This window comes from Dermacentor andersoni, chromosome 4 (genome assembly GCF_023375885.2).
Source record: "Dermacentor andersoni chromosome 4, qqDerAnde1_hic_scaffold, whole genome shotgun sequence".
In the NCBI taxonomy this organism is placed as follows: Eukaryota; Metazoa; Arthropoda; class Arachnida; order Ixodida; family Ixodidae; genus Dermacentor; species Dermacentor andersoni.
The window spans coordinates 116,885,123-116,957,211 of NC_092817.1; the positions used below are offsets into that span (position 1 = coordinate 116,885,123).

General features: G+C 43.4%; 1 protein-coding gene and 1 non-coding gene across 2 annotated transcripts; both read right to left on the minus strand.

The window, feature by feature from the left end:
• Positions 1 to 26,462: 26,462 nt before the first annotated feature.
• Positions 26,463 to 28,750, minus strand: LOC126537406 (uncharacterized). The gene is made up of 3 exons (XM_072287640.1): positions 27,588 to 28,750; positions 27,143 to 27,380; positions 26,463 to 26,932 (listed from the first exon to the last, which is right to left on the minus strand). The coding sequence occupies exons 1-3, from the start codon at positions 28,748 to 28,750 to the stop codon at positions 26,597 to 26,599; spliced, it is 1,737 nt and encodes a 578-aa protein (XP_072143741.1). The 3' UTR covers positions 26,463 to 26,596.
• Positions 28,751 to 55,210: 26,460 nt separating this feature from the next.
• On the minus strand, positions 55,211 to 55,282 carry TRNAT-CGU (transfer RNA threonine (anticodon CGU)). Its single transcript has one exon. It is a non-coding gene; the product is annotated as a tRNA-Thr (tRNA).
• Between the last annotated feature and the right edge of the window lie 16,807 nt (positions 55,283 to 72,089).

Here is a 72,089-nt window from a genome sequence, read left to right on the forward strand (position 1 = left end):
TCTGAAGGGAGCGTACGAAGGGGGATTTTTGAAACACCATTTGCTGCCTGCAACATTGGCGGTTGCTGACCTTCATTCGCTAGATTCCAGCGGCCTTCTAATCCGGACGGTTATTCTAATTATGAAATAACGTAAACTAGGGCTTAAGAACTTACCTCCGTAGCCAAGATAAGGTTGCTTGAGGTTGTTTATAAAGCTGCCTTACGGAGGATATTACCAAAAATTATTTCACCGTTTAGCTTATGCATGGCAGTGCAATTTGTTTGCTTGATTTCGCAGGTGCCCAGACTGAAAATTTGTGTATGCTTATGTCACCGCGCCTCAATACAATTATGCTTTTAGATTGAGACACGCAGCACTCTCCGAAATCAATAATTCAGCTCGTAACGTCGCTTAAGATGCGCCTATCTACTGCTGTCGAATCCATCTAGCAGCACGCCCGTGTATCGCAGCTATCGAGATTATTGAATTCACATTAAGGCCGCTGGTATTCCTGGATGCTGCGGCGAAGGCGAGGAGTCTGTCGGCCTGAGTTCAAAGTGAAATCAATATAGACACGACTGAAAAGAACTATTTTAGGCTTTATAAATTGATAAATGCAGTGCGCACCGGAAGTTGTTTAAAGTAAATCCTGCCCTGTGGCTGCGGAAATCTGAATCCCAATGTTGTAAGCATTCGTTTTGAATCAATCAATTGAAACTGCGATGCTTACAAACTCCGGGTTTCTTTTCTCACCCCCTCCCCCCTGCTTCTTCCGCCCACAGTCAAACGCATGATGTGCCGCTTACTTGTACTAGTGACTGGGCTGCTTAATTCAAATTTGTCCGCGCAGCGACATGACCTAATATAACAAAATATTATATTTGAAGTTAATAAAGGAACCTAAGCTTTTGATACTAGTGACTTGAGTAACGTTTTTAGTAGTTAACTATTAAATACGCTCGATAGCTAACATAAAAAAAGCTCATCGCAATCTGCTGACCCTTACAGCATCTTCGTTATTTTGTATGCTTATGACTTAATTCGCAAATTATAAATAAAGGAATGTGCTTTCTGTCAAGTGCAGACCTATTTGATTCGTACAACCAGGCTTCTTTTCCCATGAGCCTTCACATTAGCTGTTCTAGAGCCAAGTAGCAGGTTATGGGCAGAAATGGGTAAAAGCCAGTATTAAATTATGAAACAGGTTTTATTTCTGGACAATTATTAAATACATTGCGTATTCTACAATTGGATCCGAAGAAAAATAAAAGAATAAGTATTGAATGCCTCATTCACAGCATGAAATTTAGCGGCTAGTATTAGTTTCTTCCCTAAAGAAGTTTGCGTCACGAGCGGGCTTTCTAGGCAACGTCATAATTGCTTTAAAAGTGACACGGCGCTTTACCTCCGTGATCCATTGAAAGGATTATGATTTGCACGCCGTGCACGATTTTTGTATGTATAATAGTAGGTGAACGCACTTGTAACGTGTACAGTTTTGGGTGTCGAGAGCCCCAGACTCAATGAACAGTAGTACGCAAGATCGCCGTGGCTCCAGTCGCAAACAATAATTTCCGTTGTTCTTTATGGAATTCTGTGCAGTTAACTACTCACCTAAAGTACATTCTTTCTGCACGTAAGCTATGGTGCTATTTCACTTGCAATTGGTGTTTTCATACTTAACGGAACACTAAGTTCTTTGTGGACTTTTGAGGAGCGTATCTGGACTGAGTGTCTGTGCTGTGAAACTTCTTTTCCGGATGAAAACTGCGAAAGAAGAAAATGAACATAAGTACCTCCAAGCTGCGTTGCGAAGCGGCTTCTATATTTTTGCCATTTTAAGTATGATTGTGAACACTTGAGGTCACCTGCTGAACAAGTCAGACGTTCCTAACTTTTTGTTTCCTTCCCTGCACGAGAAAGAAACGGACCCCATATAAGAACATTCGTTCCCTAGCGTGCCAGTAGATATATCAGAACTGTCACGTACATTTGCGCCCTGCGTCCAGCGCTCATGTTTCTTCGCCGGAAGCTGAAGCAAAGCACGGTACTTTAGAACGTTCTGCAAAAGGCTCTCTCTGTTCTGATTCTCTTAGACGTTTATTCTTAAGGTTTTAAACAGTTTTCTTTTCATTCCAGTAGCGTGTTCCTGTTTGAGAACAAAGGAAACTGAAAAACGTTTTTCTAGTTTTGTTGAAGTGAGCGGCATTGGATTGGTTGCTTTACGTTAGCTTAGCAAACTCTTTCCGTGGGTTTCATAGTTTTTTTTTCCCTACCCTTAACAGGGAATTGCTAGCGTGACAGTGTGATGGGGAGCGCACACTGCATGGAAGCCCTAACGGTGAACCACCCTCTCCGTGCTGATCATTCATAAAGAAGATAAAACAAGATAAACAGAGATAGCTAAAGACGGAGCTTCCTCGCATTAAGACGCATAATCCGGTAATTTCAGCGCTTGTCGGTATGGACTGCACTATTCTACTGAACGATCAAGATGATTCTGTATTATAGTTTTCTTCTCTAGTACGCATATTGTGGACACAGCGTGTGGAACGCACCTTGACCCTTCACCACAATCATCGCCGAGGTCATCACTAGACATACGCCACTTATAAGCTGGGCCATTCACACCTGGAAGGTGCACTGCCCTACTGTAGCTGGCATCATGAGCGGCAACACACCAATTACACATATAAAAATTATTCTGTGCCAATCACAATCTAGATCCCTTGGCGACAGTGTGCTGTGCCATGCTGCAGAGCATCTGCGCTCAAGTGTTTACAGCTTATTTAGGCAATGTTATGGATGTTCGCCCGTGAAGCAACGTGTAAGGTTAGTACCATAAATATTATCAAACATAAGATCCTTCGTGCGCTCAGTTACACTGCGCCATCAACGTAACGCGAACTTTTTTCTGACGTTTACGCATAGCTTCTTTCGTGTTGCTTTCGTGGACACAATCGGTTAGAGAGATGGAAAATCTGCAGTACCAGTACTACGCTCCCATATACAAGGTGCACCTTACCATGTACACATGGAGTTCGAGCGTTGATATTATTCGCACGCAGTCAATACATGTGGGTCCGCAAGCAAGGGTTATGCCGGCAGCACTAAGCCACTAGCACCGTACCAAGCCTTATACACACCATGCAAAATCTGCTAGGTGCCATAATTGTGTATAAACATATAACCATGAATTGCGCTGTCTTGCAGGCCGCACCCTAAGCAACTGTGTTTGCAACGCTCGCCAATGCAAAGTCGCAACATGACTGATCGTCATGGCACTTATGGGTGCATGCCTAATATTGTTAAAGCCATGGTTGGTTGCTATTGTGGACGTTGTTAACGAAAATACATTGAGACATAAATAAATACACAGTTGTGACACATCCTTCAATAGAAAAGGAAGTTGAGTACTTTACCATTATAATTTTACAGCGAAGCTAGCTGTTGTGCGACTGCAAGCGCTCAAAAGCGTTAGAGGCCGACTTTCATGAATTTCTAAAAAAAATATCAAATAATTCACGTAAGTTCTGAATAAAGGAAACGTAAGGAATATTAGGGGCCATGTTACGCATGTTACCTTTTGATTTTGGCCTCACCGAGGCGCAATTGGAACCCAGGAGAGAGCTTGCGCAGCCAAAGAAGACTCGGATAACACAGGCATCCGAGAGCGAGAGCGAGGGTGTCGTGGCGTGGTGGCGATGCCCTCTCCCCTCACGCCACACCTGCGCGCTTACGGGACAGCAGGTGCTCCTTTTCGCCCGCTGTGATCCATCGAGTGCAATCGTGCCTTGGCCTCGTAGTTAGTAGGAACTCCGTCGAGGCATACTCGTGACGTGGCATCGCAGCTAATGGCGATGGGGGCTTAGGTGCGGTTTCGCTGCTGCAGACGACGGACTCGACGCTTTTTTCGTTGAATCAGTCGTGTGGTGCTTTCGCATCAAAATTATGAAGGACAAACACCGGTCGCTTTTCAAGAATACATTTAACATGCTATGGGACGCGGTTATTCGTGGCACTAAGTTGCACTGAATGCCACGAGAGGCGGTCCCCTTATTACGGTGCCTCACTCTTACGCGGGCGCCAACCGGCACTTGCGGCGCCACTTCCTCAAGAATCAGTTCCGAGCTGTATGAAGCGCCTGTCACCAGAGATGCAGCGTCTAAAACGACAGCGTCAGCGTCTTCGACTACAATCGTAGCGTCTCGACGACAGCATCTCAACACATTAGCTGCCATGGTATATGGATGCGAGAAAACTCCGTGTGGTACCGCATGATGTCACTGTACGACGGTACCGCCAATACTACCACAGGATGGTACCCTACCCTGCTGTGTTAGACGGAAGTATCTTCAGGATCGGCCGGCGAAAACTGTTAGACATTCACAAAAAGTCAGTTATTTGATAAAGACCACAAAACATATTAACACTGGTCTGACAATGCCAAGAATGTTATTCGCATTATAGCTGGGCCGTTTTGTCGAGGGGCGAAGCTTTGAAAGCAATGGAAAAGTTCAGTGTCACGCTGAAGCTCCTGGGACGATGTTCTAAAAAAAAAAGATAAACATATAGTAGTTTAGAGGTAAACATAAAGGGGCGCATCCTGGAACACAGGTGAAGAAAGAGGACGGGACGGCGCTCTTCCTTAGTCCGTGTTCAAGGTTTAGCTCCTTTGTACGTATTTACGTAATATTCACCAACAAGTCCAGCTACTGCTAATATTTAACACGTCTTCGATATTAACGATATTCAATATACCGACCCGGAAAATGGGAGCACGCACTAAAGAGTTCTATTCGCTTGTGTTTCAAAAAAGTTTATGTCAACAAAAGACGATACCCCCCCCCCCCCCCCCCAACAATAAGTCACAATCACGGCCCAATTCCAGCAGGACGGTAACATATACAAAAAAAAAACGAAGCATTGCATACATGGCACGTTTTCAAAGTAGTGTCGTAGTCCTCACTCCCTAACATATACCCATATAGATCCACGGGAAGGCACAGTTTACAGAATGGTTATGCCCAATGATGATGTGACAGAGACATCTTGCATAATTTTGTAGTGATGTGTATGTGTGTATGTAAACGAGAGCGCGCACACACAGAAATCACAAGCACCTACATTCTGCGCTCATTCAATGAATATCTTTGATGGCCTGGCTGCAAGAACCAGGCTGGTCGAAAATTAAGCCATACGCGTCCATCAGTCACCGACAGGAAACGAGGAACTTTCCTTCCCCAAGGAAGAACAACTCCTCTGAGAGAATTGACTGTAGCTCAGAGCAGAGCCTCCATAGAAGGGGAAACAGAGCGCGGCGACGATGTCCCGCGGCAATTGCCTCACACCGGTTACGCCATAGACAAAGGGCCCCCAAAACAAGTAGAAGTCGTGCCAAGCGGCCACGTGAGCAGCGAACAGCTGTAATAAAGCAGTTATACTGGTTTCCAAGGCCATGGAAACCAGTATGCACGGCCGTCCATTTTAACCAGGCCACAATGCATTGCATCAGAACGTGTTTATTGCATTCAGGAAGGGGGCAACTGCTTCAGGGCTCGACAAGCGACTGTCAATTGAGTCCAGTGCATTTGTGTCATCCTAACGCACCGCAGCTGCAAAAGCCACCACCGTTGTTCAAGCTATCACGAGAATGCTTTTCTGCTTATCCCATTGGGATTTTGCGCAGCCTTAACACAGAGGAGCAGTGTTAAGATATTTTATATATTCTGTATACTTGTTATGCTCACATTCCTTATCGCAAGGAAATACACGTCCCAGGCCAAGTTACTGTGCATGAATGTACCTCGATGCTGCTGGAATTCTGTCAGTTTGACCCCAAGGGCGAATCACTGACAGCGACATCAAGGCATGTCCACGGCGGCGCGCGAACGCAGCGGCATGCTGCGCTGCAGCTGTTCTCGAGCGCGGCCGTGGTTTAGCGTCGCGCTTAAACTTCTCGACGGTGCCCTAATATAGACGGGTGCGACACGGGCGGTGTTCTAAAACTCGCTGCATACGGCTGAATCGACCGCCGAGTGGGTAGCGGCACTCCTAATGGGAAGATTTAGGTTGGGGCTAACGCCGATGCAGTCTGTTGAAATGCTACATGTAAAACGCAGAAAGCTTTTATAAGAAAACCGCTGAGCTGATTTGAATAAAATTTGTCACATTTGAGACATAATGTTAAATTATGGCGACTGCTACGAGGGGAATTCTCGTTTGAGGCTTACAATGTTTCAGAAAAGTGAAGCATGAAGTTTAAAGCATCTGCCACCCTGCATCAAATCCCATATCTGTTAGCTCCATATGTTAAATTACCTCAAGCGAAACAATTGACAAAATAGAATTTACAGCTTACATGCAAATGTTACGATCTTTACGAAGATTTGGCAATACTCTCACTCGCAAACAAGAAGCATACTTAAGACTGGTGTATAACATGCAATTTTCGTTCAATTTAGTGTTAATATTACGAGCAGGTAAAATAATTGTCATATGATGATAACGCAGTGTAGATTGTAATGACAAAAGGCGCATGCATGCCCGAAAAGAACCATGCAAGTTACGAACTCTCGTTGTTCAGCTGCCAATGAAACGAGAAAACAAATTGCAAATGGTAGATGTAACGTGGTTGGGAAAGGCACAAAAATCGGTCGGTGTACACTGCGTGATTTATACAGGTATAATATAACAAGAATGGCTATTGCAATTTGTTATGACCATCAAATAGATAATAAAGGAGATGATAGACTAAAGTAAATAAATGTTAGCAGCACTTACTGCCTCACCATAATCCTCGGACGGAAGGGCCTGGAGGCACATGCTCTTCAAAACATTACTATTGCAGAGAGCCGCCTCTAGTAAGAGGATAACTTGCAAATAAATTGGTCCGATCGCTTGCAATCAATCAACATCACGTAAACATTCCAACACTAACTTGCTGGCAAAAAATAAATCTGGTAGAATCAATTGAGGATGAATGTCGATGCGACTGCGATAGGCACTGAAGCCATTGCTTCAGTGCCTATCGACAAACTGTATACCACTAAATCTTGGTTCTCTCTCTCACACACACCGTATAGCAACCGCCCTATGTGGGAGGTGTGCCTGTATATATATATATATATTCAGACAAGATTGTCTGAAAGTTTTTCATACGGAGGGACTCCACCCATGTCGTGGAAAATTTAATTTTTTTTGTCATTGAAGAGTTGCTCACAGTCACTCAATGTCGACTTTCCTTGAAGAGCAGCACATGCCCAATTGCACATACCCAGTGCGCAAATTGACATGAAGATTATCAGTGATGTGTAAAAGATACCTAGTTCTATAGACCAAATGAACCAAAGGTTGTGTAACGGAGTTCAATAGAGCGGCGTATAAGTAGTGGCATACACCCAGTAACACAAATGGGAGTGAAACAGGTTGTTTTTTGTTTAAGTGTGGTTATTAAAACACATTCTCCTACCGTCTTCCAGTTGGACTTCCAGTTGCTCTAACGATTAAACCATAGATTGCCCACTGACTCATTGACCCAGCTGCCAGGAAGGGGGTTAGAGACATCGATAAACTGACGGACAGGCTGACAGACAGATAGACAGCGCCTGGAAAGCGCGTGATGTACCCTAATAACGCTAATCGACATGAAGCGGGTGTATGTGTTGTCTGTAAGCTAAAGAAATGTACTTGTTTGTTTGGCGTAATACTTCCCAATACTCTAGCAAGGTTTAAAGAACAGTGAGTGTCTAGTGACATTTACCGGCGAATAGCAGGTCGATAAAAATCGCTCACAAATACTACGTAGGTTGGTTGATCGTCGACAATTTTGGGAACATCTTGTGCAAGATGTTCCCAAAATTCTCCACGATCAACCAACCTACGTAGTATTTGTGATAGTCCAAACAGAGCATGATACTTAATGCTCGCTTTGCAGACGATCAAAAGGCACTTTAGCACATATCCTTGCAGAGTGCACTAAGCTCAAGAACCCCCCGCCATCCCTACCCCCCCCCCCTCCCCAGCCTCAACCCCCCGGAGCGATGGGAGACCTTGTTGTCCAGCCCCGACCTACCAACCCAGCTCACTCTGGCGGCTAGGGGCCAGGAACTGCTGGACGCATATGGAACCTGAGAAGAAGGTTCCACCCTATCTGGTGCCAGCGCGCACCAACCTTTACTAAGGGCTCAGTATAAAAGTTGATTGTCTCTCTCTGGACAATTTCGTGAATGCGGCTTAATTAGGTGGAGCTTGTTAGAGGTCTCGGCTCACTAACCACCGTGAATAGCACCTCAATTTCATGCGAAGTAACGGTATCAGCTTATGTTATCGTTTGCTTCATTGCTGAGAAACAGTTGTAAACCTGATAGCAAAGGTTTTCGAATTTTCGCGACTTAAAAAAAAAAAAGAGTTAGCATGGTAACTGCTTAAAGAAAGCATCGATTTCCTACAGTCACTAAATTCTAACTTTTCCTTATCATAAAGAATCTCGTCAAATTTGGGGAAGTGGTTGCCACGAAAAGCAGATTGCTCTATTCTAATGATTTCAGGGGATGATTCCTCAATCTAGAGCTTTCGTTTAGGCATCGCTACAATTTGCCCAATCCGTCCAAAAACGACAGCTTCGCGAAGAGAGCATTGAATTCACAAACGACTAAGGTTATCTTGTCCAAACAAGGTGGCGGCTGAGAAGAACGTTTGGAAACTCGAAATGAAGGTCGTCTGCGCACAGGAAAACGTAGTCACAATTTTTTTGGTGCATAATATAAGCAACGTTGCGTTTCTCACCGGTTCGTCCACGAAAAAGTCTAAAAAATAGGCAATAGTACTTGCGTATAGTCTTTTTCTGTGACCTTTGGGCACGTCGATTTGCAGATACGTCTTCCATGTGCGTTACGATGATTGCACTCGAAGCTGTCTGCTTAGCTTTGCCCGTATACTGTCTCCAGGGCTGGCCACAATTAGGACACACCGAGCACGCGAGGCAAATCTTGCTCGGCGGCAGCAACAGTGGCCGGGTCGCTCGAAACACTGTCGCGATGAGCGCTGCCAATGTCATTGCATGCATCCCACTTTAACGGTGCATGAAACGCGACAATTCCGTTAGCCCCACTGGTGCCAATTAAGGCTATGCCCATTCCGTTCTGGTCGTATTTAAAAGTGGAACGATTCCTGAATCACTTCAGATCAAGCGTTGTCGTTCCGAAATTCTGATAGGTCGACACGAGTGGCAAGTGTACAATCGCCGGTATTCGCAAAAGATGACTTTGGGCTGGTCGCGCAGGCATGTTTCTGCAAACCTGTGCAGTTCATTGGCGTAACTCCGGCAGCAATCTCGGCTAGTGTGCCAGCAAAGGAAGATCTGCAGACTGGAATATATCGTTCAAGAGTGAACAGCAGCGTACATAGTCCTAGGAAATGTCCCTACGAAAAAGCTGCCATGCTTGGAGCTCCGCGAGGGCTCTGGGGTATCTGTATGGTAACTGGAAAAAATTTCACCTTAAGAACAGCCATAAAAGCGTGGCATTAAACAGGAAGCAAATGAAAACATCCTATATAGCGATACAAAAGCCGTATGAATGAATTATAATTTTTCATACCTCAAAATTGCCAATCTGGGTTTTGGGTTTTAGATGAAGTATGGGAATTTAAACTGATGTAGACGTCTTCTCGAGAAATTTGCGGAAAGTAGTAAAAGAAACCAACTAATTTGCGTATTCTTAAGCGAGAAACGTTGATCAGAAAATTTTATTCGCCGCAGCAAAAGGCAGCTCATAGTGACTAATATCAAGTACAGTAAACTTAATAATACATTTCAGGAAAGTAATAGTTTTTGTCTGATGATGTATCAGTTAAGAATAATACCGAGTGGTCTCATTCTTTATAAGCATCATACATGTTCTCTCAAGATCCTATATATTCCCTTGGTAGAACGTCAGTTATCTTTCCTCTCCTTGTCCTGTTCCTCCAGTGACGGGTAGATTACCAGGCTAAGTCGTGGTTAACTTCCCTGCCTTTCATTTGTCTGCACCCCCTCACTTCAAAAGAATGTGTCATTTATATGCGGTCATTATACGGCTTCCAACTTTGGTAAGGCGCACCACAACCGAGCTAAGAAGTGTCATCTCACAACAAAATCTGTATCCTTAACCCGCGTGTGTCAACTTGTACAAAAAATAAAGGTATACAAATGTTAGACTAGCATTCTTAGCAATATCTGTTATCCTAAAACTATCCCTCAGAGGAATTCCTTGCCTTAGTCCTCAGCAGCCGTTCAAAATTCTGAAACATTTTGGAAGCGCGCGCTATGAAACTATATTAGCTAAGTAATAGCATTGTTTATCTTGTTTCAAGCTTAGTGCTGTTATCTGAAAATCATTTTCATCATGCATGGATATTGCTGCATCTGGGACTCGCGATGTGTGGGTACGTCTTTCGAAAGCTCACTTTTTCTTATGTTTTCTTTTCCCGAAGCAAGAGCTGGTTCATTGATCCTACATGACCTACTACTAACTTAGTTGCAGCGATTGGTTGTATCCTTGGGAGCAGTCCTAGTATACCAACATATGTTCTACAACGTAAATTTTAAGCGTCTGTGTGTTTTCATACAAGTTATGTAACTTATTCTATTACAAGGCATGTGCTATTGTGCTCGCTATGTTGTTCCTGTGCTTTTACTTATTCTTTCCCTCTTCTTTGTCCTCGCTACAGTAATGCCGAACTGGTGCAGTGGGTGCTTGAATAAATAGTAAATAATACATTCCTAGTGCGCGAGCCAGTGTTTTGACTGAGAACCTTCGCAGATACCATCACCTCAGCCTCAGCAAATTTAGAACGCCTTCACAATGAGAAACAAACGGACATGGTGTATTTATTATATGAAAGTAGCGTACATTTTCCTACAACTCTACAAACAATACGAAACAGTTTATTCGCCTTTATTTCCGGTAATGTTCATTTCTCGTGCATTGGCGTCAAAATGAGCAAATTATTGTATTTGAGTTACACACAGCTACTTGTATTTAATTGTTTATTCATTTGTGCACTAAGATACCAGCCACTTAAACTTCGCTTCATTGTGCTAAGAACGTTACTATGTGACCTGCGTTATGTTTCCTACGCTCAAATCGTCATTTTAAGGTACCAAACTCAGTTTATCAAAAATGGCAGTTTGTGGGTTGTGGAGTGGAGCGCTTACTTAAAGGTCCCACACATTATTACCATATATTATCATCTTGCCGGCCCTTCGCACGGGGTAGCTGTAGCGCTGAGATAAACAGCGTGACTTATAGACTACAAAGTAAGACGCCGAAAGTGTTTAGCCCGACAAAACTGTGGGTAATATAAATAAAGCGTGTTGGGGGTTCTGCTTAAGCCCACAGTTATAATCTGACTGAATGATATTACAGCAAAGGAAGCCGAAGGCAAGTGAGGAAGCTGAATATGGAAATGTGCAGAGCGACATATGCGACAAGAATCGCGGACGACGCTTAATAGCAAGAGGCTTAAAGGAGAGAAAGAGAGAGAGCGAGAGCTTCAATTTAAAGAATCTGTTGACTGCGAGCACTCCCTGCATTAATTACGCGCTGAGCCAAAGCTGAGCCTAGAGGTGCACTTGTGGCAGGCATTCGATGCCTTCAATGTAATCTCAGCTCTCGGCATATGTGCTTCTTCAGTCGCCTCACGCATGAATCTCCCTGGTTTTCTGGTATTTGCCTGTATTTGCAAATTCTGACATTTGCCGAGGCATGGTGAGTGCAGTCATTGTTGAGAAGTACGCATTCACTTCCGCTTTCGTTCTGTTGCTCTTGCGTTAGTCCCGAACGTTACACAAAAAACAGTAGTACGCACGCTAAAAGTCGTCTTTGCCGCATAGATGGGGTTCTTGAGGAAAAGTATGACGGCTCATATGGAAGTGCCTTGGGAGTCCTTCCTTTGATGATATTAAAATGAAGGTCAATATTCGGCACTGTACTGTGTGTCTACTATAAGCGGATCATTTGTTGGTAAAAAAATCTGGGTACATTTCGAATAAAAGGTAATGAGCTACCACGGGCACAAACCTACATTTGTATGGTTGATCTTTCTCGAAGTCCGTAAGAAACTTGAGGATTGCTACTTCTGTCCACTGTAAGCTTTCCAGGATGGTTCGGCTCTCAAGTATATAGTTTAAGAGACAGTCATTATCCTGTCGTAGAAATGCAACCTGAAAGGGTAATATGCGCTATGGACATTGGTTTGCGCTGCTTACAGAAGACTTAAAACTTATTCTTCCATCTAAACAAGGCCGAGAACGAGTGTCACTATTCTCGCCTCAAGCACCTTAGAATAATAGTAAACAAGGTATTAGTGCTGCTCTAATATTTAGCAAATAGCAGATCATATTACTACCTATATACAAACTGCCAAACTGGACAGAGGAATAGCAACCATAATGAGACCGGGATTTATATTTTTTGTTCTTTAAAAATTTTTGGCAGCTATCAATTTTTGTGTATGTGTTCTGTATTGGTATATCAACGTTTGAATTTTCTGCATAATTATTCTCGTTCGTTTTTAACACTCTTGCCGGTTGTCATTATTGTGTCCACAAACGCTAGTTAATTGTCATTTCTATATGACCACTAACCATTTCGCGCAGTATGACTTCGGACGACGGCTGCTGTGGTTCCCAATAATTCACCCTCGCACTCTTAACTAGAAAAAGTTAGAATGTGTTACAACTTTACCACTATTTTCTCCGTTGTTGTACCACAGGCACGTCTCTCCAACATCTCTCAGAACATACTGGAAAGCTGCAGCGTGAAAAGGAGTTGCAGTACGGCCAGACTTTTCGCTCGCGCAAAAATATAACTGAAATATGCAAACTACGTATGCGGACTCATTTATCATCGTTTACCTATAGCAGGTAGAGGCAGCGGTGCATCAGGCAAAGTAGGGGAAGGCGGAGCTCATGCAAAACGCGTTCAGGAAGCATGCACATACATTGAAAGGAAATGAATATAAATGTGTGCTCTGTTGCACATGCGAAAGCAAGCTGTTTCACTGCGAGTATTCACTGCGAAGAGTCTACGAACCGTGGCTTTGCGTTTCGTGCGAATAATGTTTTTATGCCTTCAAGACAAATCAACCATTCGCATCGTCTACCCAGCCTGCCTGCTCCTTTCCGTCATATTTACTTAGCGGACGACGTCTTAGGAGGACTTATATTACGAATTTCCTTGAAACCATCAAAGCTCTCGCGCAACACTCTGCGTCGTCACTGGCCGCTAACTCTTCGTCTTAGGATATGCAAATCCACTCAGCTGTCTTCTTTTTCTACTCATTCTGTTATATTTTATCAGCTACACGAATCTGCAAAAAGCTTTATGGGCCCCACTCGCACAAAGTAGTAGCTTGAGCGCGGTTCTTCAGGCGAAGAAAACGAAAGTTCTCGTAAAGAAGAGGAAAGAGGAGGAGGAACGGCGGGGGCGGAACATACATTTTGGATGTAGTGTTTTCTCTCTTTTAGTAGTGAGCGGTAAAGAATGCTTTTGTACCATCATAGGTTACCATAACCGTCCTGACGAAATTTATAGCCGCACACCCGACCGCACGCGCACACACGCCCACGCTTGCAGATCGTTACGCATTTTTTATATTTGCGCTTAAACCATTCTTTCTCTCTCCTTTGTTCTCACAGTCAGTTCTGAAGTACTGGAAGGGCAGACGTGCGTAGAAATGAACGGGGATCACGGAGCCTGAATCATTTTCATGCAGAACGAAAAGGTGTGCTTCAGCGGAAATCCTAATAATGTGTCTCCACATCTTTCTGAATGCACCCTTATCTCTAAGAAGCACTAATTCTACCTCGTCAATGCCTTGCGTGAAACTTCTGCCCCCAGGCTATCTAGTCTGTTGCGATGTGCGCTGCGTTCCCCACGTGCAATATTTGCATTCGGTTCTGCTAGAAAGAGTTGAAGAGAGACATTCGGACACCTTGTGAAATTCCATCTGTACCACTTATGGCGTTGCTTACGTCGTCCGAAAATGTCATTTACTGGCGCGACGTGCAACCACCTATGCGGCTCAATTCATTTCGCTTTCGCAACTTCGTCTCTTAAACGAACAATACTAACTGCCCTCGTGCTAAAGCCGAATAATGGTCTTTCTCAACCAGCATTTGTATTCAATTTATGTTTGAAGCGGCATTACAATTGGGCATTGCACTTATCGTTCAAATGCAGCTGCATTAAGCAAGAGATGAAAATAAAATTTACAACAAACTTGATGTCCTTTGTGGGTTAGAAACATTTTGCGTTTACAAAATCGAGCGAAAAGGTGGTCATAGTAATCAATTTTCAACTGAAGCAGCATTGCATTTCTTTTTCCGCCTTCGCCAGTGGTATATATATATATATATATATATATATATATATATATTTGCGCTCTCATCAGGGCTAACAAGAAAAACTTGTGAGACTGTTTTTGTTTGTTTGTTACTTCAAAACAGCATGGCAAAGGACGCGTGTAATATTTTAAAGCTTGTATAGTTTATGACGAATAGAGCACGAAATGAGCAGACCTTCCCATCGGTTCGGCTACAAATTGCGAAGATTGAAGCAGAATGTACGTTTGCTATTCTGTTGATCTTTGTGGTAAATGAAAAAGAAAATAGTTTAAAGAAACTATATGCAGTTTCTAATGAACAAAATCAAGAACAAGGTAATGTGGCAGTGGCAGAGAGTTCAGTAAACATGTAACATGCTAATGCTTATACAGACGTTCTCTTAGCGTGACATGTACGGCAGGTTCAAACAGACAACTGAGTTGAAGCTTAGTGGACAACAGAGAACATAAGTTTACCACTACACACATGCCCACAAAGCACATATTCTTGGCGGGTAAGGGGTAGTCAAATACATCAGTAGAAACTCCAAGATCCGTTCAGATGCCTAAGCATACTGCTAATAATTGCTTTAGAAACGAGTTCGACAGCAAGAATGACAAGAAATGAAGGTCAGGAAAGCTAAATGCAGTAGTGGGCCGTAAATAACTATCCTTTGGTTACTTTGCACTCAGGAAAGGGAAAAAGGTTGAAATGATGAAGGAAAAAAACGCGAAAACTTGGAAAGGCGTTGTCAGCACACAAAGAGTTACGCGCCTGACCGTGGTGACGGTTTTTCAGGCCTTCTCTATGTTGTTTTTATATCTAATGCAGATGCCACGTACTGTGTTGCGAGCAGATGTACTCAGAGCCCGTTATAAATAGGAAGAGAGTGGGGGGGGGGGGGGGGGGGAGTTGCAGGAACGTTATGTGCACTTTATTCAGTTTGCTACTCTAGTCGCGGGGAGAGGATTGGGGAGTGGGGAGTGAAAGATAGTTATGCCTGTCAAATTCTTAATGGCAATCGGTCAAGCCAGAGGAAGGATGCGTAAGAGTGCGGGCGTTCAACACTTTATTGCTAGAGAGTACATGCGTAGGTGTCTGCGAATCATCGTAACGCCCGACTGTTCTTCGCTTCGATTTGTACTTGCCTCGTTTTGGTCTCAGCAGTGCTTTAGCGTTTCTAGTTCGCCCTCATTCTTCGTTTTGCATTGTTCTATTCAAGTACGTCCTGTTCAGTAAAGCTGATAATTGGTTGCAAAAAATTATGGAGTACGATAGCCGCCACAGTTTGAGTGGCATTTCACATTTTTATGCAGAAAACAAAAGCGTTCTTCTACAGCCTGACCAGAGAACGAGAATTCCCGATTGGCAGTCAGCCTTCACAATCTGCCCAAAAGTACAATTATCTAGGGGAGTTACTGACACGGGAGCCTGATCATGAGAAGAAAATTTACAGAAGAATAAAAATGGGTTGGAGCGCATACGGCAGGCAAAGCGAAATCATGATTGGCTTCTTAGTGCTATCTTTGAAAAGAAACGCTTACAATCACGACATTCAACCAGCTAACTTAGAGGTGCAGCGAATCTTGAGAAGTTAAGGAGCGCGAAACGTGTTAGACGTAACGTTAAGAGACAGCAAGACAGTGGTGTGTATTAGAGAGAAAACAGATAAGCTAGTTGACCTTAAGAGCGCAAATATTATGCCTGGCTGGCCATGAAACGCGCAGGGAAGAAGACTGGTGGTTTGTTAGGGGTACATAATCAGTGACAATTTAACGAAAGTGCAGTCGACGACGGCAGAGGATCAGTCAGTCTGATACAATTAGGAAATGTGGCCTTATAAGTTGGGATAAGATGGAGAATGCCAGAATAAACGTATATCGTTTGAATAGGGCTTTAGTTCATCCTGCACTAGATGTAAATAGGCTGCTCCTGCTGGAGCAGTTGTTGATTATTGTGATTGATGTATGGATTTGGTGATTAGGATGGTTATTGTGATGACTGAAGTTTGGAAGCCGTCTGTTTATATACTCAGTGTAGTAGAGCTCAAGTAAGTGTGAGATAAATCAGTACTTTTACATGACCGAGGGAAGCAGTTTCAATAATTTGTCTTGCCAAAGAATTAGTTAAAAATTTATAGAATATGAATTATCACATTCCAATGGCGTTTGTCTTTGAAGGGTTCATACTGCCTGCAACAAATTATAACGTAGTCATATTGCATGAAATCATGCAAACATTGGGAGACGCCCACTGCGCGATGACGTGCGTCCTGCAGGACTTCTATTAAAGTTTTTCCAATCCAATCCATTGGTAGATTGCGTTGTTAAAAGATGTTTCAGCCTTCGGCTGTATGTACATCTGCACCTCCTCTATCACGCGTGTGCGCAGACCACAAGAGTATTGCGTTATAAAAATAAAATTAATGATGATTCATTTAGTGATGATAGTCCAACGAGCCCGCCACGTGGTGGGGAGGCTAGGCCTTTCTATTCCGACGTGGGAGCGGCCCGCTACGTGCTAGTGCACGTTCCGACGGACCTCAATAAATTTTGCCATTTCACTCCATCTCGGAAGTTTGCTTCCGATATCTAAGCCTGTAGATACCACCTTAAGATGAATACAGAAAAAATTTCCTGTAACTGTTGCACCGGCTCCGTTCCATATAGAACATCAGCACATAGCTGAAAACGCAGACCAGCCAAGTGTCTGTAACACTTGTAAACGAAGCCGTCTCGACCAAGTGAGCGGCAAACATGCGAGTCATTGTAAGCTATCAGTATTAAACGTAAGAGAAGAACAATATGTAGGGGGGGGGGGGGGGGTGTAGTATCTCGCTTTAAAAGGTTCACTCGCCATCCCGGCCTTGCGAAACTGCAGGATGTACAGCGAAGACGCTGCAAAACCACCACTAAAACTGTTGGAGGGGGGGGGGCGGGTATGCAATGCCTAAATTATAGTTCGGATGCTTGTTTTGAGCTTCTTCTTTATTGAAACATATGCTGTTCTGTATGCTGTATGGCTGATTTCAATGAAAGCTTGCACTGTTCGCTTCACTTTGCTGAGCGCTTGTGGACTCTGCCTTACGGGGGTGTTCTGGGTATCAGCTATTGTTGATGATGATAGATGCTGGTTTTGAGCTTGTTGTTTACTGAAACGTACACTGTTCGGTAGGCTGTGTGCGGGATTTCAGTGAATGTGTGCACTGTTTGCTTCACTTCTCCGAGTGATTGTAGCCTCTGCATTACTAGGGAGATAAGCCACTGCGTTTTTGCTTGCTATGAGCCATTACTGATGATGATGATCATTTCTGTTCACGGACGCACACAAAAAATGCCGACCAACGAGAGGCTAACAGCTTCGCTCTAAAAGCGGTAGTTCGGCTAGAGCAATGATATTTCTACTAAGCACCCAATTCGCGCCGCCAAAATAGCGGTTCTCATGCGCGTGCTGTAACCTCTCAGCTGCATTTAACTGCAGTACTCGCTCTACATCTCGTGACAAAAAAAGGAGGTTAGGTAGAAAGACCTCTTGCAAGACGAATAAGAACGCGGCGTGGTGCTCGTAAATTTAGGCTGTAGCGGCCAAGAACTGCCCTTACCTGATTAATCTGCATGTCATGCTGAAATGAATACAATATACTATTCTTTCATTCAGCGAATAGTTTCTAGTGGGGCATTCTTGCTTCCACAGAAAGTAGATTGAAATGCACCTCAAGAACATGACAGTCATTAAGCCACGCTTGGAATCCAAAATTATTTATTCTCTAAAGTAGCCTGGCATCATAAATGACACTTTAGTAAAGACAGAGTGAAGCCACCAACGCCGTCACCGTGAGAAATGCGATAGCACGCCGACGATGACGCGGTAACAGTGACTACGGCACCATAATTATGAATGAAACAAAGCAGTTGCACGGAGACAATCATGGCATAAACGAGACACTCCTTTCACCAGTGTATAAAACAGGGTAGAACTGTCGTTTGGACAGGGATGCTGAGGATGACTCCTACACTGAAGTTCTCTACGCGAACTACCCCATCACAATCGGCGTTCAATCTGTTATTCCTTGGGAATAACGGCTGTGCAAACTTCCATCTACTGCGCTACACTCGGCCTTATTTTTTGTTAATGTTTAGTAGTTAAGACTTCTCCAGTTCCACATGACCTTTCTATTCTGGAACTCCCTATGTGTTCTGCGACTCAATGAATGTCAAGCGGTATTAACTTGTCCCTTTTATGTAGCCCGTAAGATCGAATAAATTAATAATAATATAATGTAATAAATAAAAGAAGAAGCACAGTGACTTCAGCGATTTTCGGGCAGAATCGGCTCTTGCTCCAATACAGCTCGTTAATGAATCATCGCATCAACAGTGGATCGACGTTATATGATCAATCTTTGTGCCCGTGAAGGAAACAATCGTGAGGATTAACGCGCCGGCACAGCTCTTACTTTTGACTGACTCTGAATAAAAAAAGTTTTACCATAAGAACGAAGCAACGAATGTGATGGCAACATGTTAGAATGTTCCACGAATTGCAATGGTGGCACGTAGCCCTAGCGGCAGCACTGAATTTAAGTCTGCGCAGCCGGTCCTCGCAGAAGGTGAGTGGCTGCTCGAGCACGGTGCTTCGACGACTGCGTGCCTGGACCCCGCATCTGACAGTGCGAATGCGGCGCTGCGGGCACCTCAGAGCACTACGAAACCTGGAAGGCGGCCTTGGCTCGTCATAGGGCACGGCAGGCATGCGGAGTAGCCCTTTCCTTAACCTCCGGCATCTTATCGGCACACGCGTGCGCACGCGTAAAACCCCACAATTTAAATAATTTCTTAGGTGTCCTGAAATTCTTGTTTCGAAGTTTCAATATTTAAGTGTGAGAAGAATTAGGATGAGAGGCATACGCTGACAGTCTATTGTTTCATGACGTTTGTAGGCTGCCATTTCAAAATTAAATTTAAATTATGAGGTTTAACCTGCCAGAACCACGGTCTTATTAAGAGGCGTGCCGTGGTGGGAGACTCAGGAAATTTGGACCACCTGGGGTTATTTAACGTGCACCTAAATCTAAGTACAAGGGTGTTTTCGCATTTCGCCCCCATCGAAATGCAGCCGCGGTCAACGGGATTCAATCCCGCGACCTTTTGCTTGGCGGCCCAATGCCACAGCCACTAAGCAACCACGACTGGTCGATTTTCAAAATTCAGTGGAATAATTTTTTTCAAGAATGTAAGACGTGGTATGAGCAACTTTAGAGATAGAATGGTGTGGAGTTATAACCCACATATGCCGCATATAATAAAGCATGGCATGGCATACAGCATACATATACCTACATTTACACGGAGCACCACGGTGAGGCTGACGGCGACGACTAAAAATTTGCTTCGAGCGTCCATATAATTGCTATCGCAATAATAGCACAAGGTTGGTAACGAATGCAGTATCCATGCATTTGAACAGACTGTATGAGAGCTGGTCAGGTCAGGTCAGACGCTTTTCTCGTGACATACACACAAAGCGAAAACACAAGATAGTGAATTCCAGAGCGTCTGCGCTTACATTCAGCTCCTATTGATCTAGGACGCTTTTTTCGTCGAGCGTGCTGCAGATCAGTAATTTGAGCACTTAACTCTAACAAGATGTACGGTTTGGAAGTTCCTTGGGTGCTCTGTGGCGACAATGTGCGCAGAAGAAAAACTAAATTCAATTTCAGGTGCTCAAGGAAGGCAGGTTCCCCCATGGAACAGCTTCACCTGCAAGAAACATCCCCAAGTTAGGTCACAAGTGCACGAGTTGCTGCGGCTTCGTACTTGATATATTTATGTTTTTTTTTTATGTTTCTGCTGCAGTAAGGCAGAAAGTGTGCTGGTCCAGTGAAACAAAACTCTGCAGGCGAGCTTATTTCCAAGTTTATAAGGTTGAAATGTCCATGCTTGTGTTTTTCTACCCAGGTAAATTTACTTACAGAATCGCCTCTACATATGGTGGCGTGACCACTGCACTTAGTAAATTCTTCATTTTCTTTCTTACTTGACTCTTATAGAGGCGTAGAGCAAAGTACCGAAAACACAACGTTGGCTTGTTACCGCCACGCGTAGGAACAAACTCGCTTAACTTGACCTCTCGGAGTAGAACTTCCTGATGGAAAACGTGTCTCTTGCACACATTAGCCACAGCTTCAGTGTGGGTGACGCCGTGTTCCAGACACAAGTGCACATACACACGCTAGCAAACATGGAGCTGGTAGCTCACTTGTCGCCCGCTGCTACAAACCAAGGAAAACTTTGACAAACGTGCTGGAGGCTCAGGGACAACGCGTACGTGAGTTGTAAGACAAAGAGGGGACGTAGCGACATTTAAGAAAAATATACCGAGCAAGAAGACAATAAGAGAAAGAAACAATGAAAGGGTCGATAAGTGAAAAATAAGTGCCACTCCTTCGACAAGCGTAGTCCTGCAGAGAGTTTATATAATTAGCTTTGCTTCTGAGGGCACAAGGGACGAAAGGGAAACGATGGCCTTTTCTCGCGAAAGAAAGTTTGAAAAATAGAGGCAGAAACGCTTAAACAATATGCCACGCGTGAGCTGTATGTGAGTTGGTGCTGAGAAAGCGCAGGAACTCTGGTAAACCAGATAGTGCTTGCACTGGTGAGTTGGACACGAGGACATGTGACGCAAAAGGCGTCCGCAACAAGTAGAGTCAGAGTACTGTAATCCGAAAAAGAACGGGAGGCATGCAGAGGACAGATGAAGGAATCGAGGGACATATCGCTGTCTTACCGCTCCTGGGGCGTCTAAACGCAAAAGAATTAGGCTGTGACTCTTCTTCCTCAATATGATGTGATGTCCTCAGTCGGGAGGCACAGAGCAAGAATGTATCATTAGCGTAAATTGAAAGGTGATTGGGAAATAACTGATGAGCTTACGCCTGGTAAACATAACTATATGGCACCACGTGGCATGTAATCGCTCATTGGCCGGTATCTAACATGGAGTGGTCCCAAGTGTAAAGCTCCAAAATGAGATCTTTTGTTATAAATTAAGGGAAACTGATTAACGGAAAATTTGTTTGAGTAGTTTCAGAATTCTCGGTGTAGGAATACATGCCTACAACACATGAAACGAAAGAAGCTCGACCCTTAATGTGACCCTTGATGTGCTCACTATTTTTTGAGGCTTTCTTGTATACTTAGATGACGAAAACCTGCTAGTTATAGCTGTGAGGCTGGGCACCTTTTGTATCAGCTAAATTTTGTTCAATGTCACGTTGCCTAACCAAACGTAGCACGTATGGATCTTTTGCTATTGTAGTGTGGGGGTGCGCAAGATGCTGCTTACGCAAGCCGCACAAATGCCCTAGCATAGGTCACCGAAATAAATGGAACTCACTTAGACTCACTCAGAAATGAACATTTTTGCTTAGGGCCTTACCTGGACTCAGACTCGCCAAAATACTATCATGCCGGGCGCAATAAGACTCGGACTTGCCAAAATTTCTACGCAGTCAGGTCCCCTGACCTGAGATTCCGATGTACTAAATTTGTACTCGGCCGAACTTACTCGAGCTCCCTCAGCAGAACCACACCAAGGCAAATAAATTTGACCTATATTGGCTCTCATTTACTCAGACTTTCTCCGTGAATTGGACACATCAAGCATGCAAGGAACTTGATGCGAAACCAATAGTGACATGTGCACATGTTAGTTTTTCAGATGACCGTTTTACCCCGTCTAACGTTTACAATGTTAACGCTACGAAAGAATTGCAATCATGTATTGTAACTTTATTCATTGTGGTCGGCACCTTGTTTAGTTAGACCGCGTGTGCGACGCGAAAAGTGTTGTACACTCTGAAATGCACGCCAGAGCCAGCAATTACGCTTTATTTTACGATGAGTCACGTAGCCGAAGCGCTCGGCCTGCACATAAGATTTTGACGATCGACAATATTCTGCAATGATTTCATTGTGATTTGGGTGTCACTTGTACCTTACAGACAAGTTCACTGGGTAAAAAATTAGCGTTCGCGACTTTTTGTGCCACTGTCAGGTTCTTCAACGTCACTACAAAGTGACATTTAGTGGAGGTGCTCCGTTGTCTGCCGGATAAATCCGGTAAGCCGTGGCAAAAGCCCAAGCTGTAGAGAACGAACACAAAAGCAAGTTAGCTACAGGCTTCAAAAATTCCTGGCGTAGTACGCATTTATACTAGAGAAGACCAGGAAGATCATGGCCCAGTAAGCAGCCGCAGTTGCAGTTCCGGTGTCAGCTGCAGCTATCGTTCGGCAACAACCGACGGAGCCACCAACCTTCCGAGGCTCATCGTTTGAACACGCGGGAAGCTGGCCGGCGACACACAAAAGCAGCGCTACGTTTATTAACTGGAACTGCGAAGGAAAGCTACAGCATGTTTATTTATCACAGGAATGACGCCTCCAAGACCTGGTTCAAGAATCGAGAGTCTACGCTATCATCGTGGACCTGTTTCGGGGCGGATTCCAGCTGACCTTCACGAGCTTTGTCCGCGAAGAACGGACCGATTCTCCGCTGGAAGCCCGTGTGCAGCTACGTAATGAAGGCATCGCAGTCTTTACGAATGAGATGGCTCGCATGTTTCACCGAGTCTATGCCAAGTTGTCAAAAGAGCAGCAAGTTCGCTTCCTGAAGCGCGGTGTGAAACAAGAGCTCTTCACTCGTTTGATACGCAGCTCGCCCAACACCGTCGAAGAATTCGTTTCAGAGGGCAAAAAGATCGAGAAGATCCTTGAGATGTGCGCCAGGTAATATTACTTCCACGATTGCGCCGAAGTGTGAAGTTGAAGCACTAGGTTCTTACGGGCTGTGGGAGACCGTGCATCAATGCAAGCAGAGCCAAAAGCGATGTAAATACCATCTTTCCAACGAAGCTGCTAACCTCCAGTTGCTCGGAATTTTCGTGTCCTCGTGACCAGTGCTCACACAGGAATGGGGACCGATGCCGGAGACATTGCAAAAAAGCGGGAAGCGCACAGTGTTAAGTGACCTAATCACTTTACAAAAACGCCATCGCGTGAGGTCACAATTGACATGAAGTCGTCATCAGATTACGTCATCAGGCTATGTCTTCACGTGACGATGCCATTATTCTTTTATATGCCAATTACATTCCGAAGCTATCATGTCTGCAGCTTGTGTGTAAGTCGTACTTAACGAATTTTCTGTGGTGGACAAACGTAGACATTGTATGAGATTACACCTTGAGTATCATGAAAGTACACAAAATTATAGGAATCTGCGTTAGTTGTAAAGTAAAGCATTAATTTAACCACATCCCTAAACATTCGTGTTCCAGAAATCCCAGCATGTGCATTAGTTCTGTATATTTTTTATTTTTTAGGAAAGTGTGACTTCTGCTGTTTGTGCATTCCAGTAATTCTTCGTTCTCTGTACGCTCATATATTGAATTCAAGGCGGCATTAAGCGCTGCCTGAATCGAAGCCTCCCAGCCAAGCTCGCCAGACTAGTTTTATGCAGGTGTTTGAGAGGGACCACAACAGTTCTCTTCCTCATTCTCTCTCTTAGACGGCGGATGGCGTATCTGGTTGTGCGCCGCAATGGCTGATAATAGCTAGAGGTCTCTTTTAATTTAGCACCTTTTAAACAATTTCCTTGCTAATAATCTTGCCGTGTTAGTAAAAAAACAAGGCAAGAAAAGACGCTATCTTGTTCACGCACAGAAATTACTTACCCTCAGCAGCTGCACTGTATTTGTTCGGAGGGACTGGGAAGACAAACTACCTTTCCGCTGTGATAGTTTTTTACACTATATCAAAATTGACGAAAAATATAGCAAGGGAAGAGAGTCCAGCAAGTAACGTGCAATAATGAAAGGGAGAAAAACTGTGTTGACGAGGGGGAAGACATATGTACTACTGCTTGAACTCCAAGCGGCAGACCTCGTAATAGTAAGAAAAAAGGCTACCACGCGATGATACACGGTGTCTAAAGAGTCAACATTTCTAGTGAAAGCAGTAAGTCAACAAGGTGATATAAACTGGTTCACCATCCAATGTGGTGTAATTGAGTGAGCCTCTAAGGTGCTCACGTATTATTTCCCCATTGAGAAGCTTCCCATCTTATGAGTGGGTTGCTTACGGCCTGGTCAGACGCAGTGGCGTATCCTCTCATTCACGCATCATGCAGTGAAAGCAAAACATTGGGAAATACTTGCCAACTAGAAAGACAACGGCGACACTTACTCATTGAGAGTTCGCAAACATTTCATGCTGATTGGAGCGTTTATGAAAGGCCACGCCTGCACGGCGAAGCCAACAAGCTAGGAATAAAATACTGAGAAGTAGTTCCTGATCACTGACGCATAGTTGGCAATACCGGTGACAGAGCAATCGGGTTAGTTTTCGTTCGCAGGAACGACTTGAATCACGTTGAGGTTAACGATGACCAGGAACGCAAACAGGAGTAGTATGAATTCGTGCTGCTCGGAGAAACTACCCTTTCGCAGGAGGGAACGCATAGGGCTCAAAATGCCGATAAGATGGTGAAATAAGCAAGAGCTGTGCGAGACAAGAAACAGTTGCTCTATCCGTCCAGGCTGCTGCGAGATCCGACTATAGCTGGGCAAAGCCACGCCATTCGCCTCCAGATCCACAGCTGGCGTCCGTCAAGAGTGAACACTACCGTTGCGACATTTCGCGCTCATTGCAGCAAACGCTTTGACGCGTTTCCGCTTTCTCGCTAGCTCTCCCTCCGGCAGCAAAGCGTGTAAGGCGTAAATTACTGTCTGGGTGTCGGTTGTCTCTTCCCTACATTGCACCCATCAGTTCTACGTGAATATGGGAATCAAGCGCGTGCTCGTAGTGTGGCTCCCCAGGAAAAGAAAAACTTTATTCCACCGCAGTAGCATCACCACTCTGTGATATTTCGTCGTTAAGCATCCCGCCCTGCCCGACGCACACTGTTTTGTGCCTTCTTGCGACCATCATTTTCAGGACGACGCCATGCGTTATGCAGAAAGGATGAAGATCCAGCAACCTTACGCAATCTGCGTTCGAAGTGGGAAGAGATGGAATGGTGACAACGCCGCAATCATGGCGCAAGTCGTTAGATTGGTCCCATTTCCCGCGTAATTGCTCCGTTATTAGTTATGTTGCCGCTAGCGCACATTTTCAGGAGCAGGGAAATGAGTGGAATGCAGTTTGAGAGCCTAGCTGGCATACCGAATATTTGGAAACGCAATGGCGCGGATTTGCTAAAGCAGCATGTGATTTGCAGCGTCGTCGCTCTGACAGGCGCGAACAGCGAGCTAGGCGAACTTCTTTGAACATTCGGATAACCGAGTAATTATCAGCTCTGGAGCAAGTTTTCATAGAGTGCGCGAATATATGCATGAATATATCAGGCGGTTAGAGTTTGTTCACCGTTTTCTCCTTCTCGTTTAGTCGCTTTTACGCCATACGGGTTTCTTCTTGAAATCAATATTGCTCAAGTCAGGCAGTTTCGGTTTTTTTTTGGCTTGTTCAGCAGGCTGCCTAATGGCTGTATGTAATTTGGCGTGGAAAATGAGGCATGTCTCGTTGCTCGCTCGTCTATAACATACCTTAACAAAAGCGCGGCTAGAACCCAGCACGCTCTTACATGAAATTAAATGCATACGATTGCCATTTTCGCAAGGGATAAATTATTGTACATAGACCACTGTGAATCCCTTGACTCAATAGCACCTAAACGATTAAAATATACCCACTATTCTTATTTTAAATGTGGGCTTGACGGCGCTTTCCAAAAATAAGTGATTGCATTAGTACTTCCCTATTATGTACACCTGTAAGTTTTACACTCAGTAACTGCCGTGCCATAGTCCGTATACCTCAATAACAGTTAATGTTGATGCAGAAATTTGGATGTTTTACCATATACTCACACATTAAGGGCCACAGTTTTCAAGCGCACAGGAGAAATGTTCCCGCGCCACACGTTTTCATCAAAACCATGCCAACAAAGACTTTTCCAAAAGGATAGACAGTTGGGCGAGTTGGTACGATAACATGATTTTGGCTTCTAGCGCGAAGTGAAACACGGGCACAGAAAGGAGCAGACAGGACGAGTGCTAACTCTCAACTAAATTTTTATTAAAACGAAGAACATATATATAGGTGATTGCAAAAACCGTAGCAAAAGAACATGACAAGGTAAAAAGCATCAGTTTAACATATCAGGGGGTATCGAAGTCAAAGAACAAGAATTACTTCAGATTAGTACACGTATTGCGAAGGTACTGAAATTCGCAATCTAACAGAGACAACGAAGCATGACTGACGCAATTGTCTCCTAATCTTTTTATGTGGGATGCCTCGATAATTTCCCGCGTGGTTTGGCATCTGTGTCTAGAAAGAATTTTCGTGTCTTCAAAGAAAGGTTTGCAACCACAATCGAAACAATGTGCCGCTAAATGTGATGCATTGGGGTTGTTTAGTGAATGTTTGTGTTCTTTTAGTCTAATGTTAATGCACCTGCCACTCTGTCCAGTGTAAGCTTTCCTACACTCGAGTGGAATCTGGTAAACTATACCCGTGTTACAAGGTACTAAAGGGGACACATGTTTAACTCCGCAATCATCTTTTCTTTTTTTGCCTTCCTGTTCAAGTCTCCTATTTATCAAAGGGCACATGTTAGACAACTTGCGTGGGGCCGAGAAAACGGTACTGGCGTCATACCTATTGGCCACATTCCATAAACCATGGGATAATCTATGTATGTAGCGTACTACAGCAAACTTTGTTTCTTTTCTCTGTTTTTCTTGTTTCTTACCGGGGCTTTTTACCCATTTTACAAGTTTTTCGCAGGTTAGTGATAATAGATGCACTGGATAGCCAGCTTTTCCAAGCCTTTCTATCTGTTGTGAAAAACTTTGTTGCATATTGTGCGGACATGACTTAGTAATGGCAGACCTAAGAGTTGAATAAGCTATCCCCTGTTTAACAAGTTTAGAATGGCAAGCAGAATATTCTAGCAGTGGCTTCTTGGCCCTAGGCGAATAATGCCAACAGACATGCTCATCCTGGAACGTTAAGCACAGATCTAGAAACTGTAATTTGTTGTCCTGGATAATCTCTAGCGTGAAACCTAGGCCCCCACCACATTCCCTAAAAACTTTTAAAATATCAGTAGCTTTCTTGGTGTAGTTATCGCGAGAACAAAATACCAGATAGTCGTCTACGTATCTAAACGCATGCACCGCCAAATCCTCAAGATTGTTTTGTAGTTTTCTATTAATGCGACTTAGATAAATGTCACTCAAAACTGGCGCAACTTTAGAACCAATACAAACTCCCGATTTTTGTACATACATAGAACTACCCCATTTTACAACGGTATTCCCTAAGTAAAACAACAAAAGTTCTAAAAAAGATTCCACGGGCATCCCACAGTCCTGAGTAAACCGGAACTCATCATTGTTGAGCGTCAGTGCTTCTTTAACACAACGCAGTAGTTCCGATTGCGGAAGCGAATAAAAAAGGTCCTTAACATCAACACTGATCGCTGAGCATTTACCTGGATTATTTTCTGTTAGGAAGGCTACAATTTCTTCCGAATGTCTTATCAGGAAGGGGTCATCAAGACGAACTGAAGACAATACATTATGCAAAAAAGTTGAGACTGTGTACTGCCACGTTCCTTTTTCAGAAATAATGGCTCGAAAAGGAACTTCCGGCTTATGTGTCTTAGCACTAAAAAATATGTCGAGGTGGAGACCCTTGGTATGTTTAACTCCCGACGCGAGGCGCTCCAGACCAAATTTCTCAAGCAAGTCAATGGCAGTTTTTTTCACTTTCTTTAAATTGGTAATTTTTGGAACGAAATTTTTGTCAATAGCGGTTTTAGCTTTTTGTGCGTACAATTCTTGAGGAACAACAACAAAGAAACCTTCTTTGTCCGCAGTAACCAACCTAAGCTCATGCTTGACGAAAAACCGCGACACACCAGTTAGGTTGTCTGACTTATTGGACTGAGGTACAGTCCTCGCGATCACATCAACGCACTCAGTCACACACCTTGGTCGAAAGTCTTTAGTGACCCAACGAGAAATGGATCTAGACAGGCTGACCTTTTCCGGAGGTGACAGTTCAGGTTCACAGGCAAACTTTGGTCCCTTGCGCAGAGTGCTTTCGATGTTAGCTGGGAGTTGTTGACCGCCGAGCACAAGCACTTTTCCTTGGTCCCGCGTAGTCTTATTCTTTTTCGGTAACGAAAGACGAGCATGGGCCCATAGGAATTCCGTGGCCTGCTCTGCGATCCTAATCCATTCCCGAAAACATCGTCGTTGGCCTTCCGCAGATGGGGCTTTGCCGCACAAAACCAGTAGCCTGTCCCTGAAGAATTTAGTGCTAAGACACATAAGCCGGAAGTTCCTTTTCGAGCCATTATTTCTGAAAAAGGAACGTGGCAGTACACAGTCTCAACTTTTTTGCATAATGTATTGTCTTCAGTTCGTCTTGATGACCCCTTCCTGATAAGACATTCGGAAGAAATTGTAGCCTTCCTAACAGAAAATAATCCAGGTAAATGCTCAGCGATCAGTGTTGATGTTAAGGACCTTTTTTATTCGCTTCCGCAATCGGAACTACTGTGTAGTGTTAAAGAAGCACTGACGCTCAACAATGATGAGTTCCGGTTTACTCAGGACTGTGGGATGCCCGTGGAATCTTTTTTAGAACTTTTGTTGTTTTACTTAGGGAATACCGTTGTAAAATGGGGTAGTTCTATGTATGTACAAAAATCGGGAGTTTGTATTGGTTCTAAAGTTGCTCCAGTTTTGAGTGACATTTATCTAAGTCGCATTAATAGAAAACTACAAAACAATCTTAAGGATTTGGCGGTGCATGCGTTTAGATACGTAGACGACTATCTGGTATTTTGTTCTCGCGATAACTACACCAAGAAAGCTACGGATATTTTAAAAGTTTTTAGGGAATGTGGTGGGGGCCTAGGTTTCACGCTAGAGATTATCCAGGACAACAAATTACAGTTTCTAGATCTGTGCTTAACGTTCCAGGATGAGCATGTCTGTTGGCATTATTCGCCTAGGGCCAAGAAGCCACTGCTAGAATATTCTTCTTGCCATTCTAAACTTGTTAAACAGGGGATAGCTTATTCAACTCTTAGGTCTGCCATTACTAAGTCATGTCCGCACAATATGCAACAAAGTTTTTCACAACAGATAGAAAGGCTTGGAAAAGCTGGCTATCCAGTGCATCTATTATCACTAACCTGCGAAAAACTTGTAAAATGGGTAAAAAGCCCCGGTAAGAAACAAGAAAAACAGAGAAAAGAAACAAAGTTTGCTGTAGTACCCTACATACATAGATTATTCCATGGTTTAAGGAATGTGGCCAATAGGTATGACGCCAGTACCGTTTTCTCGGCCCCACGCAAGTTGTCTAACATGTGCCCTTTGATAAATAGGAGACTTGAACAGGAAGGCAAAAAAAGAAAAGATGATTGCGGAGTTAAACATGTGTCCCCTTTAGTACCTTGCAACACGGGTATAGTTTACCAGATTCCACTCGAGTGTGGGAAAGCTTACATTGGACAGAGTGGCAGGTGCATTAACATTAGACTAAAAGAACACAAACATTCACTAAACAACCCCAATGCATCACATTTAGCGGCACATTGTTTCGATTGTGGTTGCAAACCTTTCTTCGAAGACACGAAAATTCTTTCTAGACACAGATGCCAAACCACGCGAAAATTATCGAGGCATTCCACATAAAAAGATTAGGAGACAATTGCGTCAGTCATGCTTCGTTGTCTCTGTTAGATTGCGAATTTCAGTACCTTCGCAATACGTGTACTAATCTGAAGTAATTCTTGTTCTTTGACTTCGATACCCCCTGATATGTTAAACTGATGCTTTTTACCTTGTCATGTTCTTTTGCTACGGTTTTTGCAATCACCTATATATATGTTCTTCGTTTTAATAAAAATTTAGTTGAGAGTTAGCGCTCGTCCTGTCTGCTCCTTTCTGTGTCCGTGTTTCACTTCGCGCTAGAAGCCAAAATCATGAAAAACTTTTCCACCGAACGGTGTCACCGCGGTGGAATCATTGCACGCAAGTTTCAACCACAAATGAATCGATTTTTCAGCTCGTTAGGGTATTGAACTATTTCTGCCGGTCTCGTCGATTTATGTAGTCCATGAGACTGACACGCGAATACTTACTCATATGACACTCACCAGTCTTCCAGTGACAGCGATAACTCTTAGTTATATATTCAGTTTCAGGACATCTCAGAGTTGCGTAGCATCGGAGGCAGCTCCAAGACCCAAAGTACTTTCTACGAAGTCAATGGATGTAAATAACGTGTTTGGTTGAGCTGCTTGTCACTCTCGACAGCGTTACATAAAAGAACCAGGGGATAAATAACCATGTCTGGTCGTTGCTTTTGTGTTCCTGTGTCGCACTGTTAAAATTCTGCTGTTTACAAAAAGGTCACTGAAGCCTGAGATGCACCGACACTGCGGAAAAGGAATAAACCTTGGGGGGACAATTCTTTCGCCATGGTCGAAGGACGAGCGTAGCTGCGTAACTGTGGTAAAGAGAAAGCCTCGCAGGATGAAAAAAAATTAACGTATACATTGTACTTCAACGCTCAATAAATACTATTTCACCCCCGTCGCATATCAAAACTTCCAGCCACCTCTGCTCTCAACAAACAACACTGGCTAAGCCGTTCAAATCGGTGTCCAACTCGAGTTGACTTCTCGAAAGGACAAGCAGGAGCACCACAGGAAACCACGAGGCGAGATAGCAACCAGTACCAGCGACCTGCGAACCCACAGATTACGTAAAACACTTGGAAAACGTGTTGCCGACCCTCAGCTCCTGTGTAATTAAACAACCGAACCGCGGATATTTGCAATTTACCTTTACGACGATTGCCGCTTTCTCACAAAGTGCTTGAACACATACTCTCTCGTGGATAGCGCTCTTAATGACAGTAATCGCGCCTCTACAGCCACATACTTCTTTCTCGCTGACTATACTTGGCGGTTGTGTCGTTACATAGTCAGGTCGTTCACTTAACCCTGCGTTACCCCAACCGGCCTCATCTCCTGAAATAGGTGCTCTAAACGCAGCGCATTTCCTCACGTCTCCCCTACGCAGCCTATGAATTCCGTTAAAGTTTTCCTGTCCAAACAACTTTGCATTCCGCATCACCGCCGAAGTCATACGTGAGAACCACGTGAGGTTTAATTAAGGTTAAGGATTACGCCAGCTCGAAAACTTAATGGGTTTCGCAATTGAGGTCGACGCGATGCCTTCACGAAGTTGTGAAAGCCTAACGCGTTATCTCTTTTCTGTTTCTCTGCATTAGTGTTAGAAGGTAGAAAGCAGATGCGCTGCGAAGGAGCTTTCGACCGTAACGCAAAATATCAACTGCGGGAACTCAACTTGACAAATGCATTACAGAACACAGCAGTATAGGATGTAATAAGAGTGTTTTCGCCGCGCAATGCGCATGCCCAACGTACTTTCAAAGAAATGTTGATCTCTACGGGCTTCTGTTATGTTCATAAAAGATCGTAAAGTGTTTTTTATATTGTAACGGGCAGTGCAAAACAAATTTAGAAATGATGCACCAATATTTAAAACGAAGCGCTGTTTCTAGTTCGGAGTTAATTTGGCCACACTCTCGAGGAGTTTGGAATGTACCTGCAAAATTTGAAATGCGTAATTTTCTTGCGTATAGATGCAGACATGCACAGTACTACACGCATTTATTTTTGCATATTAACGGATAAATGATTGGCCGGCGCGAAAAAAAGAGATTTACCTAAGTTGATCCACAAGCGATTGCGGGCAACCGGAAAAGTGCAAGTTGACTGTAAATCGAGTAAACTAATAATTGTACCAGAACCGCAACGTATGTAGCAGGTAAGGCGCATGTTAGCGCTGCAGTTGAAAGTGTATTCGCCGATGACCAAGACAAGCCTGAAAACATGTACATGTGCCTTTCTCTTTCATTTTTTCCCGTACTCAACGTATCGTTCCCTCTTCACGCTCCTAATGCTGCGAGGCGATCTTCATTAGATCATTTACATTTTGCTTTTATGATGTAATAGCGAATATGTAAATAATTTCTTCGGAAACCCACTCGGTGGAGGAATTTCTTTGAATGGGAAAAAAAGGCAGAATCAACTGCGGTACGCAACTACGTAAAGTGAAAGCGAAGCGTTCTTGGTGTGATTTACTCCTAATCTATGTGCGTTTGAGCATACATGACGTGCGGTTTTGCAGGTGTAAGTATTAGTAATAATAAGCAAGAATGTAAACCAAGAAACGATATTATTGCGATAGCAAGTGTATGGGCACTCCAGGCGCACCTCTGCCGTCGGCGTCGACGTCGCCATCGCCGCGAGGTTCCGTAAAAAGTCCAAGGCCAATAAAATCGTCGCCACGAGCCATGTGCATTTCCCCGGCGGCTGCAGCTTACGGCGCGGCCATGCGGGTGCCGAATCTTGAAAGTGATATGCGACGTGGCCAGAGTGCGCGCCCGCTTTTCGATTAGTTAGTACAAGTAATTTCCCCTGTGTTGTCCTTGGTGTCTTTGTTTCTTGGCTCCTTATGATTTACCCTAAGATGCAATTTTGAATGCATTAACATTACACGATTCAAACTGCAAAAAAATTACTAAAAGAAGCAGCCCGATGGTTATCGAAGTCAATGCGAAGCATTTCTCCCCTGCACGTGGCGAAAAGCGTGAACTAGCTGGCGTCCTCCGGGAGAAACGCCCGCTTGAGGACCGACTTATGCGCGGGCTGTGTCACCATGAGGACCGCGAGCAGCCGCAGACGCCTCGCCAAATTTGTCTTCGACAAAGCAGGCTTGAAAAGCGACGTCCGCGTCCAGCAAGTGGCAGCCCTCCAATCAGGGCTGCTTGATCTCGGTGGCCTGTTCAGTGGCCGCTCGCTTGGCATGCCGCGGTTCTTGGGCAGCGCGTCGCTTCTCTTGTTGCTCGCGCTCCATGTCCTCGCATATGTCTTGGGCCTGTCGCATTGCCTCCTGCCTCCCCGCTTCGGTACGCATCGGATGCCTCTGTGACCTTGGACGGCCTCGCGTTTGACCTTGGTTTCGAATGGCCAAAGAAATGCATCGCATTGAAAAATTTGTAAAGTGGGCTGATTGATGCAGTACATGCTTAATAAAGCCAACAGTTTTTGTGAAGATATGTCACAGTATCCGCGACCAAGGAAGAATAAATTACGTTATTTGTTATCTTCGTCAGCTTTTTATAAATCTTAAAATTGTCCTTCTGTACTAGCTGATGAATTCTGCGTGATTATCCAGGCGCCTTATAACGTGAACCAATTTTATTCGTATTTTATTGCATGCTCCGAACTGCAAATCGGCGTAACGGCTTAGCGAATTAACGCACGACATTGCACTCGGCCTGGACCATGGAGAACAAGCAGATGCACTCTTCCTTGATCTGCGGAAAGGATTTGATGTCGTCCTACATAATCTGCTTTGCTTAAAATTACAATTCCTACGAATTCCTGAACGTATTCTCGGCTGGATAAAGGAGTATTTACACCTGCGCAAACAGTAAGGTGTTCTTAATGGGGTGACATCAGCTCCAATGCACGTGCTATCGGGAGTACCTCAGGGCTCTGTGCTTGGGCCACTTTTGTTTCTTGTTTATATTAACGATTTAGTAGTCGGCCTTAAAGGAACCATTAGACTGTATGCCGACGACTGTGTCATGTATCGTACAGTGAAATGTCATGCCCATATATCTGCCTTACTGGACGACCTTGAAAAAGTGTCTATCTGGTGCAACCAGTGGCAGATGACTCTGAATACCGGTAAATGCTACCATGTGCAGTTTGCAAAAAAAAAAGAGAAAAAAATTCCCCAGTTCCTTTTGCGTAAATAATATTGCACTCAGTACCACTGAGCATGTTAAATACCTCGGAGTTACGTTTTCTGAAACGCTTGACTGGACTAATCATGTTAACTCAATTAGCGCGAAAGCTTACCGTCTTCATCACTTTTTTCGACAATATTTTAAGCATTCTCCTTCATCACTGAAGGCAACCTTGTATATAGTAAACGTCAGGCCTATTCTATATTATGCATGCGTTACCTGGGATCCGTACACAAAAAACCTCACAGACAAAATAGAACGCGTCGAGAAGCAAGCAGCACGCTTCATAACCGGAAATTATAATTTTGCAATCATAGGATCCGAAAAACGGCAATGGGTTGGGTTGGAAAACTCTCTCTTCCCGCAGAAAAATCCTAACATTGAAATTCCTTTACAATATACACAAAAGTAAAACTCGTATCGACAAAACACTGTTCATTAACGAGCCGTATTACGTTTGATCTAGGAGAGACCACGCTAACAAAATTAGAGCTTATCAGTGCCGTACCAATGTGTTTAAGTATTCATTTTGTCCTAAAACGATTAACGATTGGAATGAGCTCCCTAATGAAGTGATGGCAGCATCTAATATTGAAAATACCGTTGAGAGCCATATTCCTTGAATGTTCTGTTACTTTTTTTGTTAGTTACTTTGTTACTTACGTTGTTTGGTGCTTTGTTAGTTTGTCTTCCGCTTTTCCGCTTTTCTATTTGAGGGCTTAAACAATGTTGTACTTACTGATGTATTCTTTTTGTGTTGCTGAATATTTTTTCCATTGTGAACCGCCTGTATTTTAACACCCCTACGATAATGCCGTGCAGGCGATGTAGCTACACTGAATTAATAAATAAAATAAATACAAACGCACGAACGGAGATGCGCAACGCTTTTCGATCAGCCCAATCAGACGCTCTCCTTTGTTTTAGGACGTCACTTTTACATGCTATCAAAGCGAATTGTATTGCCTACCTTGATAAGCTTTTGTTATCTTATTGACTAACAAGAGCTGTATTAATTGATTAATTAATTAATTAATTAATTAATTAATTAATTAATTAATTAATTAATTAATTAATTAATTGATTGATTGATTGATTGATTGATTGATTGATTGATTGATTGATTGATTGATTGATTGATTGATTGATTGATTGATTGATTGAGCTGGCAGAAGTGCAGAGGGTGTCGGCAGGGCCACACGAGCACCGTGAAAATAGATAACCACGTGAGGAGAGTAGCGATTGCTTCTCCGATAGTCCGCTTGCACTTGTTAGCTTGCGGTGGCTGGACGAAGATAGCGGTGGCGTGTAACAGGGAGTTAAACATGCTGCTAAAAAGAATCTTTATGGAAGAAGTGTCGGCAAAGCGATAATTTATGCTTGCCGCAAGGGCTTGCCAACGTTGTACTGTCATGAGAAAGTGTTTATCATGTGCAAATAAATATATTCTCGCCGGCAGCTCCAAGCTGCGAATGCCAGAACGATTGGTGGGCAGCCATTTTCTACATATTTCTGAACGAGTAACTCTTCGGTTATAACGAAAGGAAGAAAAAAAATAGTTTTGTTTGGCATTGCACATTTGGTGCATACACCTCGCTTTGACGTGGGGAGATCTTGTGGAGTGACACACTAGGGAAGTGGGCCCGGCCAGAAGTATGTTTAGAAGTAGTGGAGGGCTACAGGTGGCGAAGGAGTACAATGCTGATATTAAAGCTAAAGCTTTACCAACCACGTCGAGCAAGTCGACAACGCCTCAGGTTACTCGCCGCGCCGAGCTCCACGCCGCTATTGGTTTCTCGCATGGGCTCTCCGCAGCTGCGTAGCCGCCTGACCACTTGACTCGCTGCGAGGCCGGGCCGTCTTCTCTGAGCGTTGCGCGGGAGCCGCGGGCTTTGAGCCGTCGTTGTCAAGCGGTGTCTGACCACCCCGCGGATATCGCTCGGCGAGCTGCTTCACTGGAGATGGTCCGGAATGCAACAGGCGTCGCACCATCGAGATCAATGTAGCGACCGCGTTCGCACCTTGTCCGTTTTTGCTTCGACGCTGCACATGTTCGCGGCGTCTCTCTGCATGTCTAGCACTTGCGCTTTCCCTGTGGCACAACAGGCGTAATCACCCAAGCCTAATCACCATCATGCCTAGCCACCGACCTAGGCGCAGCCGTCGTACCTGGCTTAACGATGATTCTATACCTCAGTATAATAATACAGCTAAATCAAAAGTTAATTAAGTGAAGCCAAGGCTTAACCAGGTTAAACCAAGCTTTCGCTTTGCATATCCAGGATTAGCTGAGCTAAGCCGCAGGCAATTTATTTCTTTTGTTCGTCATAATCCTGCTAGACCAGTGTGAAATGAGAAAAGAAATTCTCATGGTTTCATGACGTCTTGTAAAAGACAAGCGAAGTGGGTGTAACGCGAAAAAGTTTTCCCAATCACGGAGGGCTCGTGACAGAAAAAGCATAGAAACAGGTTTGGAAAGTGACGTTGTCTTGCGCCAGGGGATAATTGAACAACTTCAATAAACGTAGAAGGCTCACAACTTAAGGCTTTTCTACCAAAATGACTTTAACAACTAAGTGAACTTAGCATATAGTGAAAAAGAGAAACATCTAATGCAAGATTAGTTCAGGTGAAATAACAAAAAAACCGTAGGTATATAATGCTTGTAGAAGTAAGTGCGAGAAATACATACCAGGAGAAAAAGAACACTTGAAAAACGAATGGGACAGCCTTTGTAGTTTTATAAGGAAGTCAGATAAAGTTTTGTGGTGTATTGCGAAGGAATTTTCGCGTGGTATCTGGTCTGTCTACTTTTTTTTCTCATTTATTTACCCTAAAGGCCCAGCTTGGGCATTACATAGGGGGGCGGGAGGGGGGGTGTACAATAACAATTAAGATACAATAGTATAAGGCCACGTGCATGTAAGTCGAATATCCTTATATGAAGTCGTACATGCTATGCAACCTTTACATCTCTTCTCATTCGACCACATCATACGCCAATAATTCTTACATTATGCAAACAATAATCTTACATCCTCTGACATTTGAAGAAATGCAAGAAAAAATGTTGGTGTTTCTAATTTCCGAATGTTTCATTATGCTCCATATTGAATGAATGAATGTGAATGAATGTTCCATATTATGCTTGTTTGAGCATAATATGGTTAGTTATTTCGGCTATATTACTTGGGAGATGATTCCATTCCGAAATGGCTAAGTGCAGAGATGAAAACTGCAGTAGTTGAGTACGTGCAAATGGTTGTTCGACCATAAATTCGGGATCAATTCGTGGGAATTTCCTTTTGGCTGGTAAGATGTGTGCCTAAGAGAAGTTATTTGGGTGATGAAAAAACTGATGGAAGAAAGCTGACGGATATCTTCCTTCTAGTCTGCAATGGGATGAGTCCTAGGTCATGTTTTATTGTGGTGATGCTTGAATGCTGTGAACAGTTACCTGTAATCAATCGCGCTGCCTTCTTCTGAAAAGATTCTAATTTGGTAATAAGAGGCGTTTGGTGCGAGTTCCAAATAAATGAGGCATGCTGAAACTTTGAACGAAGTACGGTGGTGTATGCAAGAAGCTTGGTATCACTATTAGCCAGACGAAGCGTACGACGAATGAAGCGAAGGGATTTCCATGCAGCGGAAACAATACAACCCACATGATTATGCCAAGACAAAGTCGGAGAAAGGTGAACGCCTAGATATTTGAATCATTCTGCAGTTTCTAGAGCTTCACCATTAAGAAAGTATGTGTGCTTCGTAATTTCACTGCAAGTAGTAAATCTCATAAGTTTAGTTTTTGAGGTATTTACGCTCATTTGCCAGTCTGAGGACCATCTTTCAATCCTGTTCAAGTCATTTTGTAATTTCACACTGGCAGACTTAAATTTTAACGGCCGATACAAAACGCATTTGTCGGTATATAACCAGATTTCCCAGTCTATACCCTCATGAATATTATTTATACAAATTAAATATAGAGTGGTCCCCAAAACGGAACCTTGAGGCACACCGGACTGAACAGGTTGAAATGACGAACGGACATTATTAATCACGACGGCTTGTCGTGGGTTACTTAAATATTCTTTAACTCAGTTTATTACTTTTTCGTCAACTTTAATCAGCTTCATTTTATATATGACGCGGTTATGAGCCACATGGTCAAAGGCTTTAGGAAAACCTATAAATATGACGTCAGTTTGTGTAAGTTCGTGAAGGTTGTGGTGAATGCCGGTAGTTAGTTCAAGAAGCTGGGATTCACATGACCGGCCTCGTTGAAAACCATGCTGGTTTGCAAATAGAATGTGGTTTCTAGCCATGTACCATGTCTGTTAACATGCAACAGACGTAAGGGATATAGGCCTATAGTTTGTTAGCTTGTTTTTGTCCCCGGTTTTATATATTGGTATCACATGTGCCAAATTCCAGTCTTCTGGAATTTCGGCGGTGTCGAGGGACTGTTGAAACAATAGTGTAAGTATAAGAGCAGAATTGTGCTTTGTGTTTTTTCGTAGCTTCGTACAAATACCGTGAGGACCAGGGCTAGAAAACGATGGCAAACGCTCAATAGCTTTCACAATACCGTCCCTTGTCACAGTAATACATTCTATAAATGGAGAACTATCAGAAAACAGTGTTGACGTGTCTAGGGGCTTTTCTTCATTAAATACACTACAAAAGAATAAATTAAACCGATCAGCAACATCCATGACCACAATTGCAGCGCCAGACTCAGTGTCGAGAACAGGTAACTCTTTTGTAGGTGCGGGAGAAATGACCTTTCAAAAAATGTTCTGATCTGTTTTTAGAAATTGCGAAATATCCTGGTTGAAAAACATATTTGGCAGCCTTAATATGTAATGCACATTCTTTAGAAAACGACAAATATCCTGACTTAGCTTCAACAGATTTGGCGCTTCTTGCTTTTCGAAACAGACGTTTCTTATTATTCAGATATCTCTTAATCTCTCGGGTAAACCATGCCTTCTCTGCTGTTTCAGAGATCCATTTTTTTAATGTATCTCTCCCGCAGTCTTAAAAACTCGTCACGAAAACGAATCCAGTTATCTTGCAGTGAACAGTGTTCATACGTTTGCATGAATGACAGGTAAAATTCAAAAAGCTCAGAGTCGAAGCCTTCGGGATCTACTTTGGAATAGTCATAAATCTCTTCATCTTGTTCTCGCCATTACTCGGAAACTATTTTTCTCAACCTGAAACTTGCAACACAGATGACATTAACTAATTTGATGCCGTAGGGATTCTAGCCTCATGTCTAAACAACTTCGTCCCTAGCATGCGTTTTTCGACAAAAGAGCGATGTGCGAAAAACGAGTAAATTCGTTAGCCACCAGCAAGGCTGAGTCCCGTACACGTGCCCGCACCCGTGCTGTCACTCGCGTCTCTGAGTGTCTCACATTTATCAACCTTCCTAGCAGGCGTGCCATACTTGTCTCGTGGTTCTCACGCACTAGCGTCGGTCCAGCACTGACCAAGGGTCCTGGGCTTCAGAAAAATAACGAAAGCACAGGCGATGCGGCGCCTTCTCATACGGCACATCTGGCACGTTATTGATGCGACTCCGTGAACTCGGTGCCACCGCTCATAAAGCGGCGTCGGCATTTCGCGGATCCCTCGGTACGTTTTCTGCTCTTTGCAACCTCGCACGCCTATACATAGCGATATAATGAGAAGCGGCCGCGTCTGTTGCCGTTACACACTCGGCTTCTCAGAGCTTACGCCGACCTCCGGCGTGGTTACATTTGTCACTGGTACGACGGCTGGACACCGAAATTAATTTGTGCCATTTTTCACCGCCAAGGCGAATACACACACACACGCACACACACAAACAGACACACACACACGCACACACACACACAGACACACACACACACACACACACACACACACACACACACACACACACACACACACACACACACACACACACACACACACACACACACACGCACACGCACACGCACACGCACACACACACACACACACACGCACACGCACAAGCACACGCACACGCACACGCACACAAACACACACACACACACGGACACAGACGGACATACACACACACGGACACACACGCACACACGTACACCACAGAGAAAGTGTGAGGGTTGAGGGAGAGATGAGAAAATGGGGAGAGGATGAAGTAGTCTCGTTGATGGCACGTTTCGGAGTGCGGAGGGTCTTTTCTGCAGCTAGAAAGGCTCAGAGGGCGCCAATGTGGAGTGCTAGGCGTAGGGATTTTTTTTTTTGCGAGGAAGAGACTAGTTAATGTGACGAGAAAGCTCGGCAGCTCCTTACATAGACTGAAGAAAAAGCGCCGCCTTTTCAACTCTACGCGATACAGCTGACGTAGATCTATCGTACGCACAAGCATACATTCGACGTAGTTCTTATTCTTAATGTCGATGTGAATGCAGGGCAAAAGCAGTCTTAAGGGTATAAGCAGAGTAGACCGGCAATGTTTCATCCAGAGGGGTAAGTGTAGGGTCAAGAATGTGTGTTGTATAGGAGCCTCCTTGTTAATATTTTATCGTCGAGCTGTTCGTGCATACGTTTGCCTCAAAACGAAATCAACAGCTACGACAACATCTGTTTTAGATTCTATTTTAGCCTATGGCTTCGCATAGACGTAGCTTAGACGCTGATCTAACACATTTGGTGATCAGTGAGATGGCAGACTTGTTCGACATATATCGTGGTACGCCTATAGCGTCGTACATAGGTCGGCAGAACAAACGGATACTCTCTCATGCGCAGTCGCGAATAATTTTTTAGGTAATGTACTCACATTCATGTGCACTCACAGTCGTCGAAAACACTCGCGTTCCTACACATGCTCGACAACGCTCACTCGCGTTCGTAGTCGATTCCGTTCGCACTTAATGGCCCCCTCACTCATGTTAACCCCAATTCACCAGCAGCCACTCAGATAGATATAGAGTCATGTTTACTCACACCCGCCGGCAAACACTCACGCTAGTACGTTTACTGAGACTGACCATCGCTAACTTGCGTTTGTTCGTACTTACTTTAACTGGCACTCCCGTTCATACTCACATCCGCTCATAGCCGCCGCCACTCTCGAATGCTTGACCTCGCGCCGTCGATATGAATGTGGCGTGAGCATGGGTCAGCCTACTCGTGGGAATGCCAACCTATGGTCGCGTATGCTAAACTGGTTTACTGCGTGAACGCGATTACGGTTGCACGACAAGTGTCTGTGATTATATAGCTTGTTACTCTTTCTGCAGTTGTAAACTGCGACAAACCTAAGTCACCGTATTACTTCGCTGCTTGTCGTCTTGTCAAGCTGCGCCCTATTGTGACCATGCCCAACTAACTATAGCACGCGAACGAGCGTTAACAGTTTCCTGTCGATCGCGCGGACCGCTTAATTTTGGCCGCTTTGATAGCTAGGCTGCATCATTGAGAGCGAGGCATTCTCAGCCAACATGCGACCAACGAAAGCACAGAAGGCAGCTGACCCTGCCATATAAGACAGAAGTTTCTTTTCTTTCTTGCGTTCCATTCCTTCGTACACGATGGTTACATGGCGAGGGGTTCTTCCTTTAAAACAAATAGATGATGAACAGATAAGTGTCCCTTTGGGAGCAATATTTGGGGATATAAGCACACGCTTGAAAATAAGAACTGCAGCGCTCAAGATCCCAGAAATAAATAGTAAAAGAAGAAATGAGTTCAACGAACTCCTGCAAGTTTGTCATTCTCAGCCTTCAAAGTAAGTAGATTGGGGAGTGAAGACGCTGAGAGTTGTAGAAGTTCAATAAATAATAAGTCCGCAGTTTGTAAGAAAGGAGTTTGTTGTCGCACTGTCTGTGGCTCAGTGCTTCGTTTGCACCCGAGGGTGAATGACGAGACCATGCCCTTTTCTGAGAAAGGAAAATAAAAAGCAAAGCACTCTCAGCGCTTTTAAGATTATTATGCGCCGAGTTGACTTGCTTGCACATTCATTTTTTATTCCCTGAGGGTCAATGACCTCTGCTTTAGCCTGCACTTTCTGAACGTTATAATCGATATTTCATTTTTGGCGGCTAATTACCAGTACATACAAGAAAATAAGCAGACGTCGACTCGAAATTCCTTTTTAACCCACATCGTATCTAATTGCGCACAGCAGGTAAGGCATTGACTTTGCTATTTGTCTAAATGCAGCAGTGTACTGAAATGCATATAGCTTCTTTGAGTCCTTGTGAACGCTTGTTCGTCGCTGATATGAAATAAAAGCCATATGTTTGAATTTACACACACCTTCTCTTAAACGCCCAGCCAAGAAAAGCACATACACGCAGCAGCACTTTCTCGCTTGTGATGATTTCGCTCTGAGAATACGAAGGTCTTAGAAAGACTATGCATTGTCCTGTTCCCAAACTGACTATACATATTTTCTTTCTATATAAAGAACAAATCATCAGCTTGGCGCGCAATGCGGTGCGAAATTATTATACATAATACCGTGTTTTCACCATGCCATTTTTCTGAATTGCGAAAAGGCACTGTTAACCTAGTTTGCACAGTGAGAGTTGCGCAAACATCTTGTTAATGCGACTAGCATTATTTTGCGTGCTTCACTATCTATCTATCTATCTATCTATCTATCTATCTATCTATCTATCTATCTATCTATCTATCTATCTATCTATCTATCTATCTATCTATCTATCTATCTATCTATCTATCTATCTATCTATCTATCTATCTATCTATCTATCTATCTATCTATCTATCTATCTATCTATCTATCTATCTATCTATCTGTCTGTCTATCTATCTGTCTGTCTATCTATCTGTCTGTCTGTCTGTCTGTCTGTCTGTCTCTCTGTCTTCTGTCTGTCCGTCTGTCTGTGTCTGTCTGCCTGTGTCTGTCTGTCTGTGTCGGTCTGTCTGTGTCTGTCTGCCTGTGTCTGTCTGCCTGTGTCTGTCTGCCTGTGTCTGTCTGCCTGTGTCTGTCTGTCTGTGTCTGTCTGTCTGTGTCTGTCTGTGTTTGTCTGTGTCTGTCTGTCTGTCTCTGTCTGTCTGTCTGTCTCTGTCTGTCTGTGTCTGTCTGTCTGTGTCTGTCTGTCTCTATCTGTCTGTCTCTCTGTCTGTCTCTCTGTCCGCCTGTCTGTCTGTCTGTCTGTCTATCTATCTATCTATCTATCTATCTATCTATCTATCTATCTATCTATCTATCTATCTATCTATCTGTCTGTCTGTCTGTCTGTCTGTCTGTCTGTCTGTCTGTCTGTGTCTGTCTGTCTGTCTGTCTGTCTGTCTGTCTGTCTGTCTGTCTGTCTGTCTGTCTGTCTGTCTGTCTGTCTATCTATCTATCTATCTATCTATCTATCTATCTATGTTTGTAGGTCCCTCCGTCGTCCGTCCGTCTGTCTGTCTTTGTGTCTGTCTCCGTGGTAGAACCCAGTCCATGGTCAAATGGATAGCACGTTGAATTGATGTGCTGAGAAAACATGGTTCGAAACCAACCATCCGTCTAATTTTGGTCACTGAGTTTGTGCCACTGGATATGCACCGTCATTCAATGAACTTGTTTTATGCCGACTTAGAAACTGGCAATAACGTGTGGCTGGCTATGGGCCACAATCGAATGAACTTTACTGACGGCATCCTGGGTCACTCTAGTTGCAACAGGCTATGTGCCACACTTCAAAGAACTTTGACGCCAACTTGGGTCACTAGGTATGTGGCGCCGTGTTTGTGCCATTTAAAACTTTTCTGGCGTTAGACAGGAATGGGACCACGTCATACATATTTAGAGAATATTTTCTAAATATATATTCACACATGCGCCACACGAGGACATTGTAGTGGCGTCCACAGATGTCAAACCGTCTCAGCTGACTAAGCATGACAGAAGAGCTAAGCTGCGTAACACACGTGACGCGTTTCGACGGTTGTGCTCGGTGCGTTGCCAAATTACTTCAGTGCTAAGCGCATTAATATCGACATGGATCGTGAGGTGGGTCGTGCAGGAATTTCTTTAATGCGTTAGAATTCTTAGAATACTTCACAGGCTTTCAGAGGGGCATCTTGCTGTGTTTCTATGTATGTACGTATGTTTGTATCTAACCAATTTTTCGCCAAACTAGCTCGCTGTGCAGTCCATCCTAGCGGCTTCTGAATGCATGAAAGCAAGACCACCCAAAGAAAAGAAACAAGGAACAGTATAGAATAATTGCAAGTGTACATTTGTGCATGTTTCTGCAACCGTGCAAGAAGGAAAAGGGTCGCAGTTCTGCCGGAAGCACTTGTTATACACGTGCATACATGCCTCTTGCTCGCACGGCTACTAAACATCAACAAAAATATGACAGCTGGAGGGCACAAATATATAATTTGTTTGGAGGGGGGGTAGGCGGTTTTTCGCCTTCATTTCACTGCAGTAAGACAGAACAGTTGTGTATGTGCAAGAATATATGTGCTTCACCCACGTTTTCGTCACCTCGATGCCACGACAACCTGATATGGGCAAATAAGGGAATAAAGGGAACAAGTGCGCGGCACACCATTAGTTTCTTTCTACAAGCAGGAAAGGGTCCACAAAAAGAACGCGGAAGGTACGGTTCACGCAATCACGTGACCGGATACACTGTGCTGCTGAAAAGATTCTTGCACCTCAGCGCGGCGAAGGCTCATCGCTATGAGGGCAGCGAGTTGTGCGCTGCCTTCAGTGACAACATGGTGAAACAGCCGTGGACCCACCCGTTTACGGAGTTGATTTTTTTTTTGTTATCAGAGAGGAGGACTTGCCCTGGGTGCAGAACGCTTCGAAAGACAGCCCTGCAACCCTGCTTATTAACAAATGAGATCATGGCTATCACCTTTTCTCATCCTAGCTTTAGCCGGTTATTTAGCTTAACAAGGGGAAGTAATGCTCTTTTCGACCTCTTCAGCTTCATCCTGCGCTTCACTTCTCTGGGGCTAGATTCTCTTTATTTCATGCTGATCTACTTTGTTAGCCTAAGTGGTATTAACGATGACTGCTTCACGTCGTTCCATTCTTCTTGAATCAATACCACCGATGTGGCACGGAAACGATGAAGCTGGGTCAACGGGTGACAGAAACCGTTATTGGATCTCGGGGCGTCTTAGATATGTTCGGTTTATGATGAGTGAAAACGATGTAATCGCCTTGAGTGGCTCATTGTTCTCACGCTCAATATACAAGACACTCTGGTTTTCAAATGAACGGAATCTAGTGGCTATAGGTGGAGTAATACATATTTTCGGCATAAATGGGCTTGTACAAAAAACCGTCTAAGCATTTATGTCATTTAGAAAGGCAGACGGCATGCTACGATGTGTAGAAACAACTGAACTTCTGACATTTCCTCGAGAAGTGCATCCCGTTTATTGTTTGTACTACGAGAAATTCTGCAGCGCAAGCTAACATGCATGCCTTATAACCTTCTCCTATGTGTGTCTTGAATGATTCCAGCATAGGAGGAGAAACGTGCTCATCTGACCGGTTGATCACACAGCCCCTATAAAGAATTCTCCCCTTCCAACAGCCTCGAATCCGTGCGGAAAATATGGCGGCCACAGCTGTTCGTGCAGGCATGAACACAGCAGATATTAGAATGCAGAAACAAAAGCCAATCCTTACCGCTACAGGGCCCAGACAATATAGTTTGGCGGAGCAAATACAGCAGGAACGCACTGCATAATTGGTTCGTGTGTATATCCATAGAAAAGATAGTGGACTAATAAGGATGAGGGGCGTAGCTAGAGTGGAAAGAGAAGAAGTGATTCTGAGAGAAGCACCTCGTGGCCTTCCTCGGCTCTGAGTGAATAGAGGTGCTGAAGCGCCAGAGGCCACCTTTGCAGATTTCTTTGTTGACGACTCTGCTAATGATGACCCACTTAGAAAGCAGGTGCAGCAGCTGCCTTGATAATTCAAACATTTATGCCGAGGGCCGCTTCCAATTTACCGATGGCCAAATGGCGGAAAGGCGGTTCTCAGTTGTCTATATTTATTTATTTGTTCATATTACCTCAGAGGCCCATTGAAGAACATTGGGTAAGGGGGGCAACAGTAATTACATGACAAAAATAGTAAAGCGCAACATCGTTATAGAATATTAATACGCAATGAATTCAGGTCATCGTAGAATGTTTCACGATTAGAGATGGATGCATTGTGATCCTGAAGACTGTTCCAATGTGCAATAGCTTTTGGTAGTGGTGATGAGTTAAATGCCTGCGTTTTACCATGAATCCCCATGAAACTAAGTGCGTTGTGAATGCGACGAGATGTGCGCACAAGACCATGAAGCAACAAACAGTGAAAGTTATTACTATAAATGTACCTTGAAACAGACATAAAAGAGTAATGACGCGGCGATCTTCTAATGACTGAAATGCAAGGTCTTGTTTTATTCGGGTAAAGCTCGAATGATATTCGCAGTTGCCAGAGATTAATCTGGTTGCCCTATTCTGAATGGCTTTCAACATACGGATTAGGTAATATTGATATGGTCACCATGTGGATGTAGCGTATTCTTGTTTTTGGTGAACATAAGTAAAATATGCTAGTTTTCGTACGTTAGAAGGTGTGTTAAGCAAGTTTCTACGCAGGTTGCCGTGATTGAGAAGCTTTGGATGAGACAGTTGCTACATGCGTTGTCCAGGATAAGTACGATGAAACATACATGCCGAGATATTTGTACGACAGAGAAGTCTAAACTACGGTATTATTAATCGAATAGTGGAACACTGAGTTAGTACGCTTTCGACTAAATGAGATTAACTTGCATTTGGAGGCGTCAAGCGACATCTGCAAGTTACGCGCCATGTATAGGTTACTTAAGGTCATTTTGGAGAGTAAGATGATCTTCGAAACAGTTAATATTGCGGCAGATGACGCAGTCGTCAGCGAACAACCTAAGTCAGCATGAAAGGTAATCGGGCAAGTCGTTGATCTATATTAAAAAAAGTAATGGACCTAGCACACTGCCTTGGGGGACACTGGACGTGACCTCGCAAAGGTTAGACGAAATGTTGTTGACCACTGTAAATTGCTGACGCGAAGACAAGTTACGTAGCCAATAGGATGGTAATGAATAAATACTAGGGGAATGCCAGCAAACTTGAGAGTAGAAAAATCAAGAGGCAGACATAGACATAACCATGTACCAACTAGCCCAACAAGCCACTCTCATGAGTAAATACAAAGGGCAGACAATCGGGAAATTAAATGGCAATGAGGTACAGTATCAAACGCCTTCGCGAAATCAAGAAAGAGGAAATCGGTTTGATCGTTGGAGTTCATGTTAAAGTGAAGGTCAGTCGTGAATTCAAATAACTGAGTGTGACGTGAGTAGCCTTTCCTGAAGCCAAGCTGATTAAGAAAAAAACATTATTTGGTTCAACGTGACCGTAGATATGAGAAGCTATAATATGTTCAAGTAATTTGCAGCATATGCAACTTACAGGGCGAGTGCTTGTCACCGGATTTAAATATGGGAACTACCTTACCGATCTTCCAGTCCTTAGGCAGCTCACCTGATGATACAGACTGGTTAACGAGGAGACACAGAAAGCGGCTGTGTCTCACTTATATGTAGAACTATAATTGGTTAACGTTAAACTTCATTGGTGTCAGATTACATTGAGGCACGAGTGATCTCGCGGTAGGAGTGATAGATGATTTGATCTGGGCTAGATGACGCTGAGAATATTTTTAATACGAAAGCATTAAAAAAACGCATTACATGCTTTCATTACGCGAAAATTTGGCGTTGTGGTCGGTGGCTTGACCGAATTATGGTACCCAATATGGCCGACGGCAAAGAGTAATATCACACAAAAATGCTCGAATTGACTTCAGGTTTCTCAGGCAGGTTCCTGTAAACAAAGTAAATTAATGTCTTTGAAAGAATATAAGGTAAATTGCACTCTGGGTGGTAGTCGAGTCTCTGCTTATGAGGTGCAAGACGAGCATGTTTCCCCAACGCCACGGTGGATCCACAGTTGTGGTTGACTAAATGAGTGCCACGCACGTCACATCCCACACATCTGGCCTACTAAACGTGTCGCCTAGAGAGTGCGTCATTGGGCACGTGCCGGCGTAGCCAATGGGTAGGAGGTGGCGCCGCATCATGAGTGTATGATACAAAGCAATTATGTCAACTTGAATGCCGCTGAGCGGTCCTTCGATTTGTGAACTGCTCACAAGACAAACGAGCGCGTTAAGACGCTTGGCGCGTTATCCAGGGTGTATACGAAGTTGACATTTCCAAATTTCCGGAGTTTTCCAGGTTTTCTCGGAGCGCTTTTGCGAACTTGCCTGAGTGACACAGAACCTTGTTTTATATGTCAAGACAGGCTGGCACCATGTTGCCGGATGCTGTCACTGTATAATAAGCATGCTAAAAATATTTAAGGAAAAACGACCTAATCCAGTTTGAATAGTAAGGAGTAGCGTTTATTTTATAGAAAAAGGAATCGGAAGGGAGGAGTTAGTAAAATGCACAGCGAATAAAATATATTTGAAAAAAATAGTAAAACTCATTGCAAATTGTATTGAACATCATCAAATGTGAATAAAAAGGAGATACATGCAGAAATAAATATTTTCGAATATCCCCTTCAGTCATGAATTAAGATTGACTGTGGATACATGTGTGAAACATAGATGTTGATTGACTCCACTGAAAGGAAAAGAATGACTCTTTGAGCCTATTTTATGATGAGCCATTATAAATACAGAGTAAGTAAATATTTGAATATGGTAAAGTCAGTCATGCTACGTTTCTTCACAAACAGGATTAAATCCCCTGCTCGAATTGCACAAAGTATTCATTGGCCTGAAGCATTTCAAAACATATATATATATATAGTAGGCAAAGAGGGATTCTTCAGGCTACCTTTCAAACGTAAGGAACTTGAGTGGTGCTACAAGGTAAACAGAACAAGTATTTAATTTCGACAGTCTCGATCGGTGGACCGATCTTCATCAGGGTTTACAAAAAAAAAAAAAACCCTGATGAAGATCGGTCCACCGATCGAAACTGTCAAAATTAAATACTTGTTCTGTTTACCTTGTAGCACCATTCAAGTTCTATATATATATATATATATATATATATATATTTCGAGGTTCCTACCGCGAAAACACGGTAGTGCCTTGACCCAAGCAGTACTCTGTGACGATACATATCACTAGAAGTATCACATGGAAGCAATTTAATTATTCAATTTACCCTAACCTTAATGCTTCTGCTCTATTCCTTGCTACCACTGCATTGAAATGGCAAAAATAGGCCGCGCACACAAGCTTGGACGGCGTGACTGAAGGGGATGTCAGCTATTTCTATCAACTGATAGCACTGGTATGAGGCCTGAACTTTGTCACAAGGCAGATTCTCTCTCAACAGCTAATGGGTCAACCTCAACTGTCGGCAAACAGTTTCAGCCCGCGCACAACACCTCAGTGTGACGTTTCACCACTTTAAAGAGTTTATTGTGGTTTGGATTAGGAACACTTGCATCTCGGTGTCAGCCAACACTGTGTTTCTTAAAGCTCAAGCTCCTTGAAGCGGTGCCACGCTTCCTTTCCCGTTCATTCCTTAATGCATAGGTCCTTTCTGTTCTTGTCCTCCTTCCACCATGCGTTCATCACGCGGGCCATTCCAAGTATCCTCTTGGTAAGTTTTACAGTGAATGTCCGACTTTTCGGATTCCCTTGGGGCCGCGAAAACGTCCGGAAAATTGGCCAGTTGGAAAAAATAGATGCAAAACTTCCTGAAGGCCTGTCGGTACACGTATTAGGCATATCGGTGCTCGTACTGTGACAGAAGATACCGGATGTACAAATATATAATTAAGGAATACATACTGGGTCCCATGGCAATAGCCCCTTCCCACGCTAATTATGCTTCACTGCACTACTTTTGCGTATGCTTCACCAAGTAACATTATTACACGGAGGCGAAGCTAACTTTCAAGAACCGTCATTATGCAACGTACCGTGCTTTCCAAGCTTCTAAGCCAATCGCGAGGACCACAAAGGCGGAGTCGGTGCCATTGCTAACAGCTGCGATTTCTTTCATTTAAAAACAAGGCACCTAACGGCAAGGAGCTTAACAGCGAACGTCGAAGCAGCTAGGTCTAGCGTTGCAGCAATGGCGGCTACGGTTGTCAGCGGATCTGCGTGCGAGAGCGCCGGTTCGAGGCGGCGGGGTAATCAAAATGGCAGCGGTAGTGGCTTTGATAAATGCCGCTTCGGACCTGCGGTCACACAAAAAGTCTGGAAAACGGACGGCGAAGGATTCTTGCGCCAGAAAGTTCAGACTTTGTGATACATTGACTCTATGGGTACGTGGTGGTGCCGCGAAGCCGTCCAAATTATCGGGCATCTGGAAAGTCGGCCGTTGACTGTACACTGGCAACTCCTCCAGCCGAAGACAGGGCGTCAAAGACGGGTAATTACGATTACTGTCTGTTACTCGAGCCAGCATTACCGCAACTTTCGACCCTTCCAGTAATATGACAGGTAATTTTCCCTGATAGAGGCACAAATTCCCCGAGTCCTCTCTGAGTTTTTCCAGACTACTCAATAGGCCTGAGAATTCCCGGTTTTCCCGATTTTCCCAGTTAGTAGGCACCCTGGTTATCATGAGGCCTTACCGAGGCGTGGTTAAAACGCAGGCGAGAGTTGGCGCGGGCAAGGATCGCGCAGAAAAAAAAAACATTTCACCAAAGCGACTATGATGCTTTCGCATTCCCACATGTAAGCAGTAAGCAGTCTAAAGTGTCTCTGCCGAACCTTTCGTGTGATTTAATCTTTATGTACTTTTTTGGTGCTCCCCTGTCAGGAGGAAGAAAGGGCTCAATGGAGAAAACTTGTTGCACGTGCTTTCTAATAATGCATCGTCACAGGGATATAATATCTTTTGCTGTCAGCTTCCTCATTTGACGCTCCTTGTGGACAAATCAGTCCACGAGACAATGTCTAGAAGTAGGTACATTTAGAGGAGGGTTGCATACAACTTTTTTTTAACTGCCGTTGCATAAATGATTGCTTTGAAATTTTGTTCTGTATGAGTTGTTTCTCATGTCGTTGTGCTTTTAAAATGAGGCGAAATAATGTAGCGGAATAAGGTAATCGTTGTGTTGGCAGTGCTCCATTCTTCAACGTTAGTCACCTTATTCGTCAAATGAATGCATCGCATTATTTTGTTTTTTTTTCAGTTTTCCCTAATGATTAGGCATCAGTTCTCAAAGGATTTTAGCGCGGTTCTAGTTTACTGGTCTTGTTTTCAACACCATCTGTTAGTTTTCTTTGTGGTATCAGCAATTGTGAAACATTACTTAGCTTTTCAGCAGTAGCGTTGAAGCTTTTCATAATTTTGGTACCAGTTCTTTCTTAATACATGCACGCCTGCAGTTCTGGCTAGCCGCTTTGTCTCAAGCTTCTGCATTTGAACGCTGCAATGTCCATGGTATATTTTCATTAAACTTCAGTAAATCGTTGTTATCTATTATCTGTACTCTGATTACTTAGATTGGGATGCCCACTAAAGAAAGTCAGGTGGTAAAAATTATTCTGCAGTCTCCCATTACGGCGTGATGCATAATCTGATCCCCTTTCCGCACGTAAACCGAGAGAAATTACTTACAAATTCACACGCAATGCCACAAAAGTCAGCACTGCGTGATTACGTATCACAGGCTGTCGTGAAAACGGCTTCACTTTACGTCGCTGTCAAATCTTAGTTGTGCGGCCGGTGGCATCAAGTTATCAAAATGAGAGGAAATGTGAGGGAAAAGAATAATACAGACGAAGAAATGCGAGATAGCAGCGTGAGAAAACAGGCGGGCGTGATAAAGGCGGAAGTACACCATTAGTAGCATAATTACGAAGGTCATTAGCCGCTTCAACCCGTCTTTCTACACTTTTAATCTCTGTGGGCCGTCGACTGCGAGCTTCTTTCTTCATATCAATCTTTGAGTTCGCACGCTCAACAAATTTTTATTTGAGCGCCGCTTTTCTCTTATGAACTGCCCTGGGCTATCAGCCACAAAACCGCAATGTACACCTTCGGTTCTTCGAGTAGCGAAGGCATGATCAGCCTCACCCTCCATGGCATTTCTCTAGATCAATAGCTCTTTCTATATTGTACGGTTCATCACACTTATCAGCCGGAAATGTTTCCTTTGTTGCACGCCAGTGGACGTCTTTCTTTATTGTTTCAAAGAGGAGGGAAGAAGAAATATATATCACAAATTCCAAAAGAATGAACATTTCACCCATACTGCTCTTAACCTGGTGCTAAATTTGGGTTTTATAGCAGGCAACATAACGCTGCATAAAGGGACCGAATAGAATGTGGCTTGTGTTACTGGTAGTTAAGTTCATTTCTCCTCAAGTTTTAGCGACAGAAAGGAGAGGCTACCCTTGAAGTTTACGAGGAAGCAATGTCGCTTGTTTAGGATCGGCTTACTAAGTTTTATAACATGTGCTTACTGAAGCCATTACAGAAGTGGTTTTGATAGCGAACGCGAATTCTCGTTATCAATTTATAGGATAGCATATAAGATACACAAATTATAAATATGCGATGAAAATTGTCCGTATAATTTGTGTCGCCGGTTTTGTGTTCCTATGGCTTAAGAAGATTATGGAAGCCAATATGAGCAACTGAAATGTCAAGGTACTTATCTATCTCTTTTTTTCGTGTCAATTAAAGTATCATATTTGGCTTTCAATGCATCCCGATAATTTTACTAACATCATTCACCCATCTCAGTATTCGATCCCCAGATATTAAATGTGTTCTCTGCAACACGTAAGTTCTAAAAGGAAATCTATAAAAACATCTAAGAGATCACGGTGTGACAGCTTAGCTACTGACACTTCATGGAGTGGCAAACACTTACATTTCAAATAGTGTGAATAGAAGTTGATCAGCAAGACATTCATTTTCAAAACGATTAACAGTGTGTGCAGAACTTAACCGTACAACCTTTATTGCCAAAACATTTCTTTATAGAGTTTGCCCTCATTTAACATCATAAGCATCAATCGATATTTAAGCGCATACTTTCTTTATTGCATTCTTCTCGTCTAATCGGCGTAACGCTGCCTCACATGTTCTCTAAGTTACTTTGCCTCGCGAATTCCACAGTAGCCGGGCTCTCAGCTTCCAAACTGTATTGGTCGTGGCTAACCTATCATTTTATCTTTTGGCACTGCACCTATTGGGTGCGTAAATTCAGGAACTCCGCTTCAGAAAAAATGTTACGCCGCATTCCGTAGGACCGAACTGGCGATACTATTACCCTACGATACTTTTTCTTATTTTTGTCGGTATTTTTCATCGATGAGATCAGTTTTTGAAACTTGCGTGTTGCAGGTAGCGCCACTTATGTCTTTCCGGTCCCAGTGCACAAAGAGATGGGAATTTCCTGAACAACAATTCGCAATGTAGCTTCATAAGAGTTTTTAACAAACATGCTAGAGAGTGCTGTAGGCAGCACGCCTAACTCAAAGAAAGTTCTTCCTGGTAAAACGATCAAGACCGGTCTCTGCTCCGAACATGAAGGGTTAATTTAATAAGTTAAGTAGCAGTTGCTCGCGAGAAGGAGCCGTTTTTTTTCTCTTTGTCTTCGAGTGCGTTGATGGTGATATTTTACAGGCTCCCACCCTTCCAACTTGCACCGAGATAGGCTTTCCCGGGCTATTTGAAGTACACTTAATTCAAGAGGGTAGATGATGTTCACACATCTGAAAAATTCTTTGTTGCCTGTTCGAAGTAGGCAAGCTCTTGTTATTCCGTCACGTCCAGGGCACATTCCCTAACGTGTTCTTGGACGCCGGTCATCAGTTAACACGACATCGCCTGTGTACAATGGTTTCGCTTGTCGCGTCTTGGCTTTGACAGTAGCTCCTATTTCCTTGAGATATTCGTAATGCCATCTTTTCCACTATGGTTTCACTAGTTTGCAACTAGTTCGCCATGCTTCTTCAACTTTCCCGCTGTACGGCATTCTTTGGCCTTGCTTGCAGGCGTCAGTGGCATAGGCTTATTAGGTTTGCCGTACATGTAAATTAACGTTTAATTGTTACGCAATCCTTCAACTTCTGCTACAACAGTATCTAGCTCCTCCACTGAAGTAGTTTTTCTCGAGATAATTTTTCACATCGGTTTCTTTAGGCTCCCTATGAGGCACCCCAAAAATCCTCACCAAGACGGCGCGCACTCAGCTATAGTTTCTCATTGTATAAGGTGTATACTGCAGTAATCCTTCACTCTTTCATGCCCGACAGCTTCAAGCATTCCGTTTATTTCCTTCTCGGCCTTTTTAAAGGTCTTGGCATTGTCCGAGTAGACTATGGCAGGCGGTAAATCGCCGGAAAGGTTGTAAAAGAACTGGATGTCGACATGTCGTTAGTCATCTCCAAGTGTACTCTCTTTACCATGCAGGCTAAAATTACTACGCATTATTTTACAATCTCGTATTTGTTTTTCGCATAGAGTGTTCCGGTGAAGTCAACCCCCGTGACTTGAAATGGCGCCGATTCGTTGACTCTGTCCGGCGAGAGGGGAGCCATAATTTTGGTGGCCGGTCTTTTGTTAAGCTTTTTGCAAACTATGCATTTATTTAAAACTCCTTTTACAGCTTGGCGACCTTGCAATATCCAAAACTTACCCAGTAGTAGCGTTAGCGTTGCTTGAACTTCTCCGTGCAATATCATTTGATGAACGTGACATACCAGCAGCTCCGTGAAACACATGTTCTTTGGAAATCACATCATAACAAGCCAACAAACAAAGACACCAAGGACAACACAGGGGAAATCACTTGTACTTATTATTTGAAAATAAAGGAATTATAAATTGATGTAATTAAAGATGGATGAATAAACAACATGCCGCAGGTGGGGAACGATCCCACGTCTTCGCATTACGCGTACGATGCTCTACCAATTGAGCTACCGCGGCGCCGTCCTCCCGTCCACTTTCTGGGGTATTTATGTGTTACTACTAGAACTAACTCTGGGAGTGTTCGCCAGCGCCACCACTCACAAACCTTGGCGGCGGATGTGGAACATCGTTTCTGCCGCAGGCGTTACGAGTACGTGATCTTTTCGCGTGAAGGCAGCTGGTGCTACCCACACGCGCTACCTGAAGGCATCAATGTCGCCGGATTCGAGACTCTCATTATGTAATTCGAGACCCAAGCCTAATAACAGTCATGTCTAGCTACTGACCTAGGCACAGCTGTCCTACCTGGCCTAATGATGACTGCATATCTAAGTATAATAATTACAGCTAAATAAAAGGCTAATCAAGAGAAAGCAAGACTTAACCAGGCTAAACCAAGCTTTTGCTTTGGATAACTAGGGGTTAGCTGAGCTAAGCCACAGCCAATTTTTCTTCAACCTTTTCGTCAGCTGGAGGAGTCTTTTCATTGGATTTTCCTTGTTGATTTCCAAGTTAACGTTTTCTATCCGTGGCAAGCTGACTTGATAGCGACTGTTCAGTTGTACTATCTTATTCTGACGTTTTTTTTAAAATTTCAGCTTCTGTATAGTACTCCAACTATGTTTTGCGACCCCTATTGATTCTAAGCTCCAAAACCTTTGTAGCTCCCGCTGAAGTGTTTTCACGGCTTCAACCTTCAAAAACATGACTGTCTTATTTTGGGCTTTAGTTATTATGTTTTGGTTTGCTCTGATAGACCTTACAGTATGCAAACCACTATTGTCTCGATTGCCATCAGTCTCTTGATTTTTGTGATCTACCAATGAAGAACTCCCGATAAAAATCTGAGCTGATGAGCCGTCCTATGGCGTTTGTTGCAGTCATCTCGGTTCTGTCATCCGCCACTTGTAGTTTTAGCTATTTCATTTTCTCGTTGATTTTCTGATTTGGAGCAGGTAGACAACTGTGAGATATGACGTCAACTTGAGGCGCTTCGATTAGCGTGGCTGATTTGTTTTTTCGCGTTGTTATAGTTACTTGCACTACGATCATTAAAATGAATTTTTGTCTCCTCTGAACGAAGAAGCGTCAACCTTTCCTGTCGTATTATTTTCGCACCTATTCTTTTTTTTTAGCTGATTCAACTTCAATAAATGTCGGCAGGCTTCCGCTGTCTAATAAGAAACAGCAATGTGTGCAACCTTTTCTCCCACTATCGAAGCTACAGCATATGTCTAAAAGCACAAAATTATGCTTTGGAATTTCAGTCGCGTGTAGAATATAGACGTCATCCCTTTCGCGCGCTGTGTGACGACTTGCTGTGCCTTTTCTTGCCGCACCGTTCTACACACTGATGTAACTCTTTCTCTACAAATACGTGTGTTGCGCTTTGACCGGGTTCGTCTGAACCATGCTTTATTCACGGTCGGAATGGTCTTCTTTTTTTCGTCATTGTAATGATCCGACAACAGTTGCATGGTTGTTCGGCTTGTGGAACAGACAGCTTCAGTTTTCTGACCTAAAAGAGCTGGAAGTTTTTCGAAACTGTCTGCTGCGATCCATTGGCTTCGCAACTATCCTCTCTTGTTCGCGCTGTGTTGCTTCCCGAAAAGACATTTGCTCTCGCAGAAATGACATCAGCCTGTTCAGCTTTTCCTCACATTCTTTTCCTGTTCTGCTGCTTTTTGCGCTAGCTTCCATGGCTGAGCTCTTTCTCATTGCTTTATTTGACTTGAACTCCAGCGATAACTCCGGTAGAATCGCTCTTTTCAACGCTATTAACAACATCGGCATGAAACTCTCCGTCTCCACCTGCAGTGATTTGAGCGTCAATGCGTCGACCGGCACTCTGTTGCACTAGCTTGCGTAGTTCATCAGTTTCTTGAGCCGATGTCACTTTCTCTAGGCTCAATAGCTCGTTCATGTGCAGCGACACTGATTGTTCACGATATGCGAACATTGTTTGTAGTAATTTGATCGCTTCCTTGTGATTTTTGTCCACGGAGTACTGAAGATCTTCTATAGCAGGTGCTGCCTTTCTGGTTAGAGATGCTAATAAATAACTGAACATTTGTACCTTATTCGTATTGGATTTCAGGTGACCTGCTGACTCGTAATGAGCCGAGAAGCAATGCCACTTCAAAGCTCTTCTGCCAAACTGTCTTTTCCAGCTTACGTAGTTTTAACTAGCTCCCTTGCGCCTTGTTCTGTACTTGGTGATGCCGTCTGCCTTGTTCGGTTGTTCAAATGCAACTGTATACAGGCTCTCAAATTCGGCACTCTATTGTAAACACGATCGTCGTTATCTTCATGTCAAACTCTATTATCCTTAGAATTCGGTTCCGGCAGTATCTCCTGTTAGAAATTTCTCCATTTGTTCGTTATAGCTCTTGAGGCATTCGCTTATTCCCTTCATCTGTGCCTGTGTTGCGAGCAACTGTTCTCTGTTAGCCCCTTCCTTAATTTGCTGTTCGGCTGCGTTGATTAGCTGCGCGATCTGGGAGCAAAGCGCTTTGCTTTTCTTCGTTACTACTTCTTTGCTCATTTCTAGGCGGGTAACAATGACGTCTTACTTGTTAGTCAGCCGTTCCGATGCCTATAGTGTTTCGCTTCGGTCTCGTCGCTCGAACTAAGTCGATCCGCTACTCCACCGTCGTTTCCTTCTCTGCTGATTCTTTGCAGGTTTACCTTTCTTGTGGGTGGGGCGGTTCTTTCCTGGTCATGGCACCATTGTTAAAAACGATCGAGAGTGGTGACTCCTTCGAACATCAAAGGTTTATTCAAGATGTAAAGTAACACGCGCCGTTGCAAGGAGCCGTTCTCTTGCTGTTCGTCACCGAGTGCCTTGCTGATGATAGTTTACACTTACCATTAAAAAGGAGTTAATATAACTAGAGAACGGATTCTCAAGAAAAGTAAATTCTGTTCCAGGCGCCTATAACAGGTACTAATGCTTTTTTTAGAACATATACAGAAGTCAAATTATGTCGTTTGGGCATACAGAGGATCTATTATTACGAACTTCCGCTGTGCGTCTGAAGAGAAGTAATTTTCCAAGCAACACAGCTCACTAAGCCTTTGTTCTTTTGTGAAATTATTTCATTTTCTCGACAAAACGGAATCAGGGAGATTGCATGGCGCTATCAAAAAGTTATGTGAAATTTAGTATGTCTAGACATCATGAGAAAAGATGTGAATGCAGTTACAAACAAGCAGCGTCGTGAGGTTTTCAGGTTTCATATGCGTTTTTTCACTCAGTACTAATTTGTGTATGAGCGAAAGTATCGCTCGATGTTTATCGAAGTTAGCGGCCCACACTTGTGCTTCAAAACGTTCGATGATCCAGTGCCCTCTAGAACTGTAGAATGTTCACTGGTAACAACCTCTGGCTGCTCCTGCAGTGGCGAAAATCCGGGATTTTAGCCGGAGAAAATATTGCAGTTTTTAACTAACTGCACGAGCAACGGGCTGGTTGTGCGTGCTGGCGAACCTTTCTTCGTCGTCCAGAATGAGCCTCAAATTCTGACACAGAGTCGTGGCTGAGCATTCAAGTTTCTCAGCATTGTCAGCAAAGAGCAGGAAATGAGCCCACAAGCACGCTAACACGCCATAGAGTGTGACATCGTGCAGATTAGGTTCAGATTTTCTCACGGGAATGTTCTCGTCTGCCTCAACATCAACAAAGTGTTTGCGGAAATTGACGGCAGCGTTCAGGTACGTTCGCCGCCGCGTTGTAGCAACGAAACAAAATGTGGAGAGCTCAAAGCACGAAAAAAAAAAGCACTTTTAGGCGATTCACATAAAAGATAGGCACAAACAATAGACAGGCATGTATGCGCATAATAAAAGGGTTACTAAAATGTTTGTACCACTAAAATGGTGTAAAGTGGAACAAACTGCCGCTATATGTTGAATAGGCATGATAAGGACCTAAGGGAAAAAATAGGCGTTGTACCTGAAGTTTCCCTCCTTTGCTCCCTATAAAAAAGAAGACCTATAAAATATAATAAGGGAACATAAAATTCTAAAACAAAGAAACACGAATGGTGGCGCTAAAAATAGATTGGCTGCACTAGATTGCCGCGCACACATTTCCTTTCGTGAAATTATCCTGCTCAATACATTGCCGTTGCTCCAAATACGAAAAAAAAATGGTCGCAGGTGAGACAATCTCTAACGATTTCCAGACTTCTCCATAGTCGATAACAAGGAGTGACCTGTCTGACTCTTACTGCACCATCGAGTCACGTAAGCCTAGCAGCAGTCGTCGCAAACGCGGTGTCTTTAGCGATTTCATTGATTTCGCTGTGGCAAAGAGTGCAGTTGGTTTCCGGCTACCTTCCTTTTCCGCTGCTTCTTCTACGTTTTTGACGATCTGACGGCCACACATGCTTTTTTTCATTATGATTCTTTTATGCGATCTTTCACGTAGCTTTCTCTCACAACATCATTATCCTCACTCTCGCCATTGCAGAGTGCTCGATTGGTGCCCGTAACATAGAGAAAAAGTCATCGGTGCAAACGTGCCTGGGATCCGGTTAGCACCAGCCATTAGAACACTCCTTCGACAATGTGCAAAGACCCTTACTGTAAGGGAGGGATATATCCGGAAGAAGAGGTTTCCGCAGCCCGTATTAGGCAAGTGTTGTTAGGAAAACGAGTGAAAGTGTACGGGGAAACGCCGTTGTTGTAATGAAGACCTGACTTATTATTACTGCTATACTTGTGGGCTGCACGCTTCAAGAAACTGTTTAACCATAAAAAGTTCGGCAAATTTGTTGATAACATAAATCAAGCAGTGACTGTTTTTTCCGTTATTAGCGGTTAACACGAGGAAATTCAGCTATTAATTCGCTAAGGTACGCCGTTGTAATATCATCGATACGACCCTCCGATAAGCTGTTGCATTTAAAAAAAGGTTTAATAAACAGGAGATTGATCTAAACGTGCAAGGGGCTTTAAAGAAGATTTCTAAAAGTGCCAGTGCTATTTTTACTGTATAGAAAACGTATCTATTTGTTCAACGAAGCCTCTAGGAAGCCTATCTCTGGCATAACATTACCTGCTTTAACGCTTTCAAAACCTCCAAACGAGCGCAAATATGAGCGAGTGTGATGAAAAAAAAATGCAAGCATTGCCGCCTTGAACAAGTCCCAAGCCAAGCCTGTGAAGGGAAAGAGTACGCTAAAAGAGCCGTACATATACCTTCTTCGTTAAACCAGAAACACAAATGGTGGCATTAATACTATAGCATTCAAGTTGTGCGAGTATTCCTAAACTATATTATCTTTTTTTGGGGGGGTGGGGGGGGGAGGATCCCTGAAGCAGCTGCTTGTATATTTAGACTTGAGGCCATTCGACTAAAATGGATGCCACCAAGGCAAGCACGTAACATGTGCGCATGTACTACTGAATTTTCACTTCGGGGTATTATAGTCAAATTTTTTCCAGACCGACAAATCGGCGACAGCACACGTTTCTATCAAGCAAACAAAACGCAATGTTCACTATAGATAATACAAACACAACTGAAGATGTCTACAATTTTTCAAAATTTTTGAAATAGTGCGAGAGTGGAAGAAGAACAATAGTTGAGGTAGGAGTAAATTTTCGCAATTCCCAAGAGTATTGCTGCGTTCGTGTGAAGAAACGATTTTCTTATACATCATTTAGCCATAATAATTCAACCTAATAATGGAAATGATAATCACGTTTAGCGTTTACGATGTAGAGAGTGATCTACCATCGACATATCCTTCGAAAAAGCAATCGGACTTTTTTGGCAAGAAAATTTCCTGCACTGTAGGAAAAAGTTACCTCCTGCGTAGTCAATGCAAGCAAGAAGTATTCATAACCTTGTCTTTTTTTTATTCTGACACCGTGAATATGTTCTCTCGTGTTTTGTATCGCGCGAACAAAAGGGCCCGCGCAGGCAATAGCAAATCTTAAGAAAAATGTTTCAACAAAACTAACTCACGTGATTCTCTTAACTGCGTCATTGAACGGTAGAGTTTCAGGCTAGCGCACGAAAAAATTCCGATTCACGGATGAGGAAAGCTCGTTATTCAGCGGAAAAATTTCAGGGTATCGCCTTTTCTTTTTTTTTCAAGTTCATGCGAGCTGCTGCTGGACAACGTGAAGCCACTGTTTCACAATAAATGCCACGCCCCTCCCATCAAAAAATAAAATATATATATATGAGCAGCAATGTGCACAAAATGACCTCTCTGTTCGTGTCAGTGAAATCTATTTTCTTCTCTATGGAGTTGTTCCACATTTCCGCTCAAGAAGGCTTTGAAACGTTTTTTTTGCAAAATATGCGAAAACAGCGTAACGAGAGCCGATGTGTAAATAAAGACAGCCCACATTGAATGATGCGAGAAAAAACAGTAAAATGTTAAGGAGTAAGACAAAAGCGGGCTTATGTCCTCTGCGTTCCCATAGATGTGGTAGGCCCGCGCAAGTAAAAAAAAAAATAATTACAAACATATTGGATTCACAGTCGCGAGCAAAAGTTTGTAGACCCCGGCATCAGCAAAAAAATTAAACTATATTTAAATTTATCAGTGTCTCGGATCCTATCTTTTGGAGCCTCCATTATTGGGTTCCGTGACAGAAATGTTTGCTTGGCAATCTAAAATTACCTCATTTAAACCAATCGATTAGCATGTTAGGCTGATCGTACTTCCTCCCCACCATATCTTTATTTTATTTATTATCCATTATTAGATTTCTTTTAATATACGCAGTTTCTTTCTGATGGTTTTTTTTTTTCCACAAACAAAAAGTTTACTTTTTAAGCTCCAACGCTCAAATTGTAACTCCCTTGTTTTTTGATGCACCTAGTTTAACAACTCGATTCATGGCCGATCTCTCACTGTGAGTTTGTGCCCCACAGGGCAACACTCAGGACCACTCAGGGCAACAACAACAACAACTGCAGCTACGCGACCTGTTATTGCTTTAATACATTGCATTGGTCAAACGCGCGCGGATCCGTGCGCTCTCGATTTCAGCCTGAAGGCCCAGTCAAGAAAAAATAAATAAATAAACAAAGAAAGAAAATCATCGTGGCGCCTTTAGTCATCAAACTTTTGCTCCCGACTGCACATTGACGCTAATTAATGTTCTAAGAAGTGTTCATGGCGGAATCATTATGCTCACACGCATAATAATGAGAAGGGTTCACTTTTCTCGCATTTGCAGGACTGTTTGGAGCCATCGATTTCACATGACCTCCCATGATTTCACAGCCATCATTTTTGTTGTATTTAGGCGAACCATACTACAACGTACAACACGGCGAGCCATACGAAAGCTCACAAGGTTTTCAGCGTTCCTTGTGTATGGTAAGCTAGGCCAGTTGAGAGAGGTCTAAAATGGTGGTGCTTATACCTAAGCTGCGTGGCGGTGATTTTTCATGCTTGGAAAAGCTACAGCGCAGATGAAGCAGCGGCGCTGTATCAGCGATAGAAAACAACCCATACGAAAAGTACTTTCTTCAAAGTCATTAGTCATATTTTGCATTGGCCTAAAGATACTTTATGAATCCTAATGGTTCTAAAATACTGCAAACAAATTATGACGCCTTCTGATTCCTGGTGCTCGAATGGCGTCGAATGAGACTCAAGTGCTGTTTTATGTCGTGGAACTGAGCAGCATCTATCGCACGAAAACTAACGTGAACATTTTCTATAGTGCCTCCTCTCAAACAAACATGTGAGACAAAACACGTATTTTTTTAAGCGCGGACACTATGCATATCACAATGCATATTTCAAAGGCAGTAAGGTTCCAGCCGTCTCACTCTGTGCTCGTTGTGTCAACGCCTTTGTCACTCCTGTGTAAATATTACCTTTGTGGTACGATTATCTTCCCGGTTAAAAATGCTCACGGTAACGAAACACAGCTTGGGGCTCTTTTGGTGAATATTTAAAAAAGAGATCAGAGAGCTTAATAACTAACTTTCTGTATTGTATCAGTGCACTCAACTCCCCCAAACAAAGTATTTTCTTTTAAATTATAGTTTCTTTTTGGCAGTCAAAAAATTCTTTCGAACACGACGTATGCCCTCTGAAAGTCAACAAGGAAGATTTTTCTGCAGCCTGAAGTTTTAAATTGGTTTTGACATTGCCATGGGATTGGAAGGACAGACGAGTACTTTTAAAAATATGTTTTGTTTACATTACCAGAAACCAAGTTCTAGTGGGAAAGAGTAGCAACAAATAGAAATATTAATCGTGCCCGAGAACTAGGATTTGCGGCAGATCACCCAAAAATGCAATATATATATATATATATATATATATATATATATATATATATATATATATATATATATATATATATATACATATAATATTATTATTCAGTAATTTGCACAGTAATCAGCAGGTAAAAAAAGGAAAAGGCTGATGTTTATAAAAAAGGAAAAGAAAACGTGACTAGATCTTGAATTTATATCTCATATTTTCGCCGTGAGTTCCCTGCTCTCACCTTGGTTAACAATACTGTTTGTATTTCAAGGCTAAGCTAAAAAGCATTCATCCCAAGGTTCAGGTAGAAAGCGCATGTTCGTTCTTCCTAATACACTTGCTTGATATGTGGAATTCGCTCTAATACATGCACAACTTATTTCATAACCATAATTAGAAATATTGTTACCAAAAATAGTACTTAGAACACTTTTTTTATTTACATGCATCAAAATTAGCAAGCGCTATAAATACACAGGGAAGAAAGCACAGGATGAATGCCATAGTGCAGGTCATCTGTACTGAAAGGGAATATCAGAAAATATTAGAGCCAAATTGCATTATGAAGGACGCTGTCACTTTTCGCGCATTATTTACTTATGCATATATTGCTGATAGATGCGAGGAGTATGCGTGATAAATTGCTCGACACGTTTCTTTGTCAAGGATACTGGCATCGTGCTTACGCATTTCTCACCATGTTTATGAATACAAAACGCATCCAGCAGGTATATCCTAAACTGAGCAGTGCGGGCACCCATCTTTCTTGTGTGAGCCAATGCTGGAGCAAACGAGTTAAACTGTTCAGATAAATGCTGCAGCTAGGCGTACTTATATCGCAGGGAGTTGTAGCCTCAAGCTGTCATTCAGGAACATGCCCGTCTGACCAATGCAGGTCCTCTCACAGGAGAGAAAAGTATTGAACACCGCTGCGATCTTGCAAACAAAGCACGCGGCGCGCTTTACGAGCAGTTCAATATTTTTATTCCGTCTTTTAAAGTATAGCGCACTCGTGTCACATTTTTCGCCGCAGACAGACAAAAAAATTGAAACAAAGGAAAAGCCAGGCTCGCCGAAATTTCTCGGCACTCTCATTTAGCGGTGGCGCACCAGGCTTACGGACGTCGCAGCAAGTAATTTCCCCGTGCGGTGTTTTTTCCCGCATTGTTGCATTGCACCCTGGATGCCAGCTCTTCCGTAAAGCTGTGTACAACAATTTCGTACCACAATTGTACAATTTTACAATTAAACCGGCCTTTCTGAAACACCTTACATAGCTGCCCATGCTTGATACCATCATCTGCCTGTACAATTCCTATCTTTTGCCTGCTGTTCCTTTCTTAAGGCCTCTTTCCCGACCTGCACTAGCAGATGACACCTAATATCATCTAGATTTTTCTCTAAATGTCATTTCTGTGCGTCGTCTCCTTCAGGAGACGAGTCGCTGCGCATGTGCACTGTAGCATGCATTGAGTTTTTTTCGCGTGGTGGTAATCGCAACCTTTCGTCACGGCGTAAAATGGCTCAAACGTTGCGACACCACGCTTCCACTCACTCACCAAGCACGTCTAAGATTTCAATCATTAAAGCGAAAGTCATGCGTCATTACGATATGGATACACGGATAGGTGGTCAGCCGGTCAGCGCCATCGCGAGCATGCCATCTTTCAGGAACACCTTCGTAACCTATTATTGTTCTGTTAATGGAGATCAAATTTAGAATGTTTCTTGCCTACGCTAGCTACAGAGTGGTAGAGCGTACTGCGACAGAGCATAATGTCCCGTTTTTCCGCGGTAAACACGTTTCGTTTAACTTAGATAAGAGGGTGGCTTGCTAAGACCGCATGTAACGTTGCATGCACGTAACAAAGTGTAACGAAAATATGTAATAATATTATGCTTAATATTTTGCAACCGTAGTACCCATGTGCCTTACTTTGGTAACGTTTCGTAGAAGAAGGAATGAAGTACTCGATCAGGCATCTGTCGCATGCCAGTGTGGCGTCACTGTCGCGACACAGAATGTCCAATCAGAGCTAATTTTAGACTCACTGTAGCCTAATTTTAGAGTACTGTAGTATCACAGAGGATGCTACAGTAGAGCAGCAAGTTAGGCTAGTGTGTAGAAGTTCACCTTGTAATAAGGGGGGGGGGGGGTACTGCGCTGTACACGGACACGGAAAACAGGAGTGGCTGTGGACCGGACGCGCGCACACTCACATGTGAATGTTATTGGGTTAAAGATGACATATGTGCAGTGATCAAAAAGACTTCATCACGTCCATAGGCCATCAAAAGCGCAGCCGTCATAATCTTGCATCCACAAGTTGCACCTGACAATTAGCAAGTCACCTCTGTTTACACCTCTGTTTACAAGAGGAGTAGTACGTTCGTCGATCCGAGCGGCAGTGATCGCGTTTGAGAGCACTCGCTTGGCAACAGTAAGAAGTACAAACCCTCAAGAGAAAGAAAAGGATGCATAGAAAGGCTGGGAGGTTAACCAGAGGTTGGCTACCCTGGTTGGCTATTTTTTATAGAGGTTGGATATTCCGGTTGGCTACCCTGCACGAGGGGAAGGGTTAAGGTGGATAACAAGAGAAAAAGAGTGGATGGAGGAGATAAAGAGAAATAGAGACGAGCACGAACAAACCCTAAAAAGGAAGCCCGTGCTTTACAGGAGTTATAAGGCTTGGAAGTGTGCGACGTGTTGCAAAAATTTCACTGTTGCTCAGCCATGGCTACTGTTCAAAACGCAGGGTTGGTAAATAGCGTGGAGCGACTCGAGCAGCAAGACAGGGGGGATGCCAATCCGCGCCCACCACCTTTGACTACGGCGGGCCCAATGGGAATAGGCAGCAAACGCGATTGCAAGATACACCGCAAGCTGTATCATTATTTAAGCATGTAAGCGTCGCAATGCGAGAATAAATGCCGCTTGTGTATTTCTTCAAGAAGCCACTTCTGTAGCCTAGTGCCCGTAGACCCTCAACAGCATGCGCAAGACGTTTCACGCACCCTACTGCAGCTGCGCCCCCGATGCAGCCTATATATATTTTCTTTAATCTTGCAGTGGAGAAAGCATGCTTTGAGGGTACATGCGCAAACGCTCGCGTAAGCGTCATGTACCGTGCATTCGACGCACGCTCGTGAAGCACATATGAACAAAACAAAGATAACACCAGCTATTCATCAATTCCTATAGCCAAATTATGGCTTCTGGATGCAGGCTCATTTATTACTGTGTTGAAATGAAATTTTGTAGATCAGTCTTTGAGGGAGCTTGCGAATGCAGAAAACGTATTTCATGCCCACTCCGGTAATGTTCAAACATCGCTACGTGTTGTTCTATCTTTGGAAGGTTCAATTTTTGTCAGAGCTGCTCCTTTTCATGGAAAACAAGACGAATAGCTAGATCATTTACAAGTGTTGTGGAATCTCCAGTTTTTTCGAGCAAATATGTTACTCGCAAAGAAGATAGAAATATACTGACATGGAGCAATAGGCGTGATTTTATGTGATTATAGAGGCGTATGCCATTCCTGAAAGCCAACCATTAAAAACACGCAGCCTTGATTGCAGAATGGATAGATATTTAATTAATTTTGCGCTAAAATACATCCTCCTTTCATAAAGTGCTTTGCAATTGACGTCCCTAACAAGAAATGGTGCGACATACTAGACTATACTCACAGGTAATTCATTTCAGTACACAAATATTGGTACTAGTTTGAGCTATTTCATAATATTCACAAATTCTGTTATCACTTTACGCGAAGTCATGTCAAGATTCTGCGTTTCCTGTGTCAACAATTTTCTAAACATTTGTTGCGAATTAACACGTTAGGCAAGTTGAAAGTATTCTGCTTTTGTTCCTTCTCCTCAGTGTGTGGGACACGGGCTGCACATTGTTATATCAAAGGTAGCGAAGACAATGCTTGTTGCGAATACATCTGCCCTGTGGAGGCTGCACTGGAATAAATTAAACATTAAATAAATTTCGACAAGGAACCTCACCGTATGGTGAGGTCAAGCGTTGAGCAATATGCTGGAGAAACTGGCATTCGTGACGTCAAACTGTAAGTCGTCGCCAATGTACATGCCAGGTGTGGCCTAGTGCGTCCATCATGTGGCACGCGACGGTGCAGCCAATGGTGAGTAGGTGGTGCCACGTCATGAGCGTATAGAATGAGAATGGTCGTGGCGTTCCGAGGTCTACAAACGGTATAAGTATCTCGCATTTCTACACGTTAGCAGTGTTAACCGTCTCTATTAACCTCGTGTCATACAGTGAAGGGCGGTTCTTGTGAGAAGAATGCTTAGAATTACTTTTGCGCTTAGAGGAAAACTGAGGCTATAATTATCACTAAGACAACTATCGCAGGGCATTAAAATTCGTAAATTTAATTATGTAATATTTTAAATTGAAACTTCCACAAGAACGATTTAAATCTGCACTGAGTGTTTCACTACAGTGTGATGCTACAGAAGCCGACTTAGTTTCCAGGGACACAACATTACGCATTGGCAACTTTGGAAGCACGTGGAAGAGAATGCCAGCACCATGCGCCTTTCATGGATCACACGAGCGTGTGACAGACTGGGGGAAAATTACTACGGGATACCTCTGAATCTGTTAACTGCAATAGAAACATGAAGAATGTGTCAGATCAATGTAGTTGGCGTTCTATTTGTGAAGTCATCTAGCACATTGGGACTGGCGCTTGCAAAGCCTGTGAAGTGCAGCTGGGATTCTGGCAAGGCATTCAAAAGGTAAAAACCAGGTCAACGGCCAAGGAAAGCAGTGGAAGTACATGAAAAGACTCGGGCTCACCACTGATGCCTGAGTGTTAATGAGCAAGGGTCTGTGTTATATCCGCATAGCGCGTGGCGGTGACGGCTGATGCGTTGTGCGCAACGTTCGGCATAGTCCTACACTATTTGCACATCATTTTCGACACGTACGTCGTCGATTCGCCTTGTCTCTCGTTTCGCTTACTTGTAGTGCATTTCTGCATCAATTCTATATTTTCATTCCTTCCGCAGTAAAACTCATTTGGAGGTATAACGCTTGAGTTTACCGCGCACCCTTTGCGGGCGTATTTTTATTGCGCGCTACGAGTTTAGTATGTTGCTGTTTTAGTGGATAATCATCTAACACGCAAATTTCGTCCCGTTACGTCTAGCCGTTAGCGCGCAAAAACAAAGAAATATTTGTTTTCTAAGCTGATTTTGACCCTCTACGGGAGAAGCTAAGTCAATTGATTTTTCTATTTCTCTATTTCGTACCACCAAAGAAAAACAGGTTAAACTTCTATCCAATCTATAGGCTTTCCATGAATAAGCCTTGTTAGCAAATTGATCAAGTGAGTTGGTGATACCATCAGCACTCCTTGTGACACCAAACGCACGCACATTGTGACATCACACGCAGACAGGTAAAGGTTAAACAATGTGGTACGCTTGGGCGGTGCCAAGGGGGGGGGGGGGGGGGGTGTGCTTTCACGAAAGCACTTAGAATGGGGTTGCTTCTCGCACATGCCAGGCACCGCTGCGACAATGGACAACAGGGGCATGGTGTCAAATTGACACTCTTTGCTAATAGATGTGGAGACTCTTTGTTCCCGTCGTTTTGTGTAAAATGAAACCTCATTTTTCCCCAGTTCTCCGTTAAATAAGCGATATATTATTAGAAGCACGACCGAGAAGTAAAAGGAAAAAAGAAAAACCTACGCGTACTTGAAGAAAGCCTATTCAGCTTTTGCTTGTAGAACCAGCGCACTTTAAACCAGCTACAAATTTAAACCACAACAGACGGGCGGTATTGTTACACAGCCACGCGAAAGCAAGCAACATTTCCTTGGGTCGCGAGGAATGGCCATTAATGTCTGTAAATTCACTGATGTTTGAGCGGTCAGGTCGTTGATTGTACGTGCTGCAGCACAAGTTCCATTCTTGTAGAGGCACAGCAAACGTTAGAGATATCTGTAGTTATCTGCATTAATTTGATCCTAAGAGCGCCATGCAGACAACCCCTTAGTAAAGGTTATCTCTGTTAGAAAATATGCTACGACAGATAATGTGGAGTTATTCACCTGACGTGATATGGTCAAGCATGGAAAAACTTGTTTTTTTTTACGACGGTACACAAGTGCCTTCGCTCCTAATTGGGCAGATTATAGATAACGTTATAGTTAACGTCACAAGCTGCAGAAAGATTTTCATTTTTAAAGCGGTCTGTATAAAAATTCAGAAATATTACGTTAAGCGTACACGAACAAGTAAGTGCATTAGAGATACCATGGTAAGGACGCGGTTGGAAGCCTGCGCAAAAGAGCGCGAGTGTTTGAATAACAAACAATAATATGGCGCTGCTTCAAAGTGGAAGGACACATTGCCCTGTTCCAGTTGTTTGATGACCGCCATCTTGTGTGGGGCACAAATGATTGGCTCTCGTTGTTCTCTTTGTCTACAAAGCACAGACCAATGTTTGTGCGTCTGCGATGAACGAGCACTGCCGCGACTGAAAGCGAAAAAAAAAAAAAGGTTTCATACCTTAACCGCTATTCGCCGCATTTGGCATGCGTTATGTGTAGTCCGGAATCCCAGCTCGCTCGACTCAGTCTAAAAGGGACAAAATTTTAGGACAAAGAAACAACAAACAAAACGAACACACAATCTGTGAACACAGAAACTTCTGCTTCCAGCGGTACGCATATGTACAAGGTTTGTGAAAAGAAAAGTAGGGCACTTGGGACACAAAATCGCGCAGCCACGTGGCGGAGGCGCACCAGTGCGCAAATATTGACGCTCTGAGAGAACCATTTCCTAGAGCCTTGTTTGTCGCTAAAGCCTTTCCATGACCACTACAAAAATATTCTTTCTTAGACTCTGAAAATATTGTGAATGTTTGCTGCATAAGTAATAAAATTACTGTATCAGGAAAGGCGAACACATATGAGCACGATAAATCAAAAGAAATTTGACACAATGAATAAACAAAGCCAAGAAAAGTGAGCGCCATAGGAGGTCGCATTCCAGGAAGCACATCGAGAAAAGAATAGGTATTTTTGTTTTGGTTACGTTGTTTGCGTTTGGTCCCAAATATTTTGTTACAGTTCGCTTGGCCGCGCTGTTCCCGCAATTGCCTCAGAAGTTGAAATATGGCGCTTGCGTGTCTGCATGGGTCAGCATTCAGAGCGAAATGGCCCGCCCCCCGTTGGGTTGCCATCAGCTGTCTTGACATGTTGCTATTTTTAGCTCAAGAACTCTGTCTTGACATTTCTGGTTTGGCGGCGTTTACATTTATGCGACTCACTTGCATATGTTGCGCCAAAAAAAAAAAAAAATAATAGGCGACTATTCATGGACGTTCCTTTTTCTGTGGTCTCGCATGTATTTATCCGCTGCTAGAAGATGTGCGTGCGTGCGGGTGTGGCTCTGTGCATGGTTGTTTATATATTTGTGAGCGCGTGTGAGTTTCTGTCTGCTAACGATGTGCACAATGCCGGTATAATAGCTTTTGCGCAATTTCTCCTGCAACAACTTCTCAGCATAGCAGGTGTCGCACATCACTTGAGCCCTGGTTTTCCAATGAGCCGATGGCGGTGAAGTTGTATCGAAGTGCTTATAAACGGCCGGTCACTTCTTTTTTTGTGGATCGGTTGCGGATCCGTGCCTTGAGACTAGTGGATTCACGAATTGAGAAGCTTGGTAGTGGATCCGTTGCATTTAAGTGATCCGTAGATCGTTCAACGGTTTAATAAAGCTGGGCACTTATTCAGACAATCATCTTCGACGGTTCCTTCATGACCTTTTCCAATACAAAGGCCGCATATTAATTTAGTTTTGAAAAGAAACTCCTAATAAATTCACAAACGTTGGGCACTGACTACAAAAATTTGTAGAAAGCTTAAGATTCGCCTTTAAGAGTGGAACACGATAGCATTCAAAAACCCCTGACTGTTTTTAATGCTTCCCGGCAACTGCCGCTTATGTAACCGTAACGTTTACCGGGAAACAAAGGCGGCTAACCCTATTCAGAAAGGCAAGCTTTCTGGTAGAAACGCGGCCTCTTGCATGGGTTTATTTCCTGTCATTGCATCGCAGTTTTAATATTCCAGTCTGAGAAGAGCTTACATAAAAGATATTCACTGTCGGTGTTTTGTTTCAATACATTTGTTTGTGAGCTGCCGTTCTCAAAATTCCGTAGGTACGAGCAACTTTGGTGGTAGAAGAGTGGTTGGGCATACGTGACACCGCACGCCGACGTCGGATTTTCTACGACACGGCGTCCTTAACGCTATCGCGTTAAGGTTGTTTTATGACCATTCAGTACAAAAAACGGTTCGAATACATTTCAAAATAGACGCAAGAACTCATTTCGGAAGCTCTAGTTTCGATTCTACAGCCATTCTGTGTCGTTAGGTGACCGCGAGATCGCAGTCAATATGGAAGCAAATGATCGGCTCTACAAGTCGCTGTCATATAATTTTGACTTAGGGCTGCGAGACGAATTGTGGTCTTGGCTATCGATGTGTGCTTTTCATTGACGAGTATTGCGTCTGCTGTGA

Coding starts and splice junctions, on each gene's coding strand:
- LOC126537406 (XM_072287640.1), bottom strand. CDS start 28,750: ATGTGTCTTAGCACTAAATTCTTCAGGGACAGGCTACTGGTTTTGTGC. Junction 27,381..27,587: donor AATCTTGAGGATTTGGCGGT/GCATGCGTTTAG, acceptor TTATTCGCCTAG/GGCCAAGAAGCCACTGCTAG. Junction 26,933..27,142: donor GTAAGAAACAAGAAAAACAG/AGAAAAGAAACA, acceptor CCTTTAGTACCT/TGTAACACGGGTATAGTTTA.